Source organism: Glycine soja, chromosome 14, assembly GCF_004193775.1.
Source record: "Glycine soja cultivar W05 chromosome 14, ASM419377v2, whole genome shotgun sequence".
In the NCBI taxonomy this organism is placed as follows: Eukaryota; Viridiplantae; Streptophyta; class Magnoliopsida; order Fabales; family Fabaceae; genus Glycine; species Glycine soja.
In genome coordinates, this window is record NC_041015.1 from 44,947,581 (window position 1) to 45,019,669 (window position 72,089).

The 72,089-nt window shown below is 32.1% G+C and overlaps 1 protein-coding gene and 1 pseudogene across 12 annotated transcripts; one reads left to right on the forward strand and one right to left on the reverse strand.

Moving 5' to 3' along the window:
- Positions 1–13,748: 13,748 nt before the first annotated feature.
- Positions 13,749–31,863, reverse strand: LOC114383305. Of its 12 annotated transcripts, none has more exons than XR_003660470.1 (13): positions 31,660–31,863; positions 29,544–29,576; positions 29,378–29,433; positions 29,262–29,309; positions 28,712–28,770; positions 28,435–28,521; positions 27,925–28,352; positions 27,519–27,680; positions 27,275–27,356; positions 27,019–27,105; positions 26,191–26,312; positions 25,708–25,754; positions 13,749–14,241 (listed from the first exon to the last, which is right to left on the reverse strand). XR_003660470.1 is itself a non-coding variant. In XM_028342953.1 (6 exons), exons 1-5 carry the CDS (start codon positions 30,086–30,088, stop codon positions 28,449–28,451), a joined length of 534 nt encoding a protein of 177 aa, XP_028198754.1. In that variant the 5' UTR covers positions 30,089–31,863; the 3' UTR covers positions 28,055–28,352; positions 28,435–28,448. The 12 variants fall into 12 exon arrangements, 1 of the variants encoding a protein (XP_028198754.1); XR_003660462.1 differs by adding an exon at positions 29,776–31,496 and having other exon boundaries at positions 29,262–29,433; XR_003660463.1 differs by having other exon boundaries at positions 29,776–31,863.
- A 3,041-nt stretch (positions 31,864–34,904) lies between these two features.
- LOC114383092 lies at positions 34,905–50,156 on the forward strand (annotated as a pseudogene).
- Positions 50,157–72,089: the final 21,933 nt, after the last annotated feature.

A 72,089-nucleotide genomic window follows, 5' to 3' on the forward strand; every position in this document is an offset into this window, starting at 1 on the left:
AGAAATCATGTGATTTCAATATCAAAGAACTTGTTCATATGATTGCAAAATTGTTTTATATGAATTTTCTATATAAAAAAAGTATAGTATAATGACATCAAGAAATTGGTCCTTCATAAAACGTATTTTGTATTTGAAACTATCAAGTGACAAATTTTATCTGGAGTTTTCAAAGAGTCATGGTGCATAAAAAAGAAAAATAAAAATGGGTCAAGTTAAAAATTAGCAGTAATTTTTTTTTTTACAATAAAGTAGTTGTCTACAATCTTTTTTAAATATAGCCATATAGTTATAACTTTCTAATTAGTCCTAGGTTTTCTAGTTTTTGACATATGTACTTGCATGAAGGAACCGAAAGAAAATTGTTAACCTGAATGACGTGGAATCCAGGGTAAATTTCTGGTACATGAAAAAAATAGTATTAATTTATGCTTATAAAATGATTTCCCTCAAACCAAGTTACTTAGCTTAATCTAGATGGATATTGACATATATCGACAAAGACTTGTTTTTGTTTTCTTCTCATACCTTACTTTACTTTTGTTGTAAATGCCATAAAAATGTAGCTAAGTACAACATCAAAATAAAAGAAAAAAAAGAAAGAAAATACATTTAACGACTATAGTCTATACATTCAGAGGTCATAGCTAGATTACAAATAGAATCAGAATTTGACCTTTTGGCATAGTTCTCCATTAGGTGAACTATAGTTAGCATTACCGAATTAAAGTCCAGAGACTTTTCTTTTTTTATTATCCTTTTCTTCCAAAAAGATCAAATAATTTAGAATCGTTTAAACATCTGCCACTTGCACATGTGCCAGGGACGGAGCCTGTCAATAACGGAAAAATTCTCAAATGCATTCAAATTCTATTGCGCATTTCTAAATGACTAATTAAATCATACATTTCACTAGTGACTATTGCTGCACACATCTATATGATAAATTATGTATGCTTTTTTGGCCCCTTATTAATGTGTACAAAAACGAAGTTACTATCAGTTAAAACACTTAGGGATACCATAAATAGACAAACAATAAAAAGTACGAAGATTAACACGCATAACAACCAGCTATTATTGGCAGGATTCTTAAAAAAAAAAAAAAACCTCAAGGATCGTGATCCACATGTCCTCGTGTTTTTTTTTCTTCCTTGGAGACCGTAAAAGAGAAACGATTAAAGGTAGCTTGAATTTATAGATCCTTAATATGATTGTGATATTAGTGGGTGTTAAGCTAGCATCTGTTATCTTTCAACTTGTTGAAGCCTTATTAGTGGACGATTTTTGAATTAGAAGAAGGAATGCTTGTAATTATAGTATCACAATTCACAATGCATTTGACGATCCCAGTTTTAGAGGTAAAAAGATAATTAGAAAAAAAACTAAAAAAGTAATGATTAATTTTTTTATAAATATAAAGAAAATTTTAATAAATGCCCTCAAAATATTAACAAAATAATTAAAAAATGAAAAAGTATTATCTAGTTCATATTGATTATAATTTTTTTAAAATAATTTTATTGTGATTTTTAATAAAAAAAATACTTCTATTAAAAAAAATTAAACTCAAGATATTTTCTACTTAAGTCATAGACTAATTTGTATAAGTATTGAGTTTTATTTAAAGAATTAATACCTCTTAATAGATATTCTTTCACTCCCATTGATTTCAAGATTAAACTTTTTGCCTACATATTTAAGGAGTTATTATTATTTAAAATATAAATTATATGTATCATCTACTAAAAATAATTCTATTCGAATATGATTAAATTATTGAAAGTATTAAAATTTTATTTTCAAGTATTTAATACAATTATATATTATTTTGTATTGGTTCTATTGATAGAGCTTTTAAACGCCAATGATTATTTTTTCTTTACAAAACTTGATTGCCTTGCCTAGTTATGAGCTAACAAGGTAAAATCATATAGAGTAAAGGTGATTGAAACAGAAAATTGAATTACGTTAGAAGCCAAAACGAAATGTTTCCATTAGATGAGACGAGGGTCAATTGGTTGGAAATCAGAAAAAGTGGGCGTGTTGAATGGCTGTGTGAAGCTATTATTATTATAGGTCACCAAAACCCACAAAAGAAATATACTATATAAGAAATAAATAAAAAAGGATAGTATTAAAGAATGATGATGATGATAAGAAGGGATTATTATTAGGGCAGGGGAATATCAAAGAATAGGACACACTGAGAGGATTTGGTGACATGTGAGTCTTGCCCTATTGGAATCATGGTGGTCCATGCCAGAGAATAATCTGGTGTCTTGCAATGATGATTCCCCCCTACCCCTCCTCTAACTTAACTTCTCCCCCAATATTCTTCTATGCATGCTAGTACTCTCTATGTTCCTTCTCAGTTTTCAGTGTCATGTTCTGTAAGAAGAGTGATGGAGATAGTGAGTGACATTGCAATCACACACATGCTGAAGTATTGCTACTAGTTGCATTCATCTCATTCTCCAGCCTTTTGCTTCTCTCTATGCCTTCTTCTCATAAGGGGGCATAAGTAGCCACATGTGCTTCTTGCCCTTTTCGTTTTGTCCTCTATCTATTTATTTTTAAAAATGAGCATCTTATTTGTTTTAAATTTTTTGAACCCTTTTCTTTTTCTATTTTTTATCCCCATCGCATGTTGTGATTCGATTATTGTCGTTTTGGACTTTTTTAAGTCAGTTGTACAGAGGAAAGTAGTTTGGGAATTGGTTCACCCTTTTTTTTTCTCATGCAGTAATTATTGCTCCTTACTATATATTTTAATACAAATTCTTTTTTTTTTTTTTGAGACTTCATGAAATAATGGAACTCAGTATTACTTTTAGCAAATTCACAACAAATCAGACACAATTACTCAACCAACTTTTTAACCCATATCATTTTTTTAGTGTATAAGATAGATAAATGATACTCAAATAAAATAAATTATTTTCCAAGCTAGTTAAATACGATATCTTTATTTTTGATAAATACTTCACATATTGAGCTAGGCAAGGACTTTCCTCCTACCACTCCAAATTGTGGAGTAATCAATTTGCATTCTTGATTTCATTACTCTGATAATCAATGCGTACGTTAATGAATATTGCCTTAAAATCATTTAAGTGAAATTAATTTTTGTTTTGCGTGTCTACTTTGAATTGGAATTGGTGTGATTTATATTTGAAACAGAAATGACTTTTCAAAGTCAAAATACTGCCTATTGAATTTGTGAGTAAAATTGTTTTTTTTTTACTAATGTATAAAAAAGTTACTCCTACTTTTCAGTTTTTATTTTCAAATATATTTAATGCAACAAATTAATGATGATAAAATATTCTTGTTGATGCACAATATTAATAAAGGGGCTTGTGCTTGTATGTTGACCAAAAAACCTATTATGCTCAACGTCCATTAAAAGCTGGTGAGGGTTTATCACATACAAAATTGCATAATAATGCTACTTTTTAATAGCATGTACCGATTAAAACTTATCTTTTACACGTTATAAATACCCAAATATACAATTTTTTAATATAAGAACTAAAACTTAAAATAGAGAAACTATAAAATTCAAGTGAATAGTTAACCTTCTATCTAATTTATCTAATATTTTTTTGTTCCATTATAATTTTCATCTTAACTTATTTTACATAGATCAAGAAAAAAATAATAAATAAATAAATGAGAATAATAATTTTATAAAATTAATCTTATATTATCATTAATTCATAGATTTTGTTATTCATAATTAATTTTATAAAGAATATAAATGAAAAAAAATAATCAATGTTACATTAAAAAAACTAAAATAATAATTATTTTTAAGATAATTTTTTCCTTACACAATAATTATAATGAAAGTGAGGAGTTATAAATAACCTTATGGCAAGCTTTCACTAATGAATATCAAGTTTGAGTTGAGTGGGTCACTTACTTCAAACTGAGGAAGCAAACAAGACTTTTTGGCAACTTTCCTACACAACATTAATTTTAATTAAAAAATTAAACTGCTCAAGAGTCAAGACTAATTAAACATTTTGGATAGAGAAACTATCCATCCCCCTTTTCACCGTCTTTCCCGTTTCTTGTCCCGCGTAGCTCCACGATCCTCACCCAATCGTTTTATGTTGCTAATATATACGTAAGCAGTGATGATAGAAGATCTCAAGCTGACGCAACCAGGTTTAAATTGCTCTAACAAAGGTGTTCATGTTAAATTACGACATATCTTAGCAAATTCGAAACAAAAATCTGTAAAGGCCAAGGGTTTGCTTGGAGGAATTACCCATTTTCAAATTTAATTTTTAAAATAAAATGTATATTTTAATCATTTTTTAAATAATTTAACTCAAATTTGAACGAAAAAAGTTTTTTTTCTTCAAATTTTAGTTGAAAATTAACGATTCTTTTTTTTTTTATTTCTTTTAAAAAAACTCACATTCTATTATTTGTTGTTACCACTTCCACTAGCTCAGCTCAATAGCTCTACCACTATCATTAATTACCGGCACTATTAACACCTAGATTGTACGTCTTCAATACTACCTTTAATTACATCCATTACCATTAGGGACGGAACTAAGAAAATATATTACGTGGGCAGAAATTTAACTAAGATAAAGAAAATCAACAATGATTAATTTTAGTTTAAATATTTTTTTAGTTTAATAATAATATATTGTAATTCAATTATAAATTACTATTGACATGACTTTTGAAATTAATAAGAAAAAAATCAATAAGATAATTCAAATAAGCATGAAGGCAGTGCTATTAATTCAAATAGTCATTAAGGGATAAACCTCAATCCTAGAAAAGAAGGATTTTATTTACACATAAACATGGTAGAGCTCAATCCAAAAGAAAATAAAGAAAGAAAAGAAGTCAAACCAGGAAGGAATAGATAGAGAGTAACAATCTTCAATCCTAAGCTGTAACGAAAAATAAGATTTGGAATCCCTTAATACTCCTAACGGAGTCGATCTATTTAAAGTCCGTGCGTAATATGGATCCAAAATCAACTAAAAACAAAGCTTATAAATTAAATTTTTCCAAATTAGAAGTTATATATAGCTGCCTATATATACTACTCCACGAATGCCTATATCTTAATCTTAAGGCTAAAATATGTTTTTATCTTAAATAAATATTTAAATTTTATATTTTTTTATTTATATTAAGTACCAGATAAAATAATAAATTTATTTTTGAATTATGATAATTTTTTTAGTCTTTATAAATTAATAAATTTTGTATTTTTTTCCCGATAAAAGAATTTATTTGTTATTAATTTTTTTAAAAAAATTAATAACAAATGAAAAAAATTATCAAAAACAAATATAAAATTCATTAATTTATAATAAATTAAAAAAAATTTAATGAACAAAAACAAAATTATTATTTTATTAGGAAGTGAAAATAAAAAAAATTATTAAAAAATAAACACAGGTTCAAGTATTTATTAGAAATATATATGGATATATTTTAACTTAATCTTAAATAGTCCCCAGGACAGTGGCGTGTGCGGGGGAAATTGCCCAGGATTATTTTTTTCTTATTTGTAACTGTAATATTTTTTTTTGGCACCATAAAAATTTAGACATTGCACCACAAGAAAAAAAAAGAGAGAGAATAACTTTGAAAAATCCAAATAGAGAATGCATTAACACATGTGCACTTGTGCCTAAAGCCCAAATAGACATTCAATAAAAGAATTGTATCCCAAACAGTGTAGACAACATTCTTAAGGATGATGCATTTATTATAGGTTAAATAGCTACTTTTGTTTTTTAATGTGTAATTTACTTGATAAATGCATCAGTAAAAGATGAAAATAAAATTTAGTTCTTAAAAATATAAAAGTGCGACAAATATATTCGACGGTTAACTTCTGTCCGTCACCGTTTATAAAATAGCTTACGTGGCATAAAGGAAAAATTTGTCATTGAAATGATGATTAACGTGGTCATCTCTAATTGGCAACATAGGGACATGTTTTTCATAATATTTTTTTATTTTTCATGTTCCCACTCCAGTTGACCAATGCATTCCTAGAAGATGAAAATATAAAATTTAGTCCCCGAAAGTATAAAAAGTGAGACAAATATATCTGAACGTTAATAATAGATTGTGAGTAATTATTATAATTTTGAAAAATTTACAATGACTACGACAAAATTTTCGGAGAACTATATCACATCGGTAAGTGTTTGTTTCCGTTATATAATTTTTAAGTTTCATCAACGGTTGAGACATGCATAAAATATATACCAATAGAAGTGAATTTTTATTGCTTTGGCGAATTCTTCTTACTTTTCTTCAATCACAAAAAAAAAAATCAATCATTTGGTTGTTAACTCTTAAATAAATGTTATCAACATAGAAAATAAGGATTTTTTTTTACTGTAAAACAATGAGAAAATCATTATTTCTATTTAATCAAACACTATTTATTTAATTGTTTTTTTTTATAAATTTTTCATAATAAAATATGAATGTCTATTAGTATATGCAGTGACATCAAATTACAAATTATAATAAAATATTGTTGATTTTTTTTAAATCATATACAATTATTTTTTATTGACTGATCATTTAAAAAATTATAACCTTAAAAAAAATTATTTCAAAGGAGGTAAGTGTTTTTTACAAATTAAAAGTGTCATTGCAATTACAATTTTCCCTAAAAATTATTCATGGATCTAATTTAACTATAATGTTTTACAATAAGCATTTTTTTTTACTTGAACCTTTTATCAAGCACCAGAGTATAAAAAAATTATTTATAGTTTATAAAATGAGTATTCTTTTTTCTTCTAGACTCAATTTAATTTACAAGTTTATTAAAAAAAATTGTCACAATCATTATATTTTTTTTTTCAAATTATAATAATTAATCACAATCTACTATTAACGTTTGGATATATTTGTCGCACTTTTTACACTTTTGGAGACTAAATTTTGTATTTACATTTTTTAGAAACACATTTGTCAGCGGAATGGGAAGACGAAAAGTCAAAAAAATATTATATGATAAATATGTCCCTATGCTAACAATTAGAGATGACTACGTTGACAATCATTTCAGTGACAAATTTGTCTCTATATGTCACGTAGATTATTTTATTAACGGTGATGGACGAAAGTTAACGGCCGGATATATTTATGACACTTTTTACCCTTTCAGGGTCTAAATTTTGTATTTTTCATCTTTCAAGGATACAATTGTCAACGAATTACACATTCAGCAACAAAAGTGGTTATTTACCCTTTATTATATAAGAAAGATCAAAGTGTAAAGTGAAAAGTTTTAAATTTTCTTCTCTTTCAAGTTGAGATATTTATCAAGTGATTGAAAAATAACTTTAAGAGTTAAACAATAGATATATTAAAATAAATATTGAATTGTTTGTTTGTGTAGCAAGCTTGAGTATAAGAAATTCATTTTTTTGCATTTAATGATAACGAAAAGTTAATTTGTTTGATTAAGTTTTATCTATTATAATGTTTTTATGTGAAATTTGTGGGTCTTGAAAATTAACTTGAAATTTTTATTAGAGATATTCAGTCTAATGATTATTTTTTAAAAATAAATGAGATTATGAATCTTTCTCAAATGTTGACAAAACAAAAAAATATTACTTATTTGATGATATACTTTGCTTGTGATATTAGCTTTAATTTTGCTAGTAACAATTGCAATAGTAAAAAAATGTTTCTCTAGCGTAAATCTTGAGAAGAATAAAATACACAATCACATGATAGATGAGTGGTTGAGTGATTGTTTGGATATATATAATGAGAGATATTTTTGATAATATTGACAATAAAAACATTTTTAAAGAATAAAAATGCATTAAATGACAATTATAATTTATAGAACTTTCAATATTTTAGATTTTTTTCATGATATTATATTTTTGATAAAAGTTTATGATATTTTAATTTTATAAAAATATTATAAAATATTTCTTGTTCCACTGAAAAGTTCTGAATTTGCGGTTGGTCCTAGACATTACTGATGGACTGCCTTTTTTTTTAAGAACTAATTACCGACTGTCTTAGTATAAAACCGATTTCTAATTCAAGACTTTGCTTATGATTTCATCTGAAGCCGTCTCAGACATCAAGATCAAAGACATTATCTTTGTCAGCCCCCCACCAACCCGGAATGCTTTTTGTAACCCCACTTGTACCCCACTTCATATACTTCAACCATACATGGGTGCATCTTTTCCTAAAAGCTGTTTTTTCCTTAGGGAAAGTATTCCTAATATAAATTAAAGTGGCAGCTCTTAGAATTACTAGTTCCTTTCGAAATTTTCTTTCATTAGATATGGTTAATCTTACAAGAATGAAATTTAGTAAAAGATTGATTAATAAATGAGTAGATAAAATATCATGGTATGTCGGATGGGATGTTTATGTCTAATGTTTCAAAACATATAGCAGGCATCTAGCTAGAGTCTAGCTAGACAACACTTCCTGGATGTTAAAAGCTGAATCAGTACTACTCAAGTGAGGATGGGTTCATCATAATAATTTTCACAGTGTATTCGTTTTTTAATTAAACGATTTAGGTTGTTAAAAACCTCAATTTTATATTAACTATTTTACATTTATTTTCATTTTTAAATATGCTTTTTAAAATTGATTTTATAGCATATTATAAAAACCATTTTTTTATTATCTTGATTGATGTGAAAATAAACTTCAAATATTTCTTATTGAACAAAATATTATAATCATGATCATAATTTTCATATTTAAATTTGTTTATAGTATTCATAATATATGAATTAGTAATATTAGAATGCACTATTGACGTGCTTATATTAAGTAGTTAAGGAAATATAAAATAACATATTTATTATATTTATTACATAGACATCAAAATTAAATTTTTGCAATGAATAATTTTAACACAAAAAGATTTTATAAAATTTATTTTGGTAAAGTTTAGTTAAATATTTATATTCAAATAGTTTTGATTCACATTATTTACGATTAAAATTATAAATAATTATAATTGTTAGTAAAAGATTGTTAACATATATAGGGTGGGATTGTATGGACTTTAACATGTTTATTAACATTTCTCTAAAAAAAAAAATCATTTTGGTTCTATTAATTGTCTGAAATCCTCATTAATTAATTTCTTCATTAGGATATATAGTGGCGGGTGTGTCAATAGCCATATTGCCTTTTAGGGCCTACATGGTGACAAGGGAATGTGTTGTTGTAACCATTGAAGAGAAGAGCGAGAGAATTCACAAAAAAAAAATAAAAAATGGAAGAGCTAGAGTCTAGAGATCCTTCTTCCGTGGTCGACTTAATTAAGAGGTGGCACAAATCAGATTTTTTATTTATTTATTTATTTATATGTGTTCTCTTCCATAAATGAGATCGATGATGTAGTTAATCATGGTGCAGCATAGTAGACCAAAGATGACAGCAAAAAGATCTTTGTCAAGAGTAGTGAAAGGTGGCTCCGTGGCAAAAATTGAAAGATATCACTCAGATACCATGTTACAAAACATTGCTCAAAAGTGAGAATTGAGAAAAAAAAGTGAAATTCAGTAGAATGGATAGACGGCCAACTAGTTATATATATATATATATATATATATATATATATATATATATATATATATATATATATATATATATATATATATATAGTAAATAAATATCAGCAACTAGTAACAAATCTCCAACTAAACTATATATCTAATATTTGATTTGAATCGATGATGGTCATGATCGAGTGGTAACAAATAAAAGGAATTCACTAACACTTAATTACAAGAAAAAAAAGAGTATGAGACTGACACACTAAAATGTAACCTGATTTTATTTTATTTTATTTTTGGAAGTCTTTCTAATTGAAGACAAGATTTTATTGCATGTCCTTTCTACAGCAATGAATTCATTAATTAGTTGAACCGAGAGCTTTTCTTACCCTTGCAAAATGCAAAATGCAAAGTTCCATATATACTTGGGGATTGTGGGTCATATATTGTGCTTTCTTCCCGTCACTCAATAAGTCTAGCGTTATTATAATTATTTTTCTAAACAATTTAAATCATGTTCACACTTTTTGTATCTATGGCTGCATGAGGCACAGTGGCGCCCATGAGAGAAGTGGAAAAGGTTTCAAAAGCATGATTAACAGCAATATATAACGGCTAGAAATTTGATCAAGAAGAAACTTCTCTGATCTTATTATGCAAGTATATTTAAATTAACACTTCATGTATGGGAAGACAATTTTTAGATAAGTTGTTAACAATTTACATGGCTAAAAATGTTGATTTGAATACATATATAATAGGTTACATTTTTTTTATACATACTATACAAATCCACAATGTCCAACGACAAAAAAAAGAAAAAAGAAAAAAGAGGAGATCATAAATAAATTAAAAAAGAATAAAAAGCTTATTTGATGATATCTGATTGAACACCATCTGGTTGGACTGAGGACAATTTCATATTCAAAGGTTAAAGGTAAAGGTAAGTACAGCACAACAGAAGCACCACGTTAACGTTAATTATGATTACTGCATTCATTCAATTTACGGTTATATGAATGATGGTAATAACTAATTAATACAATGTAGCAATTAATTCATTCATTTTTTTCATTATGGTGGCAATTTTTAGTGGAATGCATAATGTTGTTTCCTTATTTGTTCACTACAGAATCTGCGGAAGCACTATGGCACGTTCCTATACTCTCCTTCTATCACTGTCGTCATTGTATTCTAACAAGGGGTACAAATTTTGAAGACCACGTTTAAAGTGATTCTCGGGCCCGTTTGTGATATGTTATATATCTTCAAATTTAGCAGCGTACACACAAGATCAGGGTTAGTCATTCTTAATAACCTGCATTCATTTTCATAGAACCAACATACATTTCTATTAAAGAAAATTTGAAAGAGTTAATTTTTAACAATAAAGAATTAATTAAGTTTTTTTTTATACTTTATGCCATTTTTAAATTATTATCTAATATTAATTTTTTTCAATTAAGTATTTAAAAAAATTTCAATTTCAATTTCATTTTATTATTTGTCGTTAGTCACCTAAATGATGACATGATAAATGGAGTGTCACATCATCACACTTAATCACCAACATGTAATTGATTGAGTGTGATGACGTGATACTCCATCTATCATGTCATTACTTAACGGAATGAAATTAACGACAGTTAATAAGTTGAAACATAAAATTTTTTTAGATAGGTATTTTACAAAAAATTAATTTTTAGGTAGTAATTTGAAAATGACCTATTGTTTAGATATAAAAAACTTATTTAAACCATATATAATTAGTTTTTTGCGGTCTATGATCAATGTACACATGTAGTATGTTATGTATTTCCTCACTTTTTTTTTCACTATTCGGACTCAAAATATATATCTCACCATTTGATCTTGTTAATTCTCTTTTAGCTTTGTCCATATTATTAAATGTACGCATCTTAACTCTTTAATTTCACCTTTAATATTATCTTATTAATCTAGTTCAGTTGATTAAACATGATAAATTGATAGGCAAGCTATTGTAAATTTCAAACAGTATTTTTTTATTCCTACCAATAAAAAATCTTATTAATTTAATGCATTTCTTATTTTGAATGAGAAATTATCTTTTAAAAAAAATAAGATAAAATTTCTTATATTTTTTGACAAGTTTACAAATATTTGATCAAATAAAAGTGTTTGAGAAACATTTTTTTCTTATGGACTTATAAGATTTACTTTTAAACATAACTTAAATTTACGATTATCATTTTTATTTTTATTTTCAATAAAATAATAAAATTGATCATTTATCTGAAATTAAATTATTTATTTTGACAAAACTCCTCCTTATCATTTGTTAGCTAAAAAATTATTTTTCAGATTGATTTAATTAAGTTTTTCATACCTAAAAAATAGATTGTTTTTAGATTATTATCTAAAAATTCATTTTGTCAAATAACTACCATTACTATAAAAAGCGTTTTCTACATTGGTGAAATGACCACGGTTCCCTAGGAACCATCTTAGTATATTAGGCGGTGACAATTTTGTAAATACGAGATTTTTCAACGAAGACGATTTTAAAGAAAATATCATTCAACGACGGTTTCACGAAGACCGTCTTAAAATGATTGTTATTAGAAGTAAGTGCCCTTTGGTACTCATGGTGCCCATTTGGTACTATGAAATATATATTTCTTTCTTCACTCTTTCAAACACAAATCAAATTCCTAACCCAACTCTCCTTTCATTATCTTCGTTCTCTCAATGCCAATGGAAACTCCAAGCTCCCACTCTTTCTTCGCCCACATCACCTCCAAAGAACTCTTCCGAGGTATTGCACTTGTCTTTCTCAAACTGCACAACATTCATTTTCTTTCGTTGTTTCGCAGTTCAAAAATGACATCGTATGGACGAATTCGTCTTCGACTTCATTCTCTTGGCTTCACCGGCTAGCGAGAAAGAGAATAGGTTGAGTCTTATGGCGTCTTCTGGGACTCCCGCTATCTTCACCATATTGCATATTTCAATATAATTGGCTAGGTGAACATAGGGGTCTTCGTTTGGTAGGCCATGGAAGAGGTTGTCTTGGATGAGCTGAATCAGGGAGTGTGGATATGAAATATTGGCTGCTTGAACATCTGGCCAAACAATACTAGTGAAAAACTGAGGTGTGGAAGAACTGGAATAGTCTTCAAGGGTCACCCTCAGTGGTCTGTCTTCTGCCATGGTAGTTGCCTCAAAGGTAGGCAACATTGGCTTCTCTAAGTTGGTTGCGAACGAAGATGATTCATAGGATAGAATCCTTCTGTCACCTTGGTCAACTGACCCTTCTTGTAGCTCCCTTCTTTTTCTAGTTGCGTTGTTTCTTATACAGGTTGCTTCAATCTCCAAATTCAATGGAGCTAAGTCCTTCGCTGGAGTTTTACCTCGCAAACAAGAAGCAAGCTACTATAGAGCAGTTAACTAGGACAAAGGATTAAATTAACAAAGAGAAATATGTATATACAAAAAGAAAAATGAACGAATAAAGAATAGTTGCTTCCAAACTAAAATATGCACAACTAAGTACAAAAAGCAAAAATCCTCAACAACGACACCAAAAACTTATTAACTAATTGACAAGTGCACCAATTCGTCGAAGTAGTATTTTAAAACGGTAAGACCGAGTATCGTTTCCACATGGATTTTGTTTATACTTGACTAGTGCAAATTTAATTTGTGTGCAATTAATGAATGAATTGGGAAAATCCCAAGTAAATCATTTTGGTTGTAAATTAAACGATGGTGTGACTCTAGACTAAAACTGAGTAAAAGGAACAAACACTGAGCTTGATGATGAAAGGCGAATGCATGATTTGATTATGCTAGGGACTCCTTACAGAAATCTCTCTTGATGTAATTAAGGTGATTTTTCTCTATTTAATACTATCCTAGTTATCACCTACACCTGTGAAATTACTCTAACCATGATTTCTCACACTAGAGAGCCTAATTCTCCTAGTTTCTTTCTTAATCCCTCAAGAACTAAACTAAGCGAACTGCATGATTAATAGAGATGTACACCTCAACTAAATTACTTCACACTATCCCTAGTAATGAAACATTTTAGATGCTCTTCCAAATTCTAAGGATTAACCATATTTCCTAATGCTTAAACCCTAACATAACGTATAAATGGATGATCAAACCAAATACATGGAAATAAACACAAGAAGAAACAATGAAACTGACAATAATATTAAATAGATAGTAAGAGTTTTTACATCAAGAGAGTTTGGTGAAAAACTCCCCAACAATGGAGTGTTTAGCCCTCCATGATCATGAAGGGCTCAAATATACAAAAGGTGTAAAAGATGAAGGGATAGGGAATGAAGGTGAAGTGGGGAAAGAAAGTGGGCTCTCAATGATTGTCCTCCTTCTAACTCAAGTTTTAGGGCTTCTTCTTATCTCTGAACGAACTTCCTTCCTTCTTTCCTTTTTTTTCCTGCTTAAAAACCTTCTTGAGTTTGAAATCCTGCGACTATGTGTTGAGCGCTAGTAAGTGGCTGGGCGCTAAGCGAACCTTGTGTGCTAAGCGCCCTCTCGCCTAACTATAGGTTCTCTAAGGTACTTCTTCGTATTGAGCAGACACTCTCTCGCTAAGCGAGCTTGACGCACTGAGCGCGAACTATCAGGCTTCAACTTCTCTCTCTATCCCTTGCCTGTATATCTATAAAATAAAATCATCAAACAACATGAATTAGTAGTTTAAGGCACTTACTGCATAAAAATTCAGAGGATGTCGAAATTCTAATGATTCACACAAAAAGAAGCAATAAAAATGGAAAGATATTGCTAATTCTTATATGTTTTAATAACATAATCTACTTATGCACATCAATTATCAATTTGTTTGTGATTTACTATGATTTTGATCGCACATCGCAACTAAAATCTTGAATCCTTTCTTATTTATTTATTTTTCTCTCTCACAGACTTCAAAATTTGGACCCATTCTTGTGGTGTCCGACAAGGATGGTTACGTCACCTTGTTTGATACTCGCCGTAACTTCCCTGTTATTGCAAACTTTGAAGAAAATTCTGGTTTCTTTGCCTTTTTCTTTGTTTATCATGAAATAAACATAATGGAGATAGCAAAGTTTTACGGTTTCTTATGTGAAAATTTGCTCTCTTCTTTACACCATTCAATCTATTTAGAATTTTCTACAACATGTCTCCGAAAGTGGGAAGTCAATTTAAAGTTTATATGGAAGATTGGTCTTTTGGATTCATATATAAAAGAAAGTCAAATTGGTACGCAAAAATATGTGTGGCTTCTAAAGATCAACATGATTTTCTTGTTTGATGACAAATTAGCCAAATTTGTTCTTATTTTATCTCTCTATTTGCATTACCACCTGTTATGTGATAATCAAGGGATGTAGAAACGGAGTGGATTACTGAATGAATTGAGGAAAAGACTGTTATTTGAAACCTAGGATCGAATCATGTGTTTCCAAGAATACGGTGTTGATGGAATAGAATAATTATGATCAAAATATTGTTACTGCAGTTGATTTTTCTGTTACTAGTAAAAGGATTAAGAGCAAAATGGCTCGAAAACCCAAGAAATATGATGTTTGTGCTCCAAATTTAAATAATCCGTGCTAGAGTTCAAAATTAACAATAAAAATTATATATTTTATGGGTATGGTTTGGACTTCGCTTGCCTAGAGCTCGCTAAGGCAAGAAGTTATATAAATTATTAAGCTCAAGAATTTTGGTTAAAATTTCAAACTATCCAGTTCAATCTTGGCAATTGAACATTATTGCAGTTGGAACTAGGGGCACTGATCTGAAAATTCTGCATAACTTATAGAGGAGCCAAGATGTAGCTTTAGGCAGAGAGGTGAAACTTTGCTCACAAAAAATGAAAGGGAAAAAAAAGACAAAGGCACTTAATAATTCCACTGGCTTGGGTGTGGCTATCCCAACTCTTGTATGAACGGTGTTCATCCTCTCTATATGAAAAAAATGTGCACACAAATATGTTCAGAGTTCAGACAGCTCAGTGCAACATTAGCTTTAAGTCTTTGATCATTTTAGTTATTACCTGTTTTCAAGTCCTCAAAGGAAGCCTAAATTTGTTATATAGTTTCTACCATTTCTTGTACAGTTCATGATTATAAATTTCACTTAAACAGAAACTGTTGATTGAAGTTGGATTTTTCAAAACCAGAAAGGCCAATTATATTGTCATAAAATATATTCATGTCATGTCATTTGTCATTGGCTCAATGTTTAGCTCTCTTGATTGCTGCATATGCTCTAATTTTTCATGTTTCACCTCAATTCTTGTAAAAATCAATATAAATGATAAAAATCTTGATTTGGATGGAGTGTATACATGTTGAATCTGTCTGCTCATGTATTTTTGTAGGTAGCTAGTAGCTTATGCTAATTATGTGATATTTTTTAGTAAAAACAAGGAAATTTGATGCCTGTTGGATTAAGGTATATATTTGATTACTGTGGAAATTTTTCTTTTTCTGTTTGGTACTATTAGAGTTTATATAAATATCTATTGATTCTTTTTTTTTTTTCTTGTCTAAGTTGATAACTGAATATTGATTCTTGTTCACATCACGATATCCATTCTATATTAATGTTATGAGTTTCAGAATGAGTATAAACAGCTTAAGATCTTTTTGGATAAACAGCTCAAGTTTTGGTACTTATGTATATATAAGTTATTTTTATAAGCATTTTACAAAAAATCAGGTTAAATTGTTTCATATAAGTTATTAGTTGTTTTCATAATTTATCTCTAGAGCTTATTGAAATCAGCTAAAAGTACCTTATGACTAATAGCATAAGTTATTTTCATAAGCTTTCCCAAACAATTAGACAAGTGCTTATGTTTTTTATTAACTTTTCATGTTATATCTTAATACAATATTTTTTTTAAAAGATATTTAAAAAAAGCTTAAGTAAGATTATAGTCTTCAAATTTTTAGTCATTTGGATTTTAATTTTATAATTATTTAAGAGTTTAATTTTTATTGGTCTTTTTAGTGTTAAAAAATTATATTATTAACCAATACAAAACAATGCTAATTAAATTTTAAAATAATTATACATGATTATTTATGATTAAATAATAATATAAAATACATAATTTTTATTTTAAAAATTAACAAACTTATCATACATATCATTAAAAATAATAAACTTATCATACATATCAATTTTTATATTTCCCATTTTTTAATATCAGTTTTATATTTTTCATTTTTTTTTTAAATTTGATTCTAATCATAAAGTTTTGCATCCTATTATAAAGGTTTTCATAAAGGTTTGTAATCTTTAAATTAAGATTGTGATAAATTATTTGAACTTTGCTAAATGTTAATTTTGTGGCTCTTGAACTTTCTTTGTTGTAATTATACCTTTAATCTCTTAGGTGCTGGGGACTTTTATCACTGAAGGGGATAAGGGAATGGCTCTCTGTGATGAACTGTTGTCAACAAAGGAGTCTGCCCAAATGTATGCAAAACACTTGGCAGCTTGCTGTTAATTTTAGCTTTGACGGGTGGCTAGTAATCAATTTTTCTTTTTCTGTTTGGTACTATTAGAGTTTATATAAATATCTGTTTCAAGAAGGATTTTGCACCAAAAATTATATATCGTGTTTGAGTTGCCTTTTCTTGTCTTGGAAATTAAAACAAGAGCCCTTATTTGCGATTGTTCATAATTTTGAACCTCAAGAAAAACCTTAAAAAAAATCAAGAAAAAAAGCATGAATATTGGATTTGTCATATACATATACTGCCGGTGGAAAGAGCCAATTACTATTAGCTAAGCTTCTCCTATAATATTAAGTTATGTTAAGGTATAGTTGGCTACTGGGTTCTTGACATGCTTTGTGATAGGAATTTTAGCATTTAGGCATATTGATAGCAATATCAGACCCATCCCTCCAGCGCCAGGCACCATTGAACCAACAACTTGTAGACCCACACGTGCCACTAACAAATCGAAGTATCTAGAAGACTATGCATGAGCACAGGGACCCATTTTGAAGATATTCTGTTAGTTGTGTCGCTGCTTAGGGGACAGACGTAGAATTATATACTCTTTCTGTTGTATCAGAATATTATATTTGAATATTATATAGCTTTTGTAATCCCTATAAAAGGGATATTCATGCAGGAAATAAAGCAGTGCATTACTTCTTCCCTTAGCTTTCTTCTATTTTATCCTTACGTAGTCAGTAGCTAGCATTTTGGTCCGACCTACCTCTTCCGGCCACCATGCCTGAACACACCACACGACAAACCACCCTCGAACGTCTCGAGGAAGCCGTAGCACGGTTAACCCTAGCTCAGGCCACCCTCACCCAGAACCACGCAGCCCTCGCTCAATCCCAATCCTCCATAACCACGAAATGGACACTATGCTGGAACATCTAGCAGCGCTTACCGTCACTCTTCCTCGCAACCACCACCTCCTCCCCACCCTTCACCCACACCTTACAACCCCAAACCTCACATGAAGTTGGACGTACCACGTTTCGATGGCCAGGATCCAATTGGTTAGATCTTCAAAATTTGCTAGTTCTTCGATTACCAAGGCCTCCCCAATCACGAGCACATCACGATGGCTTCGTTTTATATGGACGGACCCGCACATTCGTGGTACCAATGGATGACCCATAATGGGTTCATCTCGTCTTGGTCGGCGCTGTTACAAGCCTTGGAGTCCCGTTTTGCCCCAACGTTTTACGACGACCCGCAGGGTACCCTCTTCAAGCTCCAACAGCGGGGGTCCGTGAACGAGTACCTCACCGAATTCGAACGGCTAGCAAATCGTATCATCGGTCTCGCTCCTCCGGCATTGCTCAACTGCTTCATTTCTGGTCTTCATCCAGAACTACGTCGGGAAGTACAGGCGCTTCAACCCCACTCTCTCCTTCAAGCTGTTGCTCTAGCCAAGCTCCAAGAGGAGAAACTCCATGACCGGCACCGCTACGTCTGACCTCCAGCTCCAGTCGCCATTCCTGCACCTTCCTTCCCACCACCACCAACTAACCCCCGTCCTCCTGTCAAACGACTATCCCCGAAGGAACTGGCCACACACCGCGACAAAGGACTATGTTATCACTGCGATGACAAGTGGGTTGTCGGTCACCGGTGTCGTCCCCGCCTCCATCTTCTCATCGCTAATGATGAGACCGACAACCCGGACACCTCAGCCCCACCTTCCTCGCCACCTGTGGTTGAACACCTTACTCCTGACGATCCACCCGATGTCTCCCACATCAACCTCAATGCACTGTCAGGTATGCCGACGCCGGAAACATTCCGCATATATGGCACAATAGCTCACCACTAGGTGGTGATTCTCGTTGACGACGGTAGTACACACAATTTTATTCAGCCTAGACTTGCCACCTTCCTTCACCTGACCCATATCCCTGCCTCGACAATGCGTGTTATGATTGGTAATGGTAGTACCATAGCCTACGATACGAAATGCCCAGGCATCCCTCTCTTTCTTCAGGGTCACTTCTTCTCCATCAACCTTTACCAACTCCCCATTGGTGGCGCCGACATCGTTCTTAGAGTTCAGTGGTTGAAGCTCCTTGGCCCCATTACCACAGACTACGCCTCTCTGACCATGCGTTTCACTTATTTGGGCCAGCCCATCACACTGAATGTTGATGTTCCTCTTTGCCTGAGCCCCGCTTCGACCCAACAACTAAAGCGGATCGCCCAGACCCACGGTATCGCGGCTTTATACCAACTAACCCACACCCCCAACCCGAACCAACATTACCCACTGGACACCTCCCCAACTATAACTCACCCCCACCCTGACCTAACCCAGCTTCTTCTCTGTTATAAGCCACTCTTCCAGGACCCACAACAACTGCCACTCCCCACTATATCTCCCACCGCATCCACCTTCTCCCAAACACCAACCCTGTGAATGTTAGACCATATCGATACCCATTCTCACAGAAGAATGAGCTCGAACGTTAGGTAGCCATCATGTTGCAATCTGACATGATCTGCCATAGCCACAACCCTTTCTCCTCGTCGGTGCTGCTTGTAAAAAAAAAAGGACGGCAGCTGGCGTTGTTGTGTTGATTATAGAGTCCTGAATGCCGTAACTGTTAAAGACCATTTTCCCATGCCAAGGATAGACGGGTTACTAGACGAAATCGGTGACGCTTCCTGGTTTTCAAAGCTGGATCTCCGGCAAGGCTTCCACCAGATTCGTATGCATGAGGACGATATACCAAAAATTGCTTTCCGCACACATCAGGGTCATTATGAGTTCACGGTGATGCCTTTCGGGTTGTTTAATGCCCCCTCTACTTTCCAGGCCACCATGAATGATCTTCTCTGGCCGTTCTTGCGGCGGATTGCGGCTGTCTTCTTTGACGATATACTCGTCTATAGTCCCACCTGAAGCACTCACCTGGAGCACTTGGAACAGGTATTCTCCACCCTTATGTCTGGTTCTTTCTTCTTACGCCGCTCCAAGCGCATCTTTGCAGAGCAACGTCTGAACTATCTCGGGCACATCATCTCCCCACAAGGGGTGGCACCACCCAAACAAGATCCAGGCCTTGACTGCATGGCCAATACCCGCCACTATGTCTGATCTTCGCAACTTCTTGGGTCTTACAATTTTATCAAAAATTCATCAAGAATTACGCTACCATTGCCGCCCCCTTAATGGCACTGTTATGCAAGGATAAGTTTGTTTGGAGCCCAGCAGCACAAGCCACATTCGAGCAACTGAAAATTATGATGACTCAGGCTCCTGTTCTCGCCACACCTGATTTTTCAGTGCCTTTCACCTTGGAGACGGATGCTTCCGGCACCTCCATAGGAGCCGTTTTGCTTCAGCAGTCCCGTCCAATTGCATTTTTTAGCAAACAACTATGCCTACGGCTACAGAAGGCTTCAACTTACGTCCGCGAACTCCATGCGATAACCACAACCGTGCGCAAGTGACGTCACTACCTGTTAGGGCACCACTTTGTCATCATGACAGATCATCGTAGTCTGAAAGAGATTATGACTCAAGTCATACAAACTCCAGAGCAGCAAATCTACCTTTCTAAGCTACTTGGATTCGACTACACAATCCAATATAAGCCTAGACCATCTACTGTCGTCGCGGACGCTTTGTCCAGAATTCCGGCACCCACTTCTTCCCTCCTGATCATATCCATCCCGCACAACCTTTTCCTGGACCAATTGAAGCAAACACTGACGCACGATGAAGCTTACCAAACTCTCCTGCACTAAGTCACCACTTGCCCTGAGGACCACCCTGGTTTTACTTGCAACTCACACTTACTTTTCTTCCATAACAAAATCTAGTTACCCGCCAGTCGCGATCTCACCAAGGTACTCATGGATGAGTTTCACCAAACACCTATGGGCAGGCATATGGGAGTCACAAAAATGCTCCATCGTATCCAACAATATTTTTCATGGCCACATATGTGTGCCGATATCCGCCGTTATGTTGCCCAATGCACAACATGCCAATAGATTAAATATGAAACTTGCAAACCCGCCGACCTCCTCTAGCCACTACCGATACCTTTGTCCCTCTAGGTAGACCTATCCATGGACTTCATAATTGGCCTTCCACCTTCACACGGGTACACTGCAATCATGGTGGTTGTTGATCGCTTTTCAAAAGGCACTCACTTTGGTCCTTTACCCACACACTATACGGCCCACAAGGTTGCCCTCTTATTTTTCGACTTGGTCTGCAAAATCCATGGCTTCCCACGCAGTATTGTATCAGATCGTGATGCTGTTTTCCTCAGTGCATTCTGGTGAGAATTATCCCGGGTCAGTGGCACCAAGCTCCACTTCAGTACGGCGTACCATCCACAGTCCGATGGTCAAGCGGAGGCCATTAATAAGGTGTTGGAACAATATTTGAGAGCTTTTGTTCATGATCAACCCCGACACTGATTCAAGTACTTATCCCTAGCTGAGTGGTCATATAATTCCTCCGTTCACAGTGGCACAGGTTTCTCCCCGTTCAAAGTATGTTTGGCAAACCTCCCCTGACATTTCCCTTTTATGCGGCAGGAGACTCCCCAGTGGAGGCAGTAGACACGTTGCTCACCTCGCGGCACAACATTCATCTCACACTACAATGTTGTTTACAAAAATACCAGACCCTCATGAAACGTATGGCTGATAACCACCGCAGGGATCTTACATTTGACGTAGGTGATTGGGTATACGTCAAGTTATGCCCTTATCGACAGACTTCACTCCAACACACTTATTCTAAGTTGTCCAAGCGGTTCTATGGTCCTTTTCGCATTCTGGAGCGCATCGGTGCAGTTGCTTATCGCCTCCAGTTGCCCACCACCTCTAAGATACACGATGTTTTCCTCGTTTCCTTGCTTAAACCTCACCATGGGACGGACCCGACAGATAGCCAGGCACTCCCCCCTTCTAGCTGGGATAACCACCCTGTCATTCATCCCTTGCACATCCTGGATTGGAAGCTTGATGATAGTGTTGCTCCTCCCATCCAATTCGTCTTGGTCCAATGGCACGGTTCGCCTCCCGAAGATGCCACATGGGAACACTGGAGTGAGTTACAAGCTGCTTACGACCTTAAGGACAAGGTCGGTTTTCAGGGGGAGGAAATTGATAGCAATATCGGAACCATCCCTCCAGCGCCAGGCACCATTGAACCAGCAACTTGCAGACCCACACGTGCCACTAACAAACTGAAGTATCTAGAAGACTATGCATGAGCACAGGGACCCATTTTCAAGATATTCTGTTAATTGTGTCGCTGCTTAGGGGACATGCGTAGAATTATATATTCTTTATGTTATATCAGAATATTTTATTTGAATATTATATAGCTTTTGTAATCCCTATAAAAGGGATATTCATGCAAGAAATAAAGCAGCGCATTACTTCTTCCCTTAGCTTTCTTCTATTTTATCCTTACGTAGTCAGTAGCTAGCACATATCCTACTTTATCATTCGCAATACAACTTGTACTTGTTACTCATTACTTTCTTGTGTCGGCGACCTGAGTTCTCTCACCAGTCTTGCTTCACTTGAAGCTGCGCTCTTTGATATAGATGGAAGTCTTTGTGATTCTCATCTGTTCCACTATTATGCCTTCCGTGAAATGCTTCTAGAGGTAGTGTGTCTTTTCTTAGTAGAAAAGTTTCAACGCAACATATTGAAAAATAAATATATTTTTTTGTTGCAATATTCCTTTTATAGTATTTATAAATCACTGTAACTAGGAACATAATCAATAGCTATTTAATAGATTACTAGTGACTTGGCTCTTGATTCTTATAATAACATTTTGCTTTAACCAAATGTTAATTAATTTGTTTTGTGCATATTGGTGAATTTAATTTATATTTAAGATATGCCTTTTTGTTGCCCCCTTTCTACAAAGTTTCATGCCTTCTTTACTTCATTATGTGTGTGTTGTAGTACATTTGGAAGCCTGTTAGTGTTGTTATGAATTAAAAATTGTCCAAGATACTTTGTTCATGTTGAATTTGATAGTATTTTGTTTTTAATTTGGTTTAAGTAAAAATTATTCCAAGAATGTGAATTCTGAGAGACAAATGATGACTGGATTAAGAAATATGGAATTTTTTGGTTTAAAAAAATATAAGAAAATAATATTTATATAATTTTTTAACAATAATATTTTTGTTATTTTTTGTATTTTTAAAAAAGACATTCTAAGATGATTTTTCAGATAACTGTCTTAGAAGGGTAGTCTTTTAAGATGATTTTTAGCTAAGAACCGTATTAGAAAGATATCATTTTCTAAGGCAGTTTTTTTAAGGAATCTTGTCAAAAGTCTTGACTTTCGGCGACGTTGGCTTCAGAGACGGTTCAAAATCGTCTTTAAATGTCTTTAACAACCATCGTTGTTTGTGGCTTTTGTAGTAGTAGTGTCCCTATAAAAATTTTATGTTTCAATTTATTACATGTCGTTAAGTAGTCCCCTTCTGTGAAGTGATGATGTGATAGACGGATTGTCATGTCATCATGTCCAACCAATGACACATTGTTATCACGTCATTGATGGTGATGACGTGACAATGAAGTGTCTTTGATAAGATATGATGACATGATACTTTGTCTGTCACATCATCATTTAACGAAAGAAGACTAATAGATGAAATTGAAAAATTTTAGGAACTTAATTGAAAAAAAATGAATATTAGTCTATAATTTGAAAACAACCTATATTTGAGATACGAAAACTTAATTAAGCCAACAATAAAAGATGAAATGTATGATTATTTATTTTGGATAATGTTGATGAATATTCTCTTATGCTCTAGTTGAAAGTAAGTAAATTTAGAATAAATTCTTATGTTGTGACTTTAGCTCTTAAAAATATATTAATATTCTCATGTGTATAAGCAAGGTAAAAGACACATTCTCTCCTGTGATTCTCTTAAAAATGAATTTCAATAGGACAATAACTAATATCATATCAGCCAGGAAAGAAAAACGAGGCCAATGGAACACATAATCTGGTGGTCATAAGTGCCTGATGAGTGATGGGGCCACATCAGGTTTGACATGAAGAATATCTCACAGCTTATGTATCAGGTAACATGACGTCCAAATGATATGCTACTTTCTTCAAGCCAGGCAAAGCAGCATGCAATTGAGGCCAAATTCATTTTCAACTACTCTGAACATAAATAAAAATAGGATAATTATAGTTTCCCCTACCGACTTTGTATACACAGTAAGGCTTGTGATTAAAGCTATTCTCCATGTATCTTTATTTTGCAATTTATGGGGGAAAAGGTGGTTGGAGAGTTAAAAGGGTTGGTTCTTCCCAAATTTGTCATTTGACACACTGGCATTAAAATATAGTCGTGTAAATTTAACTTTCTGAAAACTAGAACTCTACGAACATGTTTTTGGTAGTCATAAGGAGTGGTTGCCACCCATAACTTGAACTTATCAACTCTAGCCAAAGTCTAAAAAACAAGTCTAATGATTTTCAATGAATTAGTTCATCTCGAAACAATTGTAGCTCAACATTATATGTTCAGATTACAATATAATGTTGAGCTACAATTGTTTCGAGATGAACTAATTCATTGAAAATCATTAGACTTGTTTTTTAGACTTTGGCTAGAGTTGATAAGTTTAAGTTATGGGTGGCAACCACTCCTTATGACTACCCAAAATATGTTCGTAGAGTTCTAGTTTTCAAAAAGTTAAATTTACACAACTATATTTTAATGCCTGAGTGTGTCAAATGCCAAATTTGGGAAGAACCAACCCTTTAAACTCTCCAACCACCTTTTTCCCCATAAATTGCAAAAAAAAAGATACATGGAAAATATCTTTAGTCTCAGGCCTTACTGTGTATACAAAGTCGGTGGAGGAAACTATAATTATCCTATTTTTATTTAAGTTCAGAATAGTTGAAAATGAATTTGGATTTGATCGTGTGATTAAATAACATAACATGGTTATGTCAGGAGAAAGAAGTAAACAATTTATATTTGATTTTTATCAATTAAGAACTCACCACGATTGTTTGTAATTGTATTGCACCCTAATTATATTTCTCAAAAATTGTATTTCTCACTCTACAACTAACCATCACTACTACAAAAAACATAAACAAAGACGATGGAAAATAACATACAATGATGGTGGAGCACCGTCTTTGAATCTAACGTCGTCGAAAGTTTACGACAGACCTATAAAACCCATCTTAGAAAAACGTTACCTTCTAAGACGATCGTTAGCTAAACAACGTCTTAAAAATTTAACTTTCTAAGACGGTCGGTCGTTAGTTAACCACCGTCTTAGAATGTTATTTTGACAAAAAAAATATTAAATTTAAAAAATAATAAAAACATTATTTGCTATCAGTAGTTTCCATGTTTTGGGACTTGGTAACATGAGAATTTATTTTTTACAACTATCTCAAACAAACTCTAAATTTATTTCTATTAAACCTTTAAGACAAATAACAATACGAATGATCCAAAAACATAGTACTGGGAGCTATGATTAAATAAAGAGAGAGAACTCTCATGATCAAGGAAAATTACTAAAGTAGAATTACCTTATTAAATTTACTATCCTATAGAGTAAAAAAGAGAAAAACTTACAATTTTGCCATCCCTCCTTGCTTCTTCCAAATATTGGTCCAACACTTCTTTGGTGGTAATAAGTTTCACATTCCCAACAACAAAATCCACATTATCATTAGAATCATTATTCTTAGCTTTGTTCAACAAGCATTAGAAACATGAAACTTCTCAGTCAACTTGTTTATCAATGTCTACAAAGTTAAGCATTGAGGATTTCCAACTAGCACATGACCTAATTAACACTCTGATTTTTTTTTCAAGACCTAATTAAGAATTAAGAAATTAATAATAATTTAATTGGTAACAGTAAATTTATTTTAAATTTATATTTTTTTCTAAAATTATTCTTAATAGTAATAAAACATATTTTTATTAATTTTAATTAGTTCTTTTATCCTCTTTTATGATTTTATCATTAATAAGATTAAACGAAAGTATAGAAAATAAAAACATAATTTACGTCTAATTAAATAAAGTAATGTATAGTTAATTAATAGGTACCTTTTGATAGCTCCTTAGCTGTGGCTTCCCAAAACCAATGCAGATGCACGGTGCCTATCTACAGCATCACACAACACGTTCCTAGCATCACCTTGGACCACTTCCACTAGCACCTCAAGAACCTGCAATTTTAAACCAAAATTTTAAAACAACAAATTGAAAAGAGTCTCTGCCTTCATTATAGTAGTTACTAATGGACCCGTCCTTTGTCAAGTCTCGCTTCCATCACATATGCTTGAGCAGCCCATGAATTCGTGCTTTAAGATCCATCATATGTATAAATTATGAGTAATAATCATTTGTTTGGTTATTATAATATCCTACAAATTTAATGCTACCGTGGTACTACTATAGTATACTAGTATATAAAAATAGTAAGAAAAAGAAAAATTTTAAATTTTTAGTTTCTGAATTATATCAAAAATATTCTGGAAATTATCAACGTTTTTTTTAATTTCTTCTTTTCTTTACTCTTTCTCACAATTACAACAATTAATAGTTGATACACAGTAAATATACTAATGTGAAGAAAATACAGGTCACGCGACAAAGCAAGTAAAGAAAATATTGTAAAAATTAAATCAAGTTCATATGATTTGGTTAACATTTAGTAGAGTAAGAAAAAGAAAAAAAAAAACATACTAACATTTAGTATACATATCAATTAAAAATGATCCCTAATATTTTAAGGTAATTATTATAAATATTAATAAATTTATAATACATTAAAATGTGTGATTATTTTTCACCAAAAAAGAATTTGTGCTTAGATGGTATATTATATATTAAAAAAAGGGGAACATTTCATACTCTTGCTCAATACCATACCTGTGGTTCAGGAAACCCACCAAGTGGCCACCCAAGTGGTCAATTTACATCTTTCTGCAATAATTATACTCTTGCTCAATACCATACCTGTTAGCAGATCCATGAAAGAGTAAATTTAATTATGTTGCAATAACAATTACATGTATAGAGCACCACATAAAAAAGTGATTTCTAGAAAGGGTTTCTAGAAATTGTAAGCATATGGAGGGAAAATGTTAAAAGAATCCAAAGTATGATGATATTAGGAAATACATACCATGTTTCCTCAGCAACAATATCAGGGTGACTGAAAATTTTGGCAGCATCATACCTCTTGTTGGTTGGAAGTGGCTCACCATCTGGGGTGTATACAATATGGCAAAATAGATTGGTTCTTAAAAATAGAAAAAAAAAACTCAATACACATTCAAACGCTACTTCTTGCAACAATAGCTACAAACACTAAATTAATTAAACAAACTAGTAAAGCAGAAGCTAAGTACGTATATAATTTATCATACCAAACAAGTAATTTTGTTGGATTGCTTTTTCTGCCTTTTCCTTTAGCCATAAAGCACAACCCCCTGTGAGGAGTAGTAACACAAGCAGGGAAGAACCACCGCCAATTGCTGCTCTAATTATGAAGCCAACATTTGATGATTTACTTGACTCGGTAGGTTCTTCTAAATGATAAGAGACAAAAGCTATGTGATAAAAATGGAGCATTGAAATAATCAACAGCATATATATATATATATATATATATATATATATATATACCAGGTGGAAAATAAAATAGATACCAGCATACCATAGTGTTCATATTCATCAGGATAAAAATAATCAAATTGTAATTAGTGACTCATTTTTGGATATTGTTAAACTTAAATATGGGAATGGTTCCTTCAAGCAAAATGTTATACATACAAGTGTTCGGTACTGAGAAGCATATCAAGACCAGGTTTACTGCCACTTGATATGGGAATGGTTCCTTCAAGCTGATTATCAGCCTAGACATCAAGGGAAAGGGACATGAATATTCTAGAAAACTAAAAGATAAAGAAAACATCTTTTATATTAAAAGAGCTATTTAGTTCCTGGTTTAGATTTTGTTGCATCATAGACCAATCATTTGTACATTGGAATGAACAGGCAAAAAAAGAAAACTAAACAGAGGTTCTACTAGAAATATAGTAATGCAGAAAAACAATGTATCAAAGATTATTGTAAGTTTTAACAATTATATGGGCATGGCTCTCTCTTCCACCCTCATAAGACTTAACAAGACTCAATAGAGGTTCAACTAGTCTTTCTTGAGCTCCTTTTTCTTTGTCGGGACAGGAGGAAAGATGAGTCTGCAGTGTAAAACATGCCCCATAAATTATTAACATTAGAAGGGAAAAGACCAGAATGAGAAATTCAGGGAAAGCAACTCACTTCAACAATTCCCTTCAATAATTTGGCAGGGAAATCAACAATTTGGGAGCTTGGAATCCTCTCAAACTCCTTATATTTTGATTCCAACTGAAAAATCACATAGTTCAACAACAGCTCAGATTACTTTTAAGTTATTAAACCAGAGAAAAAAAGGTGGCAGGGTATCCCTTTACCTCATTTTTACCTTAACAACGAAGAATGCATAATAAATTCATATCAAACACTACAACATTAAAATTAAGCAAATAAGTTCGATCAAGAAGAATAGCTAAATTACCTTTCCGAGTAATTCAATTCCCAAAAGCTTGGACTTTTCTCAATCACGGTATGAAATTCCTACAAGTTGAAAAACATTCTTGTCTTTCAAGAAATATGTTACTAAATTGAATATAATACTTGTTAGTTTTGTGGGCAGAGTCATTTGCTACCAATGATAAAATCATAATTAATTACCGAAAGACATATTTAAGACACAAGTACAGTCATACAACTACCCAAGAAAAAAATCTAAATCACTAACATATTGAACCCTTTCCATCATTTTAAATACAGATAGATAATCCACTCCAAAAAGAACAAATTAATTCTATCACTGCTTTCTACTGCGTGTTGTTTCATGTTTAGTTTAGAACATATAAAACCAAAATCAAACACTAAATAAAATTCCCATTAAATCTCACCAAGTCAGATTGTGCAAATACATGTTATACTGCTAGATTGTGTAAACTAGTCAATGTGCTGTTTTCCCTACATAAAAAGCTTTAAACCTATAGTGATCTGAAAATCTGAGCAGCAATTATATATATAATATAGGATCATGAAACTACCTTTACTTCCTCTTAATTCAAAGATCATAGTAGAATACGCCCAGTTACCTACAAGTCAAAAGACATCTTTACTTGGAAGAATGAACATAGTTAAGGTAAAAATGAACTCATTTCACCTGAAGCAAGCAAGTCCTTCCATCTATTAGAAGGCGAGTTCCCGCTGCTTCTTCCTCTGCATATATTACATGAATGTTCCCATTTTCATTAGTTTCTTCCAGCTTTCATCATGCATCCCTCATTCAAGAACATATAAAAACTCAGGCAGAATTTAGCATCTTATACCTTCCGCCGTGTTCCGCCATTGATTACTTACCACTGCAACACATATGCCTCGTCAAAATTGTGAAGCATAATATTCACAAGAATAAAGTGAAGTACAGTAACAACAACCATTGATTTTAATATGCAAGCACACGAATAACAAAATCTGAAGCTATGACTACATTTTATCGGAGCTAAACTAAAACCTAAAACTGAAAATTCCAAAGTAAGATCTAAAAAATACAACACATACTCGTATCCAACGGACACAGTGAGCTCGAGTCCCTTGTGCAAGACCTGTTTCTGCGGCGGAATAGCTCCGACGAGATGGTAACACTGGTTGAGCAAGTTGTACACCTCGGGGAAAAATGACGCGTCACTTTGGCATATGGCTTCGAGGCACTTACTGCTTTCTGTATTTCCCATAGCCCCTCTCGTGGTACTCTGTGAGTCCCTATAGCCCCTCCGCCACCACTTCCATCCAAACGCGATTCTGCTTCCATCCAAACGTGTAGCTCTTTCTCCATGGAATGGAACGCGGGGGAAAGGAACAGACAGGGTGACATGGTGAAGAGGAAAAGACGCGAGGATAAAAAGGAAAGAGGAAAAGACGCGATGAGAAAGAGGAAAGAGGAACAGAAGAGGAACAAACGCGAGGAGAAATGAATGCGAGGGAATTACAAATTGAAAATAAAAAATACTAAGAAGACTAACAGACGCGAAGAGAAAGAGGGAAAGAGTAACGCACAAACATATATTTTTTCTCGAGGAGGACAGGTTTTTTACAAAACGACGTTAAATTTTAATTTCAAAGACACTGCTAACAACACCCGTCTTTGAAAAGTTTCAGTTAATTACAAAAAAACCACCGCTACTTAACAAGGATGGTGTATCGAGACCCCCGTTTTTAAATTCATGTCGTAAAAAAACATTTTTTAGTAGTGCATATCACAGTGTCCTCCAAAGCCGTTAAAAATAACTCTGCATTTAATCTCTATTCCTCTCTGTAGGAAAAAAAAAAGGTTTCTGATAAAAAATATTACAAGACTACAATCACTTGTTGCCAATGATTTCAAGGAAAATGACAATTACAGTTACAGACATTAAATATAGTAGGTGCCTGCTTCAATTATTAAAACAATTGCAGACAGGACTCATCCAACTGCTTAATTAAATAAACTAATTTCTAGAAAGAAGCTAGCCAAAGAAAGAAATCTAATGAGTGCAATTTACTTTTCTTTTCCCTAGTTTGAGACACTGTTGAATAGTAAATGTGGGTACCACTCAACGGAAATTCAAACTTCTCCGCTATATAGCAAAAGACCAGTCTCAACTCCTCTTAGTACTCAATCCAAATAAGCTACGATACTAGACTACTACTTGAGAGCTAAATATTTGCGAAGAGAAGAGGTTCTTCCAATAGAAACAAGCAAGTCAATTGCATAATATCTCTCAAAGCAAAAGACAAATTGGAAAAACAAAGAAACCAATATCTCAGGGATATCGTGCATCATGCAGATCATGTTATCATGTACAAGAGGGAAAATAAAAAAGCTTCTGATATCCATCATCAATCACTAAATCACTTTTTCGCAGGAACTAGAAATTAAGAGCATGTTCTATTCCTTTCTCACTTTTTGATTTTAAAAACTATTTTTCTAAAATAATTTAACACTACATAAATTTTAGTTGAAACTAAAATCAGTTTTTATAAAATATAAATCAAGCACAGGCTAAACAATTTTCTTTCTAGATCTGTCCAGAGAGAAAACAAGATTCAACCACCAATGAACTATGGCATATGGTGGCGTTTGTAAGTGTTGAACATAATAAAGTGAGATGCAAAAGGTGTTTATTTCCATCTATTAGACACATAGAAATCAGGATTTCAATTATCAACACAAGTGTTGACGAAGTTACCTTATCAGTTTCCATGCGGAAAGTTAAAACGCGTCCATTAAAGACCAAGCAATTCTTCACAAAAAAGAAACATTTTTGATTGAAAATTTCAACACCCAGATGAACATAAGAGGCTAAGCACAAATAAAGAAGGTGAGTTAAGGAAAACAAAAACGAAACAGCATGCCCCATGTCTTGACATCACACCCTGTGAAGAGAGAGAGGTTTGAATACTTACAGATGAAAAGACAAGGGAGCAGTTTGTGTTTGGAGGGTGCAACTACGATTGCAAGCCGTGAGAATATTTGGAAGCTCAATAGAAAAGAAGGAAAGATGCGTATAAGGGTGGAGACAGAATGAAGAGAAGGAAGAAGAAGAAGAAATGATGGAGTACGAGGGAAAGAAGAGTTGGGAGCAGGGACGGATCCACGTTGAGGCAGGGTGTGGCTATAGCCACACCAGATTTTTTAAATTATAATTTTAACTAAAAACTTTTTACGTTAGTTTATTAAATTATAGATATTTAGTAAAATTAACTATTATGCTAATTGGTAAATAAAAAAATAACCTAAAGAACATGTAATTATAACAAAAATCATTAGTTTTAATTTTTAAGATAATTTTTTATACTTATTATTTTTGTTTAAATATTAAATATTTACTAATGTTAAATAATATAATGTTAAAAATAACGTTTTTTTTATAATTACACGTTCTTAGTTTGTTTTTTTACAAAGGCTACATGTTCGTAGTTATAAATCAGCACTAAGTTATGATATTAAAATAATAAACATATAGTATTAAAATAAAATTTTAATGAAATAAATATATAACCCAAAGATAACTAATGTAATAGGTTGTGCTCCGGGCAATAACTTTATGAAATCTCCTACGATTCAAAAGGATAGAGACAAAAATTGTTTCGGGACAAACAAGTATCGCAATTTGTTAAATTGATTGAAGAGGGTCAGATAGAGATTAGTAGTGAATTAAATCAATAATCATCTATTACTAAAGCGGGTGACACTCGTTGGGGTTCCCACTTTAGGACTTTCACTAGTTTGATGACTATATATGGTGCCATTATTGAGGTACTCGAAGAAGTCGGAAAAGATACGTCATTTGAAAAATATGGTGAAACTATGCTTTTGCTAGATGTGCTTCAATCCTTTAATTTTATTTTCATGTTATACCTGATGGTTGGGATTTTAGGATTTACAAATGATTTAAGTGTAGCGCTACAAAAGCGTGATCAAGATCTTTTGAATGCTTTATCACTTGTCAAAGCCACCAAAGAAGAATTACAAGAAATGAGGAATGATGGATGGAAAGAACTTATATCTAAGGTTATGGAAATTTGCAATAAGCATGATATTGATGTGCCTGATTTGGATGCACTGTATGTGCAAGGGAAGAAACCTAGACGACATGCTATCACTTCTAGTGTTTCTAATTTGCATCATTTTAAGCATGATTATTTATTTAGTGTTTTAGATTTGTAGTTGCATGAGCTCAATGCTAGGTTTGATGAAGATAATATTGAACTTTTACAATGTGTTTCATGTTTGAGTCCCTCATAATCATTTGAAGCTTTTGATGTGAAAAAATTGTTGAGGATGGTTGAACTTTATCCAAATGATTTTGTAGATGTGTCAGAAGTGGTGGTGCGACATCAGCTTTAGAATTATGTCAGAAATGTTCGATGTGATCCAAAATTTGCAAAGTTAAAAGGACTTTCAGACCTTTGTGCAAAACTTGTGGAAACAAAAAAGTGCAACACATTTTATATAGTTTATAGGCTTTTAAAGTTGGCTTTAGTCTTGCCGGTAGCAACTGCAAGTGTGAAACATGTTTTTTCAGCTATAAGTTTGTGAAGAGTCAACTATGTAACAAAATGAGTGATCAATGATTAAATGATCGTCTTATAACTTTTATAGAAATAGATGCTCTTGAAACAATCAACAATAATGTTATTTTAACTCATTTTCAAAAAATGGATAATAGACGATTCTCATTGTAAATACATTTCCTTAAACAACATTATTTCTTATTTTTAATATATTTTAGTCTATAATTTTTTTTATATTTTAGTCACACTGATATTTATTGTCTGGATCCGTCCCTGGTTGGGAGACAATGAGATTTTATAATAGAATAACAATTATCACCTTAAATTAATTGTGATTATTGTATGAATTCGGCGGGAAAAAGGCTAGAGATGAATGTGATAAATCTTATGATAAAAAAAGTAAATATAAAAAGTTTTCTATATGGATTATTTTATCATATATGGTATACTTTTTTCTCCTTTCATATTTCTATATGTCATTTCCCGTTTATTATTGGCACACTTAATACCTTAGCTCATTGAAACTTTTTTTTAATAGCAATTAAGCTATATATTTAACAAACTAATCCACTATAAAAAATTATCTATCTATCTATATATATATATATATATATATATATATATATATATATATATATATATATTATCTTTAAAATTCAAATATTCTTCTATCTTGCATTTGAGAGATCATCTTATATTTTTAAAATTAACTAAATGATTTAATTTAAATTTTAATCTATTTCCATCTATAATTTTCAAAATCTTTAAATTCAAATTAAATTTTAATATTTTTAAAAATATCAGTAATTAATAATAATAATAATAATAATATACTTTATCACAATAAAAATTATTTATCATAAATTTAAAATATGTATTCATTACAAAATTTAATTATTATACAGTTTATATATTTAGAATATTTTTATCATAAAATAAATATATATCATGTCAATTCACGAGCTAAAATATTAGTTACAAGTAAAGTATCTAGTTGACCTTTAAAAAAAGTGTCATAATTAGGAATTGATCTGCCTCTAAAAAAGAAATTAATATGCATATAATTTAAAATGTTAGTAAAATTTTGTTCCACAAAACCTTATTTAAGGATGCAATTAGAAATTAATTTTTAATCAATACGTTTAAAATTTTCAACAATTAGTTAATGATACTTAATTATGTTGGGTGTACACTCATATATGAAAAAACCATTAATGATACTATTTTTTTTCATATAGACTATTAATGATACTTAATACAGCACATCGAATACCCTTTAATTAAAACCAATGTTCCACTAGGTTTTCCAGTAATAAAAAGATCTATGAATAATTTGTACGAGTTCCTCAATTTAAATTATAGAGTAAAATCGGTTTTTATTTCTCTAAAATTTGTAAAATCTAAAATAAAATCTTGTTTTGATTTTTTTTACGTGTACTATTTTTTATTCTATTGGTATCTCAACCATTTTATGTCTCTTAATAAAGTATTATCTAAAGTTTAAATCACTTGAAAAATTAAAGTGATATATTATAAAATTGCAAAAATAAAAAATAAATATTAAAAAAAAACTAAAATCAAACTTGACAAATTCTAGAGGACCAAAATGTATTTAATCCTGAATTTTGTTCCTTAAAAATATTTCTTTGCCGCGTTTCTTCCAAAAAAAAACCGCTAACGCTAATCCTTTCAAAACTATTTCTTTTTCCTCTGTCTCTCGATTCCTCCCCCAATCTTCCCGCCACCTCTCTCCAATCGATTCCGCCTCTCGCTAGCTCGCGATTTTCTGCGGCGATCGATCCCAATTTTCCCCGTCGGAGCGTGGATTCGTTTTTAGGGTTTCCTTCGGGGATCTGTTTTTCCCAACACGGGATCCGGTAAGGGAATTTTCGATTTGATTTGGGTTCTTGGTGATTACAGTACAATTATCAAATGTCTTTGAATTAAGTGTTGGAGGGTTTCAAACCAATATCGGATATTGCTTAAGCAAGGAAGATACATAATTTGTTTTTTCTCATTGAATTTGCAACTCCCACCAGAATGTGTTACACCTTCCAGTGACATTTGTTAACATAAGATGCAAAGATTATATATTACTTGTGTTTGCAACTATGGATCAAGTTCTATCTGGGCTTACAATAATTTAAAATTTTTAACATCATCTTCAGAGCCACTCTTGTCATGTTTCCTAACCACGTACTCCGAAATTAGGCTGATGAATTGTATTTTATATACTTTATGCAGTGACAATGGGGAGTGACAGTCTAAAGACATGGGTATCAGATAAGTTGATGCCTCTACTGGGATATTCTCAGCCCACAGTTGTCCAGTTCGTGATTGGACTATGTAATTCATTTAATATTGTTTTCTCGCCTTAAAAATTCTTCTATAGTCAATTTGGAAATCATGTCTGGGATTCATGTGCAGTATTTTGGTAATCTCTTTTTTGGTTTTGCAGCCAAGCAAGCTACTTCTCCAGCTCATTTGGTGGGCAAACTAGTGGAGTTTGGGATCTCGTCAATGGACGCTCATGCATTTGCGGAAGAAATTTACTCAAGAGTTCCTCGTAGATCATCTGGTATAAATGTGAGTTTTTCTATTTTATCTAACGTGCAGTGATAATATACTGCCATCTTTGTGGTGTTCATCTAGCAAATCCTTTCCTGTAGAAATATCTAATATCTGCTGTCTATTGATACTCTTGCATTCTATATCAGCAATATCAGAAACAAGAGAGAGAAGCTGCAATGTTGGCGAGGAAGCAGAAGACTTACTCAATTTTGAAGGCTGATGACGATAGTGACGATGACTATGTAGATAAATCTTCAGTAACTACTGCATCATCTAGAAGGTCTGATAACCATAAAAAACGTTTCAGGAAGAAAACTGAAGTTCAAGATGATCAAGATGATGAGGCAATGTGCTCATAACCTATTAGATTCATTTACATATTTCTTGCTCATAGTAAGCTTCTAGTCAATGGTTCTTCTAACAGCATGTGACTTGTTTTCACCAAATGCAATCCTGCAGGTAATTTTGAGAAAGGAAAAGGAGAGACAAGTTAAGAGAAGAACTTCCCCTGATGAAGTTAGTGATTCTGAGGTATTTTCCCCCTTTAAATGTATAAATAAATGTGCTTATACATGACATAGTCTGTAACTGATTATGAAATTTCTGTCATATCCACTTGTTTGATTTATGTATGTTATTGCACTGCCAGCTAGATTGTTGTTTTTCCTAAGTTGTATTTCAGTAATCTTTAATAAACATATTCAACTCTATTAATCATTGAGTTTCTGGTTTTGTTTATCGGGTAATTAGGTCTCTTACTGATATTTTGATTCATATGTGCCATGGTGGTAATGAGCTATTATTTGCCCGACTTAAATATGATTTATGTTTTCAAAAGAAAACTAGATTTTGTGCAGTCTATTTTTTGTTGATAATGTGAAAGCGGAATTTGTTAAGAAAACTTCCCTTTGTGTATATGATGTTTTATTACATCAGTTTTGTAAAAGCATTTATTATTATTATTATTATTATTATTATTATTATCCGTTTCTTGTCTTGATATGATTGCTTGCTTATTTGCAAACAGTCCGAAGAAGAAAGATTGAAAGATCAAAGAGAGAAGGAGGAATTAGAGCAGCATATGCGAGAAAGAGATGCAGCAGGGACATGGAAGGTACTTGTCAATGTTCAAATTGATTTGGTTAGGTGTACTTGGTCATTTTTCTTTAATGATTATTAGTACTATTATTGTTGTTGTTGGTTAATACCACTGCTTAAGTTAGGGTGTTAAGTAGTAGCTGCATGAATGCTTTCTTATGGATAAAAGAAGAAAGTTTATTGGAAAGAATGAGGGAAATTGTGAGCTAGATGGTTAACAATGCGAAATATTTTTATATAAAAATTAAGATTTTCATATTATTATTAACCTCTGGTGTATATTATTATTATTATTATTATTGTTTCATAATAGTATTACTTGTTTTTTATAAATGAAGAAGTTTTATTGGAGAGAAACTAGGAATAATGCAATTAGGGACTCCTTGATGACCAAAGGGCCCTCAAGAAACAAGGATATTCAAACTTTCAGTTTTAAACTAGCAACAAATTTGTCCATTCTATTCACATATAAGATTGTTTTGTCCCCCTTAACTGACCATAGCTGTAGCACCAAAGAAACAGCATACACTAAACCTGCCCCATAGCATATGTAAGGGCATAGAAACACCTTTGAAGATGTCTGCATTCTACTCCAACCTTATGCATGGTAGAACAAAAAAATTGCACTCTGCCACCAAGTTTCTGCTCTAGGCTAGAAGTATATAGACACACCCAACATTCATCAAGAACTCCCAATCAATTATTCTTTAAGAAAGTAGTCACTCCAATTCAAAATAAATAGACACTTAGTGGCTAGATAGGGTAAATCAAACTACTAACCTTGCTTGCCTATCTCATGTGGTTGTATTACTGTAATTAGTGTTATGTTGCCCAACCCTGTGAAAAATTGTTAGTGGAATTTATGCCAGTTATCTTGGCTTGGGGGATGACTTAGATACCAACTGTATCTTGGCACAGAAGATTTTCAAGACTTTGCTATTATCAGCCTTTAATGCATGTGGATCATACTTATTGCTCATAACATTATGAACTTGTTGTCCAGTTGTCCTTTTAAAGCTTGCTAGATTCTTTAATATCGTTGAAGAATATAATGATGTTTATATTAGAAGCACATTTACCAAGTTCCATGCATGCATTTGTAATATATATCTTTTTAATGTTTTATATTTTCTGTTGCCTCCTAATTGTTTTAATTCTTTCTTGATTGTCAGTTGACTGAACAAAAATTAACACGAAAGGAGGAAGGTATGTCAGTGGTTTGTTAAACTTATATATATATATATATATATATATATATATCCATGTAATTTCATGCATGTTTATATGCCTTATATTCCTATGTTGGTTAACCTGTCTTTCAACAGAAGAGGCAATTCGAAGATCTAAAGCTGCGGAGCAGGATGATATTCAATCTTTGAGGTTTGTTATTACATTTTTGTGTGTGCGTGGGGTGGGGGAATGTTCTTTTACATGAGAAATACTTTCAAGATTTTCCATTTGTGGGGTAGTATAAGGTTCAGAATAAAAAGAGTTTTTTTTGGGAATATTTAGGTGGTGGACAACTTATATTAGTTAGCTCTATCAATGAATGTTTAGGATTTGGAAGAATGGTTTGCTTGAAAACATCCCAGAAAAATCAAGAGACCAAATATTAAATTCAAACGTGTTGACTGGAGTAAATGAAGTGTTATAGCAAGTTGCCCTTATCTCTAAACTTTCTTTGTTTGGGATTGGTTTGATTTCTTGGTTGCACTTTGGCGCTCAACACATGGTTTCTTTAAGGGCATTTTGTGTGGTAAATATGCATAGAGGATTGAAGAGCTATCTTGTATTATTGAATGGAAGATATTTTGAGTAAAATGGATAGGGGAAGACTAAATAAAGTTTCAGGAGAAACAATGGAAAATGACTTTGGTCTAAATTGGCTATTGAAATTTTGGTTTTTGATTGCCAATGGTGTTGTTTGCCAAGTAGCCAATCACACTTAATGAGATAAGGCTTAGTTATCGTTGTTTGTCTTTTCCCTTGTCTTGTTTAAGGACAAATTGCTATTAATTGAGAAACAATGGAAAATGACTTTGGTCTAAATTGGCTATTGAAATTTTGGTTTTTGATTGCCAATGGTGTTGTTTGGCAAGTAGCCAATCACACTTAATGAGATAAGGCTTAGTTATCGTTGTTTGTCTTTTCCCTTGTCTTGTTTAAGAACAAATTGCTATTAATTGCTTTGGTAATGGCTTAAAGTTGAGCACAATATGCAAGTGTCACTTACTGTCCTACCATGTCATTGCAGAAAGGTTTCAAGGCAAGAATACTTGAAGAAAAGGGAGGAAAAGAAATTAGAAGAACTGAGGTACGATTAGTTTGTTTTCTTAGGTTCTTTGTTAGATCTGATTTTCTGTCAGTGAAACAAATTATAGTTTGATCCTATTACTATGCTATTATACATGCTAGTTCTTTATTTTAGGTTAAATTATTTAGTAGGTTCCTGTACTATTTGGAAATTTTTAAGTAGGTCCCTAAATTAAAAAGGTGGCTTTAATCTGCCAGATTACAATTTGTGTTGGTTTTAAAAATCCTAGGGACCCAATTACCAAAGTTTTACAAGATTGAGGACTCAATTACAATTTTTTTTTTAAGAATGGAGACTTCATTAAAATTATCTAAATAGTTCTGGAACCTACTTATTATAAGACCTTTATTTTATTGTTGAATTTTAATAATTTTGCATTGTTACTGCAGAGATGATATAGAAGATGAGCAATATCTATTTGAAGGTGTGAAGCTTTCAGAAGCAGAATATCGCGAACTGAGGTAATCTATCTGTTTACTGCTTTCTTAAGTTCCCCTTCTTCAATTTGTCTTTTTTTACTATATGAGACCTTTAATATTTTTAACTTTAATTTATCTAATAAAGATAGTAGTGACTGAATCATGTGAAGGAAATGCTATTTTCAAACTTTTAATTTAGTTTTTTGTTTTTTTATCATGTTCAATCTGTATGTTTTGGAAGTATATTTGTGTATTCTGTATTTGCACATGGGAACCACAGCCTTTTTACCATTTTGCATTGTGTAGATTCCATTCACAAATATCAAAGATATAGCTTCTGTGTACCTAGGAAAAGTTTTATCTGTTTCGTTTATTGTCCCCAGGTACAAGAAAGAGATATATGAACTTGTGAAAAAGCAGTCAGAGGAGGCTGACAATGCGAATGAGGTATGGTAATCGATAAGTTTGTATTCCATGAGTGTGAGATCCCAGCTGGTTTATTTATTAACTGTTGATTATTGTTGAAATATAGTTTTTTATTCATTTAAATTAAGCTGCTTACATTTATTTCTGCTTTACTTTCTATTGATGATTACTAATGTATGTATGCTTCTATATTCTATAATAGAACACATTCCTACTCATTTGTACTGGAAATTGGTGTAAAGATATTTTATCCGACAGTATTTAATCCTTTTGGGATCTGGGCATATGATAAGTAAAATTGACAAATCTATATGTTTCTTTGCCAAACGCTCATATGTTCTCCTGAAATTGCAGTATAGAATGCCAGAAGCTTATGATCCGGAAGGTGGTGTTAATCAGGAGAAGAGATTTTCTGTGGCTATGCAGCGTTACAGGTATTTCACTAACAACATGATCTCCATTCCAGTTGAAAAAATATAATAAAAAGAAAAAAGAAAGTGGAATCACTTACACTATTAGTCTATTCTCATAATACTAGTTATCATGTGTTTCGTCAAGCTTTTATCTTGTGATTGTGCATGAATTTTCAAAAGAACTTTTTAGTTGCTTAATTAAACATCTTGTGGCTTTTTATTTTATTTTATTGATAGGGATCTAAATGCTGAGGATAAGATGAATCCATTTGCTGAACAAGAGGCTTGGGAAGAACATCAAATTGGTAAATATATCCGTATTATTATACTTGTATAAAATCTGTCATTTTTAAGAAAGAAGTGCTTATTCTTTAACTGTATTATTATACTTCTGGGTTCTGAATTATATATATCTTTCAGGAAAGGCAACACTGAAGTTTGGTTCAAAAAATAAAAAACAAGTCTCTGATGATTATCAGTGAGTTTGTTCATCTCGAAACAATTGTTGCTCAACATTATACTGTAATCTGATTTTGTATTACTTGCTGCTATGCGATGAAAGTCTAGCAATTGGATGGCATTGAAGTCTTAAGTTCGGATATTTTTATTAGGCTAAATTGCTCAGAAGATCCCTCAACTATTCAGGAGTTTTTTTATTAGATCCCTCAACATTTTTTGTTTTCCAATGGGATTGTTGATCTTGTATTTGTTTTTTAATTGGTTTCCTGTGGTGTAGTTCCGTCTCACTACCATTTGTTTTGCTGTGGAATAATTAAGGTTAAATTAGTTTGTGTCCTCTAATTTATTTTTTAGATTTAGTTTGGACCTTTAGTTTTTTTTGGGTTCAATTTGTCCTCTAATTTTCTAAATCGATTCAGTTTGGTCCTTCGATCTAAATTGTAAGAAATCGCACTTGTGGTGGTTCAAAACCGTCACTAAGTAGTTTTAAACCGCCACAAAATGCAAAATTTCCCAAAAAAATGAATCGGTTTTAAAAATTGGAGGATCAAATTGAACAAAAAAATAGAGGACCTAATTGGATAAAAAAAAATTAGAGAAATAAATTGAACCTAAATAAATTAGAGTACCAAAAAACTAATTTAACCCATAATTAAACACATGGGCCCATTTAAAAATCAAATACAAGATCAATGACCCAATTAAAAAAAATTGTTTAGTGACCTAATTAACAATTCCCAAATGGTTCAAGGTCCTATTGAACAATTTTAAATTTTTGAAGGTCCCTAAACAATTTTTTTCCTTCTAATTGGGTTTCTCTGGTTAATTAACTGCGAACAAAACAAACATTAGTTAGATAGAACTATATCACGAGGACCCAATTAGAAAACAAATACAAAAGATCAATAACCCAATTGTAAAAAAATGTTTAGGGCCTAAATTAAAAATTCCTAAATAATTTAGGGTTCTATTGAGTAATTTAACCTTTTTATTGTTTAGATTTAGTATGGGGTGTTATTTATCACCTATATTTCTTTGAACATACAAATAATTTATTTTAAACTTGCTAACTATTTTAGGTATGTGTTTGAGGACCAGATTGATTTTATCAAGACATCCGTAATGGAGGGAGATAAGGTATCTGGATTACACAGCTTGACTCATGGTATTCAATGGTGATATTCTTTTGTTTGAGTCAGTCTCTCTTTGCAGTTTGATTATGAAGAGATGGAAGATTCACATGAAAAATCCAAAGCGAAGTCAGCTTTCGAGGCACTTCAGGTAGCATTTCATTATTTCGTTGATGGATTTATTAGGTGCTAGCAGATTGACAGGCACTAACTTCCCAATAAAAAAAAATTACATCTATATTTTACTTGTTTAAATATTTAATATTAAGTTATAATAAATGAAATTAAAATATTTAAAACATTTGCTTAATTTTAAAAGAAATGCTAACAGTACAATGTCTAACATACTCTTTTACATAACACTCTGCATTATAAGGTGAAATTCTTGTGGGATCCATTAATGATGTGGGTCATGCCCCCTATTTAATGAGTTTCTTTTGTCATTTAGTGGAACCTATAGGAATTTAATCAAACAGTGGAGTGTTGGATATGTTTTTTTTTTGCTCAGCAAAAATAGATATGATTTATTAATAATGAGTACCAGTGGTACTAAAATTACAGTATTTTAGGGGCCAGCGGGTTCCTATGGTTACTAGTAGGACCCGACCCAGCACCACAGCACCCTGCTACATAATACCCTGCTACAAAAATCCATCCACCATATTAAGAAGGACAATAAATCGGTGTAGTAGTTTTCAATCAAATAAGAAGCAATTTTTAGTTACTCAAGTGGGAGTGTGGAACCATCTATAACTAGGATTATATTAGGAAGTAGTGCGGAGGATTTTATTGCACTGGGAGGGAATGATTAATGTGTAGATTGCTAGAGGCACTGAAGGGGGATTGGGATCTAAAGGAAGTGGTTAATTTAATAGATTGCCAGTGGGATAATTAAAGGCATTTGGGAGGAAAAGTTTGACATGTATGGATATAGAATGGAAAAGGGAGACAAAAGGGGGATAAGGAAAATATAGAGAAGAGTGAGGGAGGGTGCAAGGTATTTGTTACCCCGTTTAGTGTAATTTCTATTTCAATTCACTGTAATCCATTCATTCCTGATTTCCAGTGTAAAATCCACCGCAGGTACCGATATCACACTAATATCAGCATATCATGGTGGAGTCATCATTTTTTTATGAGCAAAAATACTAATATATTAGATATAAACAGCAGTACAAGAGGTACTATACAAAATACACATCAGCACCAAGATATGCAGAAATATGGTATCCTAATACAAGTTAATTAACAAGAATTAGGCTACCATACATCTTTTTTTTTTTTATCAGCAAGGGTAAATTTATATATATATATATATATATATATATATATATATATAATTTGGAGTATCAGAGGTACTAAGATTACATAGTTAGGAAATACCATACAAATGGTTCCTCAATCAGACGAACACAGTCTGAATAGGAACCAGACTATGGCTACATTTGAAATCTACATCTGTTACTATCCTATTTGTTCTATCCTCTGCTAAGACAGGAAACCTTGTCTAAGGTTACTTGACCATTGATTAAAATTGATTGTGAAATCTTTCTCCAAGCTTCTAAGCCAAGTCCAAAGTAGGAATGTTGCATCTTCAAACAGTTTGTTAGCATTGAAAGTTGCATTGAAAAACAGTATTCTATTTCATGGTGTTTTAATTAACACCCGAGCCCTATCTAGCCACTAAAGTTCGTCAACCTCGTCATCCACCTCCACTCTTCCCCTACCACCGACACAATCTTCTTGATGTTCTCCTTGTCCCATGCGCGTAATGGGATTCCCCAACACTAAATCCACACCAGCCTATATTCGGTCCGCATGCTCGAGTTCCATTTCTCCAGACAGTAGAATAAGGTCATTCCATTCACAGCTCCCTCTCTGCACATTTCTTCAGCTCTTGTATCAGTGAGTTCCATCAGTAATACCATATCATAATCTAGGTATTTTGGCATGATGTCTTCTCCTCCAACCCACATGATTTCATCTTCCATTTTATCGAATAGCACCAGGTTCCTTAATCTTCCAACCCATGCATTACTGTACCATTTAGTTTCCTCTATGGGTATATTCAATGTTTGCCCATTTCTTAAATTCAAACCAAAGATCCTTCTCACCCATCTCCTCTAGAAATCCTTTGAAATAGAAGGAGCAAGCATCCGGTGCATCCCTCCAATTTGTCCTTCCGCTTTCCTGTCGTTGTGCTGCCAGTGTCACTGCTGATTGTTGGCCATACCTATTCTCGGCGCAGTTACGTCGGGATCCCTCTGTCACCCTCACTTTGTTTCTCTCTCTCACCCACTCTCTGTTTCTCTCTCATCTCTCGACAAATGTTTTAGCTAATTACAAACTTATGGTGGAGTTATCATAACTGGGTGTTTTGATTCAGTTTCTATCATATTGTTATTTTATTGGTAAATTAAAGTGGGCAGACCCCTTTACTTAGTAGTCTAGATGAAAACAAAGGTTTGACCATTCTTAAATTTAGTGCCACTCAACCATATTCTTCTAGTCTTAACTAATGATTGAGGCTACAAAAAATACGAGTGAAAAGGGTAGGAAGTTATTATTCAGAGTATTAGATAGCAACTGGAAAAGATAACTTGAGGCTGTTATTATATTGGTTAATGGGATAATTACATTAATCATATTATTGATATTTTAATTCTTTGAGAAAGAAACTAAGCTTTGAGGTTGACTATTAGTCATCCATTTAAAACTTGAGGGTTAAGAAATAAAAATCTCAATCTTCTGGCAAGATTAATTTATAAAAGGCGACCAGTGTTATTGACTTTCTCTGTTGTCTTTTTTTTATAGGAGGATAGAAAAATGTTACCAATGTTCCCTTATCGGGATGAATTGCTCGAAGCTGTTCATAAACATCAGGCATGGTCCCCCCCTCTTACCCCTCTATTCCTTTCTTTCCTTTTCCCATATTTTTTTATTCTATTATTTTTTATATTTTGGTGTTGACAATGAATGAATTTCTTCTCTGTTGTCAGTGAACTGTTCTATATTTGTATTCATTTGATTTCATTACCTTTTTATTAGTATTTTCTTGCATACAGTTGTATATTCATTCAAATTAACTTTGAATAATCTCTGTATATAGGTACTTGTAATTGTTGGAGAAACTGGTTCCGGAAAGACGACACAGATCCCCCAATATCTTCATGAAGCTGGCTACACAAAGCGTGGAATGGTACAATTTTATTTATTTTTATGTGATTACAATAAACCTTACTTAATGCCCCCATTATATTGACTTTTATTTTACAACGTGCAAATATTGACGAGGCAGTGCTACTTTGTCGATGTTTCATTTTTCTCTATTCCTGTGCTGTATGCCTTGTCGACTATTATTTAGAAAATGTGGAACAAGTAGCTATTTGTTTGTTTTTCCATGTATGTTACTGTATTTCCTAAAAAACATTTCAAGAACAGTGGCCGTGATTTAAGAATTAATTTTGATTGGGTCGTTCAACTGTGAATGCTTGAAACTTTTCACATCTTGTAAGTTTATTATGCTCTCTGAAGGAAACAAGCAAGCATAAGGTGGTTATATTTTTGTGCAGATTGCATGTACTCAGCCACGACGTGTTGGGCTATGAGTGTTGCCGCTCGAGTTTCTCAAGAAATGGGTGTTAAATTAGGACATGAGGTAGGCTGCCTCCATTATTAAATATATTAACACAGATTCTATGTTGGTTATTATTATAAATTTTATTTGCTGTTAAGATTTCCTATTTCTTAGAAAATGGATATGTTTATGTACATAAGTGGTAAATTTTAACTTCTCTTTAATATGTAATTTGATTACATACGTATCTCTCTTTCACGTGTCCTAGTCTTTCAAATGTGTAATTCAAATTTTTTAATTGTAGGTTGGTTACTCCATCCGTTTTGAAGATTGTACATCAGAGAAGACTATTCTGAAATACATGACAGATGGAATGTTACTGAGGGAATTTCTTGGTGAGCCGGATTTGGCAAGTTATAGGTGGGCTTATATTGGATTCATATTTGGGGTTTAGTTGGATGCATTATGATTGTTCTCTTATTTTATGTTTGCAAATGTTGCAGTGTTGTGATGGTGGATGAGGCTCATGAAAGAACACTCTCAACTGATATTCTGTTCGGATTAGTGAAGGTGGGCAGAAAATTCTTGTGACGAGCTAAATTTGCATGCCTTATTTATAATTCTAGCAGATTGAGAGTTGAGATAATTAAATTCTATTCCTTGAACAATTAGCAGTTTGATTGTGATATTCAAGACAAGACACTTTGGGCATATATTAGATTGACTCTGGTGCAAGTGTTTTTCTATACATGTAAGAAATCTGACATGGTGTTGATTGCATTGATTTCTTTTCTATATTGTTGTGCGATTATTTTATTTGGTTACTGGTCAATCTGTAACTCATCAATGCATGGTCTTTGCTCATCATATTTGAATTTATTTGATGAGCATGTTCAGGTTAAATGAATAAATAATCTTATTTGTAGTTGTTCATTATAATATCCTCCTGTGTACTTACTCACACACTCTGTTTTTGGAGTAAATAATCATTTTGGTCCTTGGAAGTATATAGTGTTGTCACATTAGTTCCTGAACTACAAAAATTTCAAATAAGTCCCATAAATTTCTAGTTGATTAAGTCCTTAAACTTAACCACATACTATCATTTTTGTCCCTAAACATATGTTAATATCATCACTTGAGTTGCACATTTTTTTTTGAATTTTGGATTAATGTGTTTGATGAATTAAACTTTCAGTGACTTATTTTAGTTTCCTTAGTTTTAAGGTAAAATGTGACAGTGGAATATATATTCCGGGATTAAAATGGTTGCTTACTCTATTTTTGTTACAGGATATTGCTCGTTTCCGGCCTGATCTCAAGCTGCTGATATCAAGTGCTACACTTGATGCAGAGAAATTCAGTGATTACTTTGATTCTGCGCCAATATTCAGAATTCCAGGGAGACGATATCCTGTTGAAATAAGCTATACCAAAGCTCCAGAAGCTGACTACTTAGATGCAGCTATTGTCACATCACTTCAAATCCATGTCACTCAACCTCCCGGAGATATATTGGTATTCCTTACTGGTCAAGAAGAAATTGAAACGGCAGAAGAAATCTTGAAGCATCGAACTAGAGGCTTGGGGACTAAAATTTCTGAGTTAATAGTATGCCCTATATATGCCAACCTTCCAACTGAACTACAAGCTAAAATATTTGAACCCACTCCCGAAGGGGCACGAAAGGTTGTCCTTGCTACTAATATTGCAGAAACGTCATTGACAATTGATGGGATCAAGTATGTTATTGATCCAGGATTCTGTAAGATGAAAAGTTATAATCCAAGAACAGGAATGGAGTCTTTGCTAGTAACTCCCATCTCAAAAGCTTCAGCAAATCAAAGAGCTGGTCGTTCTGGAAGAACGGGTCCTGGAAATTGCTTCCGACTGTATACTGCATACAATTATCACAATGATTTGGATGATAACACTGTACCAGAAATACAGAGGACTAACCTTGCAAATGTAGTTTTGACTTTAAAAAGTCTTGGTATTCATGACTTATTGAACTTTGATTTTATGGATCCTCCACCTGCTGAGGCCTTATTGAAAGCTTTGGAGCTTCTATTTGCATTAAGTGCGTTAAATAAGCTTGGTGAATTAACTAAGGTGGGCAGACGGATGGCAGAGTTCCCACTTGATCCAATGTTGTCAAAAATGATAGTGGCTTCAGAAAATTACAAGTGTTCAGATGATATCATTTCTATTGCTGCTATGCTTTCGGTTGGAAACTCAATATTTTACCGTCCAAAAGATAAACAAGTACATGCAGACAATGCAAGGCTGAATTTTCACACTGGAAATGTGGGAGACCATATGGCGCTGCTAAAGGTTCTGTTTCTTCTGACTTTTTTTTTCTTCTGTATTTTGTTGGTTATCATCTTATCTATATCCATATTTCCTTTCTGTGAAATGTTAGACTCTATTGTTGATCTAATTATAGATTGAATATTTATTTTGTGCTTGTTGTGTATTTACTTTTTCACCTGGGTAGGACATGGCCAGATTATCATTGGATTGCATATTTGTTTATAATTGATAATTGGTGTTTCTTCAGTCTAGATTTTTACTGAACCTTATTATTATTATTCAGGTCTACAATTCATGGAAGGAGACCAATTATTCAACGCAATGGTGTTATGAGAATTATATACAGGTATGGGTCTTTGTCTAACAAACTACAAACCCAGTATTTGGTGCGTCCATATTTAGTGAAAATGCTGGAAGAAATTAGTACACACGTCTGTACATGGTTAAGTACAATAAGTAGTGATAATTTAGAAATGTTACTCTAGTTAACTATTTCTAAATTTAATTTTGTTTAATTGTTAGTTCATTTAGAAATCATTTGAGTTTAAATATAATAATCTTGGAAAATTTTGGACAATCTGAAGACTGTAAAATTTATTAAAAACTTCGTACCCCATTGCCCGGAGGCTCTTCGCTATGCAAAGGTATGGGGGAGGGATGTTGTACGCAGCCTTACCCTTGCATATGCAAAGAGGCTGTTTCCGGATTCGAACCCATGACCAACAAGTCACCAAGGCACAACTTTACCGCTGCACCAGGGCTCGTCCTCAAGACTGTAAAATTTATTATTACCATAAAAAAAAAACTATCTCCATCTTCTCCTTATTGACCGCGGAGATGTGTGATGCTTTTGTGGTAAATTTTTGTGGTGTTAGGTTGATAGCTACTTTAGTGGTTGGTGGAGATAGCCCCCCACTATTACCAGCTTAAGGATGTTGAAGACTGTATGATCTTTCTTTCTATCTCTTCATCTTTATATTGCCATTATATTTTTGCAAGGAGTCAACAACATTTCCCTTTGAGCTTTACAGATAATTGACCTTTTAATCAAGTTTTTTAATTAATATAGATCATAAAGAATCAGGTTGTAGATTGCAGCAAACAAAGGTTCTTGTCATTAGTTTGTGAAGTATAATCCCTCATTTTTTAATATGGCCCATTCTAGTTTATAGGATGACATGCTGTTAATTTATTTTTCGGCCGTTTATTGTAACTATTGTTGTATCTCCCTTTTTATTTAACACTTAATAATATAAAAGAGATTAATAGGAGAATATTACAAGAGAATATAATGTTGCTCTTTTCATTTAACTTGTGTAACTTAATGGATAGTTAATTAGATAATTTGTTACATATCCCTTGTTTTATATAATTAGACTGCTTGCAAAGATATACTACTGACTGTTGGCAAGAATTATTGTTATGCCATGAGTTAATTCATTGAACATTTAAATAAATTCAAATTTAACCTATAAGTGCCAAAAAAAGGTAATTGTAATAGTGAGCTAGGGGAGATATTTTGGACAATCAGCGTATAGCATAGTAATCAATTTTGAATTTGTTGATTGTTATAACAAAAATAATTTGTTGCTTTATGCCATATGCCATAAACTTTTATTCTCGTTAGATATTGAGTTGTTGAATCAAATCTTGTGGCAGCATATTCGAAGAAAATGCCTCGTGGAGCAGGACTTGCATCGTAGGACAGATTGTTGACATCTTTACATATGCTTTGGGAGGAGAAAGTACTTTTATCAAGTCATTTTGGGGGATAAAAAAGTGTCACTCTTAAACATGGGAGACGTATTGTAAATATTTTTTGGCCCTAATTTATAATATAGCATGCATATTATATCTTGTTGAAATTAGCTTAGACTGTAGTTACCTTCACTTGCTATAGTAGCTCTCCCTTGGTGAGTGGTGATTTCGTTTACACAAATTTTGTCATCTGAGTCCCAATTTCATTGGGAGACGTATTGTAAATATTTTTTCGCCGTAATTTATACTATAGCATGCATATTATATCTTGTTGAAATTAGCTTAGACTGTAGTTACCCTCACTTGCTATAGTAGCTCTCCCTCGGTGAGTGGTGATTTCGTTTACACAAATTTTGTCATCTAAGTTTCAGTTTCATTTTTTTGTAACAAGTGCCATCTATAATTCAATTTGTTAGTATTCAGAGGCATGTATTTATTTCTGATGATTGTACAGATTTCATTTGATCTGGTAAATGTCTTTTCAATATTGTTTCCTATCATTTTAATTTTATTTATAAAGCGTGACTTGTTCTGCCAATGTTGTACTTCAGATTTTATTTTTCCTTATTGTTAATGCTCCACTTTATAATGTAGTTTTAAAATCTGATTTAGCTGCATAGATTCATCCTTGACAAGAGGCAGAATGTCTTACGCACTGAAACATCCGTCATTTAGCTTAGTTCGTTTGGTCAATCAACAACTGAAACATTTTTATTTTTGCTTGATTACTTATTTAGTCCAAGAATTTAGATTTTTTATTTTAGTCCTTAAAATTTAAAAATATTTTTTTTATTTTCTGAATTTTGACATTATTTTTTTTACTTCTAACAATAAATTAATAAATTGATACTTTATGATGAGTTTTAATATTTTGTAGCGGACTTTATAGTACTTGCATTTTTAAAGTGTAAATTTAAGTGATTAAAAAAATTAATTTGAGTTAAAAATTGTCAAATTATTAATTTATTATGTTAGAGACTAAAAAAATAATTTGCAAAAATCATAAAAAATGATGTTAAATTTTAGGAATTAAAAGTAATACGCCTTTCAAATCTAGAGACTAAAACAATAATTAAGCATTGTTGAAAACTAATTTTGATATTAAACACTAATTTTTATACTTATTTTAAAAGTTCTTGAAATTAATTTGACAAAAAAATGGATTGATTTTCTATATTAAATCATAATGGTAATTTATTTTGAAGGCAAAATTGTATTTATGGTCTCCTTAGTTGTTTTCAATTTCGATTTTGGTTTTCTTAGTTGTTTTCAATTTTGATTTTGGTCTCTCTAATTGTTTTTAATTTTGATTTTGGTTCTCCTTTAAAATTATTGACAAATTTTATCTTTGTATTTTATCCCATTATGCAATCTTGGCTCTCTAGTCCAAAATTGGACTTATAAATGAATGTTGATTGTCACGTGTCACATTCTTATTGGATGATGATTGTCACATGTCATGATCTGATTGGATGTCAACTTTATGGAAGATGAGATTTATTGTTATTGTCATTGGTCAATTAGAGAACACATGGTTGTCATAATTCAATAAGAACAAGACACATGACAATCAACATTTCTTTGTCACAGTCAACGTCCATTTATGAACTAGAGGACTAGGGATGGAAATGAGCCGAGCAGTTTGTCAAAGGTCTTTGGCTCGACCTATTTAAAGCTCAGCTCAACTTGTTTATTATACAGAGGCAAAGCTCAAGCTTTCTAAAAAACCTTTTTAGATAAAAAAAGACCAAATTCAAACTATAAAAAAACTTTGTTAAACTCGACAAACCGGCATATTTAAGTAGTAATAATAATAATAATAATAATAATTATTATTATTAAATAATTTTTTTTTAAATAATCAAATATGCGAGGTAACCTAACATTAGTTGATGAGTAGAGAGATTACTACAGTTATATAGCCCAAATGTAATCTATTACAAAGTTTTTAATTTTCAAGAAAATTTTCCAACATAATTTTGATACCAAAGTCAAACATAATAATGTTAGGAAGTCTTACATTACCGACCTCAGTTCTCGAGGTGCAATTTATATATCTATTGGGTAATTTCATTTGATGTCAATTGATTTTATGATGAAATTTAACATGGTATCGGAGTCTATAGCTCATCTTGGTTCTCGCCTATTCTATTAGGCTCTCTTGTTCTTGTAGGCATTTTGGCAAACATTTCTAGTGGGGTGTGTTTGATTTCTTGACAACATATTGTAGTCCTAAGTCCTAACACAACCACTTATTTTGGTAGTGGTTTGTGCTTGATTCCTTGACACGCAAACAAAGGAACAATTGTAGCTAATGTTGATGGGAGTATTCTTGCAGCTTTGAAAGGTCTAACTTTGGGAACTTTATTATGGATTGATAAGGATTATTTTTTGTTTGGGTTCTATAAGAACATGAGTGATTCATCTATCTTGTATGTGGAGATCAAGGGCGGATCGACATATATATGAGGAAGACCATGAGCCCCCCGTGACTTTTTTTTTTTTTAATTTCAAAACTAATGTATAAGTGTGGTGCAGATAGCTCTGTAACATTTATTAGCTTTGTTGTGTGCGTAAAATGTTTATGAGAAAGTAAATGCTCCAATCATACTCAAGGCCTTCACTTTTGGGATTAGTCTTTTATCTTCATGTGTGAGGCTATCTGTCACTATACACCTAGTGTAGTATAGTTGTTTGGATTTTGTTTTGTTATTTCCTTACTTTATTAAAAAAAAATCACTCCAAATTCTATTGGTGCGTGAAGTGAAATAGTGATCAATCTATAATTTTGAATTCCTTACTTGCATGTGATTGCAATGTATATATTTTGCAATTTAAATTATGATGACTTTGTTGACTTATTATACAAGTTGAAAAATATTTTCAAAGTGTATCAGCATAACTTTCAATCCCGTGGAAGTGAAGACAAATGATCTCAATATTTAGATCCATATTTTATGTAAGATCCTTTGAAATGATTACAAACATCGAGAAGGTCAACTACTACTCGTATCATTAAGATACTTTTTTATTTAATTTTAAAAAAATTAAAATTCAATAACATTATTAAAATATTATCTTAATTTTAAATATATTAAATAAAATAATATTAATAAAATATAATATATTTTAAATAAAAAACATTAAAAAATATATAACACATTAAATAAAATCATAAAAATATAATAAATATCAAATAAAAATAATAATAAGTAAATTTAAAAAAATATTAATTTAATAGTTAAATAAATAAAATTATTTACAATTTTTAGAAAATTTAAAACAAAAGAAAATAAAATACAATAAAATGCAGAAAAAATTACGACTTCAAAAGTCAAAATCTAAAAAAAGTTACTTTATGAATTCAAAATCATAAAATAAAATAAAAACTAATAATAACTCGTAAATAAAAAAATTAAACTATCATAAAATATCACTCCAGTTTTCTTTTGAAAAATAGTTTAAAAACTATCCATATCAAAAAATTTGAAAACAAAACCGTGAAAGTCCCCCATATCAACTGTTACATGCCTCATATCAACCGTTAGATACAATTGACAACCCTGATGACTACAGAGAGCTGTAGAGAATTATTTGCTGCTGACAATCCAAACACTTTCTCTCTTATTGTCTTTGTTTGTCTTTCGTCGTCTCTTTCCTACCTCCGACCTCAAACGTGTCTTTCTCTCTCTTTGGCGTCTCCTTCTCTCTCTGTTGGCATTCTCGAGTAAATTTTCATCCCCTTTGATGGCTTCTTTGAGTTTTTTTTTATGCAGCCTCTACTTATCTCACCTTTTTTCCTGTCTATTCTATTGCTTCTAAGAGGCCAAACTCTTCTAATGGGGAATATTAGGTGATTTGGGTATTCACTTTTTTTTTCCTCTTTACTTCAACATTCTCTTTATGAAGAATTTCTATGTTTCTGGGCCACCGATGTATTTACTCATTTCATTTTGTTGTAACCTCTCTTATTCAGTACTCTTTGCACTTGAAACAATGGTAAAACCAAAAAACTCATAAAGTGGCATAAACATGTGAAATGAATTTTCAAGGACTAGAAACAGAAGCTTGGACTGTTGCATTAACATTTGATCCATTTTGTTCTACTATGGTTAACCTAATTTCAAAAGGGAGTGAGGTGTCAGTGAAAAAAACACCACACCATATACATTTTAATTTCCAGAGCATTGTTCATTGACACACGAGAATCTTTATTTTTAGGATGATAAATAAACCACTCAGCTCATCAAAGTATCAATTCTCCAATATGTAGTATCTAAGCAAGGAAGATAGATAATTTTTTTTTTTCTCATTGAATTTGCAACTCCCACCAAAATAAGTGTTACACCTTCCAGTGGCATTTCTTAACATTAGATGCAAATATTATATATTACTTGTGTTTGCAACTATGGATCAAGTTCTATCTGGGCTTACAAGAATTTTAAATTTTTAACATCATCTTCAGAGCCACTCTTCTCATGTTTCCTAACCACGTACTCCGAAATTAGGCTGATATATTGTATTTTATATTACTTTATCCAGTGACAATGGGGAGTGATGACAGTCTAAAGACATATGTTGGTTCTTTGTATAATTTCTGCTACTCTTAAAGCTGCACAAGATCAAAAAACCAGAAAAAATAGAAAACAAGCACAGCAGAGCAAGACCCAAAGATTTACGTAGTTTGGCAATGTGCCTACATCCACAGGAAAATGCAGCTCCTCATCATCAAATTGATCATGAAATTACAAGTTCAATACAAGCAGCAGCTAGCTTTGATCTCTCTTGGTTTCTCTTTTCAAACCTCTCTCAATCACCTAGCTCACTACCTCCTTTAAGAACTCTCTGAATTTCCTGCAACTCCTATGTTTTGCAGCCTCTAAAAAAACTTTCTTTCTGCATTACATGATCAAGAGTATATATACACTCTAAAAGCTAGTCCTAGGAACAAAGGCTATACTTTGGTGCCAAAACCAATTCAGTTATAATAACTTAATATAGTTATGATGACACCACTTTAAAGCCTTCTCACTTGTGCCAATTGTGATTTTGAGTCACACACCACAAATCTCCACCTTGACTCCAAATCAGCAAGTTTCTACCTTGTGATTCAAGGCTGCACTCCTACCAATCTGCTTTAGGCATCTTCGAAATTGATCAAGTCCAGGCAGTGCTTGAACTTGACACTAGAGAGGGACTTTGTGAATATATCAGCCGGGTTTTCTTCTGTTGAAACCTTCTCCACCTTCACCTTCTCAGATTCAATCACATCTCTGATGAAGTGTAGTTTCACATCTATGTACTTTGTCCTCTCATGGTACATTTGGTGATCGGCTAAGTGAATGGCACTTTGACTGTCACAGTGAATCATGACACAAGCTTGTGCTATTCCAAGTTCATTAATCATACCTTTAAGCCAGATTGCTTCCTTCACTCCTTCAGCTAGGGCCATGTATTATGCTTCAGTTGTTGAAAGAGCAACAACTGATTGTTGATTTGCTTTCCAACTTATTGTTGTACCAAACAAAGTAAACACATATCCTGTTAAAGATTTCCTTGTGTCTACATTTCCTGCAAAATCTGCATCTACATAGCCTGTGATTGTTGCCTCGTGTGTTGTCTTCTTGTACCTTAATCCAGCTTTCAATGATCTATTTAGATACCTTAGTGTCCACTTCACAGCTTCCCAGTGTGCGCTGCCAGGATCTCCCATGAATCTGCTTATAATACTTACAGCATGAGCCAAGTCAGGTCTGCTGCAAACCGTTCCATACATTATGCTTCCAACACCACTGGTGTAACACCCTAATATATATATATATATATATATATATATATATATATATATATATATATATATATATATATATATATATATTATTAGTAATTATGTTTGATGTTTGATTATATTTATTGTGTTATTTTTATCCGTAATTATTTTCAAGGAGGTGAATTTAGTTATTAGAAGGGTGTTAGTAGTTAAAGTGTTAGCTTCTCAAAGAAGCCTCTTGAGAAAGCTTCTCAAAGAAGCCACGAGGAAGCTTCTTGAGGAAGCTACATGAGCTACCTCGGTAAAAATACTGCCCAGCCTTCATTAACCGTTGGATCTTCTTGAAATTTTGTTTGCAGCTTTACAAGATACTTTTCCAAGATCTGACCGTTGGGATCTTTGAAAAGATGTCTGGAGTGTGCGCGACGTTTCCGTGTCCGAGACCATTTCTCACTTGAGCGTTTTCAGCTTTGCTTTCGTGTAGCTTAGGAAAAACACCATTTTTTCTTCTTTCTTTATTCCAAAGTCATTTCTAACGTTCCAAGCACTTTCTCCATCACCCACAACCACCATTAGCCACCACAAACCACCGTTGTTCTTCGTTGAAACCCCACATCGAGAGGAACCCTTCAACCAAAGCAGAATCTTCCAACTTGGCTCGCGATTTTGGTAGAGAACGAAACCCTAATCTGACTTTTCGTTTTCCTTCGAGAGGCTTGCGTGGAATCAACAAGCAAGAATGAAAAGGAATCTTCAAGTGATGCGACGAGGAATCTGCGGGGTAGCTCACAATAGGTGAGGGGAGTTTATTATAAAATTTACCGTTTTAACACCATAGTTAGGGTCAAGGAACCTAGCTATAAGGATATTTGCCTGTCCCTGTTGCATGCTGATTTTTCTTTCAAGAAAATTATGTTTTTAACTAATGGGATGCGATAAAATTGTTACTGATATGCATGCTGGTTTTTCAGGAGAAATTACGGTTTGACGAATGGGAAGCGATATATACATGTATTGTGATAAATGATATTGTTGTGTTTGTCCATGAGTGTGAATCTCAGGCATGAAAGATATATGTGTGTGTGTGTGTGTGTGTGTGTGTGTGTGTGTGTTGCTATTGAGGATTTTAATTGATATGTGATGATTGTGATGATATTGATTTGAGATGATGTTGTTAATAAAGACCATGTCAACATGAATTGTTATTATTGATGAATATGTGAATATAAAATGAGGTTGTTGTTGTTGTTGATAACATCATAGAGACGAGATGATATTTATGTTGAGAATGACATGGAAATGGAATGTTGATTGATGTTGGAAATGCATTCGCATGTGCATGTTGTGTATGTTCGTGGGGGGCACTGTGCACTGACCTTCCAGGGTCTTTGACACTAGCTTTTGGTCACGTTCATATGTGGGATGTTATGTATGGTCGTGGGGGGCACTGTGCATTGACCTTCCAGGGTCTTTGACACTAGCTTTTGGTCACGTTCATATGTGGGATGTTATGTATGGTCGTGGGGGGCACTGTGCATTGACCTTCCAGGGTCTTTGGCACTAGCTTTTGGCCACGATCATACATCGTATGGAGTGTATGTCATGGTGGGTAGAGTGCACTGACCTTGTCGAATGACCCAGACGTGGGTAACTAACATGGTTAGAGAATCTAAGCATTTTTTAGGGGATGCTTAGGCATTTTAATTGGTCCATGGTCTTTGGCACTTACTTTTGGCCAAGTGTACTTTGTACTAGGGGGCTTGTCATCTGGTAGGGAACACCTTTGGGCTCCCAGGCTGATCACCTATGGGAGGGGGGCTGTTACTTGCACACCCGGGTGGTCTCGACAAACTCAACACAGTTCCCTAAGTGAGAGTGTCATATGGACACGCTTAGGCTATTTCCTGAGATTTGGTTGTTGTTGGTAGTACTACATTGCATCTGAGTGTTGAGTCAGGTGCATGCATCATTCTGTGCAGTCTTGATTGGGTCCATGGATGGATGATGAGTAATTGTTGGATGTGGATGATGAATATTTTTTGGATATGAGTGTTGAATAATGAATGTTGTGTATGCTCATCATGTTTGCCTATGTTTCTTGCTAATTGTGGTTATTTGGTTTTGGTATTGGTTCTTTTTATAATGAACTCACCCTTGCAATTTTGTATCGTGTGGTTAATACCTGTGATGATCACAAACCCTGTTCGTGAGAGCATAATGACATTGGCAGGGTGCAGGGAGTAAGATTCTGGTGAGGAGCCGTCGAGCCGACGTGATGACGTTGGCGTTATTTCGGGAGATAGTTGTGTGTTGTAATCAACTCCTCCGTAGTTGGATTTTAAGTTTTATTTTGTTGAGTTAAAGATGTAAAACTGGGATTTTAATTATATCTATGAACAGATTTAATTTTCGTTTATGTGTATGACGTGTACCGAGTTACTGTTTCTATATAATTATGTATATTCATTTAAGTAATGGCGTGTTGTTGGATGAATGCATGTTGTGACAAAATTACTTCGGTTTTCATAAGCAAAATTAAGGGAGTTCTTTTTATAAAAATTGAAATTAGCGTATATTAGAGTGTGGATATCGTAGCGACGAGGCAGGTCGTTACAACTGGCATATGGTGTTTGATCCATTTTAGACCTTTCTTCAGCTGTTTCTGGTGGTTGAATAACATATAGCTTTGTATGATGACCAAGTGGTGTGCTAACAGGTTTGCTTAGATGCATCCTAAACCTTTCCACCACTTTCTTGAGGTAATTGCTTTGGGACAAGAATAGTTCAACCTTTACCCTATCCCTATGAATATCAATCCCGAGTATCCTTCTAGCTGACCCTAGATCTTTCATCTCAAATTCTGTATTCAAGCTTTCTTTGAGTTTCCTAATCTCTTCCTTATTAGCACTTGCTATGAGGATATCATCCACATACAAGAGAAGGTAAAGAACACATACTTTCCCATTTTTTAGGATATATACACAACTGTCATATCTGTTTCTAATGAAGCCATATCTAATCAAGAACTCATCAAATTTCAGGTACCACATTCAAGGACTTTGCTTCAGTCCATACAAAGATTTTTTCAGCAAGCACACCTTGTTCTCCCCTTCTTCAAAACCTTCAGGCTGGTTCATGTAAATGGTTTCCTTCATATTTCCATGGAGAAAAGTTGTTTTAACATCCAGCTGTTCAAGTTCCAAATCATACTGATTTACCAGACCAAGTATGATTCTAATTGAGCAATGCTTCACAACTGGTGAAAAGATCTCATTGTAATCAATTCCTTCAACCTATGTAAAGCCTTTTGCTACCAATCTTGCCTTGAATCTAGGCATTTATACTCCTGGAATGCCTTCTTTCTTCTTGAAAATCCACTTACATCCAACATCCTTCTGCTTCTTGGGTTGATCCACAAGTATCCAGGTCTTGTTCTTTCTCAAAGATTCCATTTCTTCACTCATTGCCTGAAGCCACAACTGGCTGTCTTCACTTTCAATTGCTTCCCTCCAGGTCTTTGGTTCTGAATTTTGAATCTCCTCCGCAACACTCAAGGCATAGCAGATAATATCAGCATGACCATACCTCTTTGGAGGCTTTATCACCCTTTTTTCTCTATCTCTAGTCAATTGATAATTGGACAAGTCATGCTGAGTAAGCAGCTCTTCATTATCTCCAGCTTCTGCTTGATCAGAGTGATCAATAACATTTCCACTGTCATGATATGAAATTTCAGAATGCTCCACCTCAAAATTGGTATTCTCACTACTTGAGTTGTTATCCTTCTGCTTCTTACTTAGCATTGTCATTCTGCTCTAATCAAAGGTTACATCCCTGCTGATGATGCATCTTGTCTCACTCGGTTCCAATTTTCACAGCTTGTACCCTTTAACTCCTTCAGGATAGCCAATGAACACACACTTTATCGCCCTTGCATCCAACTTTCCTTGTTTAACATGAGCAAAGGCCAGTGATCCAAACACCTTTAATTTTGAGTAATCAGGTGGTTCACCACTCCAAGCTTCCATTGGTGTCTTGAAATCTAAGGCTGATGAAGGACATCTATTAATCAAATATGTTGTTGTGTTTGTAGCTTCTCCCCAAAAGGTCTTTGGCAGTCCTACACTTAGAAGCATGCACCTCACTCTTTCCAAAATGGTCTTATTCATTCTTTCTGCCAAACCATTCTGTTGTGGAGTGTGAGGGACTGTTTTATGCCTTTTGATGCCTATTTTCCTGTAAAACTCATTGAACTGCTTTGAAAAAAACTTCAGGCCATTGTCAGTTCTTAAAACTTTTAATTTTGTACCAAGTTGATTTCCAACAAGAGTATGCCATTCTCTGAATTTTTGAAAAACTTCTGACTTATTTTTCAAAACATACAACCATACTCTTCTTGAGAAATCATCTATGATGGTGAAAAAGTATGAGCTTGCACCATGAGTTTTCACTCTAGATGATCCCCATAAATATGAATGCACATACTCAAAAGGCCTAGATGAAACATGAATACTCGTGCCAAAGCTTATTCTATGTGATTTACCAAGCACACAATGATCACAAAATTCAAGTTTATCTAGTTTATCACCACCTAGCAGATTTTGTTTCTCAAGTTCATGTAACCCTCTTTCACTAACATGACCTAATCTCAAATGCCAAAGTTTTGTTTTATCAATCAATTTATTACTAGCTACCGATGCATGCCCAACAATAGTGGAACCTTCAAGAATAAACAAGCCATTACTTTTATTATTGTTACCCTTAGCTATGATTAAAGATTCATTTGAAATCTTAAGAACACCATTTAAAATTCTAGTTGAATATCCTAGATCGTCAAACATGTTAATGGAAATAAGATTTCTTTTGAGTTCTGGAATGTACCTTACATTTTTCAGTAGATACTCTCTGTTATCAAACATCTTCAATCTCACAGTTCCAATGCCTTGTACCTTGCAAGGGTAGTTGTCTCCTAGCAGTACAACTCTTGCTGGTTTCAGTTCCAAGGTTTCAAAATAGTCCTTTCTCGGGCTGCTCTGATATGAGCATCCAAAATCCATAATCCATTCTGTTTGTGTTTTGGTATTAGAAGCTACTAAAACACATGCACTCTCATAACCTTCAGAGGCTTCAACTATGTCAGCAGAGTCCAAAGATCCTTTCTTGATCTTGTTTGGGCAGTCTTTCTTGAAATGACCAGTTTTGTGACAATTAAAGCATTTGAACTTTGTTTTCTGGCCATTCTTTGAATCCCTTGACCTTGATCTAGACTTCTTTCCTCTTGTTCCCTTCTTTTCACTCATTTCCCTTAAAATATTCAGGCTTTCACCATTTTCCTCAGATTTGGAGTCTTGCTGTTTTTGCATCTCCTTGGTCATTATTGAGGTCTGGACTTCTTCTAGGGTAATGTCTTGATCTTTGCCATAAAGAATTGCATCCTTGAAATGTTCAAAGGATTTTGGTAAGGAATTCAGAAGCAAGAGAGCTTTATCCTCCTCTTCAAGCTTTACTTCAATATTTTCCAAATCATCATGAATCTTTGTTGAAATCAGCCAATTGTTCAGTGGTTGTTCTTGACTCTGTCATCTTGAAGGTGTACAGTTGTTGCTTCAAGCATAGCCGATTTGCAAGGGACTTTGTCATATACAATGACTCCAGTTTCAACCACATTGAGGCTGTTGTCTTTTCTCTTGCAACTTCTCTTAAAGCTTTATCTCCAAGGCATAGAATGATTGCCCTTTTGGCTCTATCAATCATCTCTGATTTCTCCTTTGAGCTTAGAGATTCAGACATCCTTTCTTCTCCTTTAAGAGCTTCTGCACAGCCATGTTGAATCAAGATTGCTTCCATCTTGATTCTCCATAACCCGAAGTCATTTTCCCCTAAAAACTTCTCAATATTGTACTTTGTTGTTCCCATCTTTCTTGTTCTTGATTCTTGTCCCCACAGACGGCGCCACTTGTTGGTTCTTTGTATAATTTCTGCTACTCTTAAAGTTGCACAAGATCAAAAAACCAGAAAAAACAGAGAACAAGCACAGTAGAGCAAGACCCAAAGATTTACGTAGTTTGGTAATGTGCCTACATCCACGGGAAGGTGCAGCTCCTCATCATCACATTGATCATGAAATTACAAGTTCAATACAAGCAGCAGCTAGCTTTGATCTCTCTTGGTTTCTCTTTTCAAACCTCTCTCAATCACCTAGCTCACTACCTCCTTTAAGAACTCTCTGAATTTCCTGCAACTCCTCTATTTTGCAGCCTCTAAAAAAAATCTCTTTCTGCATTACATGATCAAGAATATATATATACACTCTAAAAGCTAGTCCTAGGAACAAAGGCTATACTTTAGTGCCAAAACCAATTCAGTTATAATAACTGAAAATAGTTATGACAGCACCACTTTAAAGCCTTCTCACTTGTGCCAATTGTGATTTTGAGTCACACACCACAACATGCGTATCAGATAAGTTGATGTCTCTATTGGGATATTCTCATCCCACAGTTGTCCAGTTTTCTTGTGACAATTATTACTATAAATTTACAAACTTGATCACTTTTTGCACAAAAAACTTAAATGATGTTAAAATTTCAATTATTCACATAAAAAAGAAAAAATATGAGAGAAAAATTAATAATTCCTATACAATTTAATCCCAAAATATACCTATATATAACAGTTATCAGATAACAAACTAACATGCATTTGAGTTGATGTTGAGCTTAGTACACCCATCAAAACTTTCAACCAGGTAAGATTTGGATTTTTTTCAACACATAGCCTTGGTGTCTCCGACTTATTCTTCACCAGCTGTAAAACATGCATCAAAACTTTCAACAAGCTATTTTTCTGTCATGCTTTACGACTATGATACTCCTTTCATGTAAGCTACCCTTTGCAATATTCAGTAGCCTAATGTTTACTAGCATGATGCATTGAATGATTGTACATCCATTAATGAGACAACTTTACTATTATACTATTCATGAATGTGCAATGCTTCACGAGACAATTAAGTTGTTGCATTTTTTCTACACTTTGATTCAACAATTCACTACATGCAAAATGCCAAAATGGTGTATTTTTTTTGAATTTTTTTTTTCACTTTGACTCACCTATTCACTGCATGCAAATGACCAAAATAATTCTAGCAGATTGAGAGTTGAGACAATTAAATTCTATTCCTTGAACAATTAGCAGTTTGATTGTGATATTCAAGACACTTTGGGCATATATTTGATTGAGTCTGGTGCAAGTGTTTTTCTATACATGTAAGAAATCTGACATGGTGTTGATTGCATGGATTTCTTTTCTATATTGTTGTGTCATTATTTTATTTGGTTACTGGTCAATCTGTAACTCATCAATGCATGGTCTTTGCTCATTATATTTGAATTTATTTTATGAGCATGCTCAGGTTAAATGAATAAATAATCTTATTTGTTGTTGTTCATTATAATATCCTCCTATGTACTTACTCACACACTGTTTTTGGAGTAAATAATCATTTTGGTACTTGGAATTATATAGTGTTGTCACATTAGATCTTGAACTACAAAAATTTCAAATAAGTCCCATAAATTTCTAGTTGTTTAAGTCCTTAAACTTAACCACATACTATCATTTTTGTCCCTAAACATATGTTAATATCAATAATTGAGTTGAACATTTTTTTTGAATTTTAGATTAATGTGTTTGATGAATTAAACTTTCAGGGACTTATTTGAATTTCCGTAGTTTTAAGGTAAAATGTGACAGTGGAATATATATTTAGGGATTAAAATGGTTGCTTACTCTATTTTTGTTACAGGATATTGCTCGTTTCCGGCCTGATCTCAAGCTGCTGATATCAAGTGCTACACTTGATGCAGAGAAATTCAGTGATTACTTTGATTCTGCGCCAATATTCAGAATTCCAGGGAGATGATATCCTGTTGAAATAAGCTATACCAAATTCAGAATTCTCACCCACTCTCTGTTTCTCTCTCATCTCTCGACAAATGTTTTAGCTAATTACAAACTTATGGTGGAGTCATCATAACAGGGTGTTTTATTCAGTTTCTATCATATTGTTATTTTATTTCAGTTTCTATCATATTGTTATTTTATTAGTAAATTAAAGTGAGCAAACCTCTTTACTAAGTAGTCTAGATGAAAACAAAAGTTTGGTCATTCTTAAATTTAGTGTCACTCAACCATATTCTTCTAGTCTTAACTAATGATTGAGGCTAAAAAAATACAAGTGAAAAGTGTAGGAAGTTATTTTTTAGAGTATTTGATAGCAACTGGAAAAGATAGCTTGAGGTTGTTATTATATTGGTTAATGGGATAATTACATTAATCATATTATTGATATTTTAATTTTTTTGAGAAAGAAACAAAGCTTTGAGGTTGACTATTAGTCATCCATTTAAAACTTGAGGGTTAAGAAATAAAAATCTCAATCTTATTAATTGATAAAAGACCATCACTGTTATTCATTCTTTCTATTTTTTTTATAGAATGAGAGGAAAAGGAAAGAAAGAAATAGAGGTGGATCATGGCCGAGGGAACATAGATAATTTTTTCCTCTCCTCCTATAATATGATTAATGTAATTATTCCATTAACCAATATAATAACAGCCTCAAATTATTTTTTCCAGTTGCTATCTAATACTCTGAATAATAACTTCCTACCCTTTTGAATTTAAAATTATCTATGTTCCCTCGGGATGAATTGTTCAAAGCGGTTCATAATTACCAGACACCTCTATTTCTTTCTTTCCTTCTCCTATATAAAATATATGTGAAAAGGAAAGCAAGGAATAGAGGGGGACCATGCCCGGCGATTATGAACAGCTTCGATCAATTCATTCCGATAAGGGAACATAGGTAATTTTTTCCTCTCATTCTATAAAAAAAAAATAGAAAGAATGAATAACAATGATAGCCTTTTATAAATTAATAAGATTGAGATTTTTATTTCTTAACCCTCAAGTTTTAAATGGATGACTAATAGTCAACCTCAAAACTTAATTTCTTTCTTGAAATTAAAATATCAATAATATGATTAATGTAATTATTCCATTAACCAATATAATAACAGCCTCAAATTATTTTTTCCAGTTGCTATCTAATACTCTGAATAATAACTTCCTACCCTTTTCACTTGAATTTTTTGTAGCCTCGGTCATTAATTAAGACTAAAAGAATATGGTTGAGTGACACTAAATTTATGAATGACCAAACCTTTGTTTTCATCTAGACTACTTAGTAAGGGAGTCTGTCCACTTTAATTTACCAATAAAATAACAATATGATAGAAACTGAATCAAAACACCCTATTATGATGACTCCACCAGAAGTTTGTAATTAGCTAAAACATTTGTCGAGAGAAACAAAGAGTGGGTGAAAGAGAGAAACAAAGTGTGGGTGGCAGAGGGATCCCAACGTAGCTAGGCCGAGAATAGGTATGGCCAACAATCAACAATGACACTGGCAACACAACGACGGGAAAGCAGAAGGATAAATTGGAAGGATGCACTGGACGTTTGCTCCTTCTATTTCAAAGGATTTCTAGAGATGGGTGAGAAGGATCTGTGGTTTGAATCTAAGAAATGGGCAGACGTTGAATATACCCATAGAGGAAACTAAATGGTACAATAATGCATGGGTTGAAAGATTAAGAAACCTGGTGCTATTCGATAAAATGGAAGATGAAATCATGTGGATTGGAGGAGAAGATATCATGCCAAAATACCTAGATTATGATATGGTATTATCTCCCTCACTTTTCTCTATATTTTTCTTATCCCCTTTTGTCTCCCTTTTCCATTCTATATCCATACATGTCAAACTTTTCCTCCCAAATGCCTCTAATTATCCCACTGGCAATCTATTAAATTAACCACTTCCTTGAGATCCCAATCCCCCATCAGTTCCTCTTTGGCATTCTGTCACATTAATCATTCCCTCCCTGGGCAATAAAATCCTCTGCACTACTTCCTAATATAATCCTAGTTATAGATGGTTCCACACTCCCACTTGAGTAACTAAAAATTGCTTCTGATTTGATTGAAAACTACTGCACCTATCTACTCTCCATCTTTATTGTCCTTTTTAAGTTTAAATATGAGGAATGTTAACAACACATAGTATCCAACACACCACTGTTTGATTAAATTCATATAGGTTCCACTAAATGACAAAAGAAACTCATTAAATAGGGGGCATGACCCACATCATTAATGGATCCCACAGGAATTTCACCTTATAATGCAGAGTGTTATGTAAAAGAGTATGTTAGACATTGTACTCTTAAAATTAAGTAAATGTTTTAAATATTTTAATTTCATTTATTATAACTTAATATTAAATATTTAAACAAGTAAAATATAGATGTAATTTTTTTTTATTGGAAAGTTAGTGCCTGTCAATCTGCTAGCACCTAATAAATCCATCAATGAAATAATGAAATCCATCATTATAGTTAAGCCAGTCGTTTTTTTTAAGATGCCAACGAACTAATTTATTAAAGATAAACCAGTCATAATTATTATTATTATTATTTTGTAAGAATCCCTACTTCAGAAGACAAATTTGTTTGAAACATAATACTATATACAAATCCAGTTTATAAATCTTTTATCACTCACTAGCAAATTGATTGAGATCTCTTTACATATATGTATGTATATATGAACATTTTAAAAAGAAATGTTGAAGATAAAATTTATTTACTGATTTGAGTTTTGACATTTCATAATATTGATATATTAGCATGATGAAATTTTACATTGAAAGGTACTTACACCAGTAAAAAAAATGTAGTGAAAAACCTACATAGGTAATTTACGTAATTCATAAAATCTAATTATATTTTTTTGAATTATATTATTTTTTAATTCAGGTATCTTTTGATCAAATGCCAAGAACTTATCTCTCAAGGATCACATGTTTAAAGAATAATATTTTTTTTACTAAGCTTAAAAGATAATATTATCTACTAATTATACCACACAATAATTACATTACCAATATTTAGTTGATTTATATCATTAAATCATTTAAGAAAAAATACACATAAAAAATCATTTAAAAAATATTAGCTATAGTAACTAATACATGAGAATTTTTAAATATTTGTAATAATATATAAAAATTATTAAATGATGGAGTATAGTAACACATCAGCACACCAATTAAAAAACTACGACAATAAATTACATTTAAAGTAACACTTTTTTTTAATGTGTACCAAAAGAAATAATATAATTAATTGGTCAACAGTCTTCCCACGTTACCCACCCATGCAAAGACAACAAGCAAATGCACAATTTAATAATAGCAACAAAAAAGTTGGTAGTTATATGATCATACTCTTTCCCTTCATCGTAGGCCTTAAATCATGGTTTTTTCATCTCATAATATAATACTGCTCGCTTGTAAAAATACTGCCCGCACTGTGAAGAACTTTTTCTCAAATCATGGTCATCTCATATCCTATGACAAAAGATAAAATAATGAATAATAAATATAATGAAAATGTAAAAAAGCAAATAGTTGTGTAAAAAATTAAAGTGATCTTAGTTATATGCATCTTCATATACAGTAACTAATAAAAAATAATATTGTTGATGGTAAAAAAAAAAAAACTAGTTATCCATTTTTAACAAAAAAAAGTTGTTACTCACATTCAACCATCCAACAAAAATAGTCATTATCCATCTTTTACCTTCCCGCTTCAAAAATAATAAAATAATAATAACAAACATTTTTTTAAAAAATTTAATAAGGTTAAACAATTATGCTACACAAACACTCATCCATTTGCAACAACATTGGTAGTTGTCTCACAAGCATGTTGCTTCCATTGATACCTGCTTTTCAAACCATGCTTTTCAAACCATGCAATGTTGATGCTCTTACTACACCTTGAGTTCAATTAAAAATTTTGATTTATCACATTTTAATTAGGAGAGTTAACAAATCAATCAAATCTAAAAAAATCCTACGAAATTGAAAACTAAATAATTGAGTGAACAAATAAAAAATTGTATTAAATTGAATTGGATTTTAAAAATGAATTCAACTCAATTCAAATAAAAAAAAACTGTTACAAGAGTGGAAAAATGTAAAAGCAAGTAGAAAAGAAAATCGAAAAATATAAGAAAAAAATGTAGTTTATTCCTAATGATCATTATCATTTAATTCAAACATATATCTAAATGGCACAACCCAACACTTGTGTTACCACCCAAATTTGCCACACAAAAAAAAAAATTCAACACTGTGATTATCCTTCTTTAGTGTATGGTGAATACTACAATTTTAATCCTTAGATTAGAGGCTATTGATTTTGAAAATCCAATAACGTGTGATAAGCCTTAATCTCATTCATTATAAATTATAAATTTAACAACTAAATCACAATCTGATAATATAAAAGTTTTTCTTATGACTAGCTTCCAAGCTAAGCTTGAATCTATAATAAATAATCGCAATCTCTACCAAGGGTGGACCTAAACTAAAATGACAGGGAAGTCAACAATAAAAAAATAAAATTTATTTCACAAATATATATATATATATATATATATATATATATCATAAAAAATATTCTTAAATTCATTATCAAAAACGTTAATCGCTTATTAATCCATCAAAATATGAAACATGTTTCATGCATGTCATGAAAATTATCTATATTGAATCTATACTAAATTTTCAACATTTTTTTTCAATATATACTAACAAATTTATATTTTAATGTCTTTCAACCTTTATCTCTTATTGATGTTTTGACTCGTTATAAAATCTTGTGTTGATGTGCGCTTTCAAAATTTAAAAATTATAACAATTTTATGACAATCTAACAATACTTTGATAAACAAAAACTCATTCTATTGTAAGAAAAATAAAGTTTAACAATTTTATATTAACAAAGGTTGAGAAAAAGATGATTATATAATAACTAGAATTATTCAAATATAATATTCAAATAAGAATTCTTTAAAAAAAAGAGATAAAATAACTAGGGATTTTATATTTAAAATGTTAGGAGTTAAGAATTAATTGCATAATAACTAAAATTTGACAAAATATAATACACACACACACATATATATATATATATATATATATATATATATATATATATATATATATATATATATATATATATATATATATATATATGTTTGCTATTGATTATAGTTACAGAAAAAAAGTCAAGAGATAAAAATAATTATACAATAACTAAAAATAATAAAATATAATCTTAAGATAAGATTTCTCTTAAAAAATATATAAAATTACTATGGTTTTATAATTTATAAAACCAAAGATAAAAATTTATTATATAATAAGTAATAACTAAAATTTAATAAGATAAAATATTTAAATAAGATTTTCTAAAAAAAATATAAAGTTGCTATTGATTTGATACTTTGAATAAAAATAAAGTCAAGAAATAAAAATATATTATAATATCAATAACTAAAATTTAGTCAAATATAACTTCTTTTAGATGAATTTTTCTTTAAAAAAATTATAAATTGGTCACTATTTCACTTCACGCACCAATAGAATTTGGAGTGATTTTTTCTAATAAAATAAGGAAATAACAAAACAATATACAACACTAGGTATATAGTGATAGATAGCCTCACACATGAAGATAAAAGATTAATTCCAAAAGTGAAGGCCTTGAATATGATTGGAGCATTTACTTTCTCATAAACATTTTACGCACACAACAAAGCTAATAAATTTTAGAGAGCTAGATGCACCACACTTATACATTAGTTTTGAAATTAAAAAAAAAAGTCACGGGGGGCTCATGGTCTCCCTCATATATATGTCAATCCACCCTTGATCTCCACATACAAGATGGAGGAATCACTCATGTTCTTATAGAACCCAAACAAAAAATAATCCTTATCAATCCATAAGAAAGTTCCCAAAGTTAGACCTTTCAAAGCTGCGAGAATACTCCCATCAACATTAGCTACAATTGTTCCTTTGTTTGCGTGCCAAGAAATCAAGCACAGACCACTACCAAAATAAGTGGTTGTGTTAGGACTTAGGACTACAATATGTTGTCAAGAAATCAAACACACCCCACCAGAGATGTTTGCCAAAATGCGTACAAGAACAAGAGAGCCTAATAGAATAGGCGAGAACCAAGATGAGTTATAGGCTCCGATACCATGTTAAATTTTATCATAAAATCAATTAACATCAAGTGAAGTTACCCAATAGATATATAAACTGCACTCCGAGAGCTGATACCGATGATGTAGGACTTCCTAACATTATTATGTTTGACTTTGGTATCAAAATTATGTTGAAAATTTTTCTTGAAAATTAAAAACTTTGTAATAGATTACGTTTGGGCTATATAACTGTAGTAATTTCTATGTAATAGATTACTCATCAACTAATGTTAGGTTACCTCAAATATTTGATTATGTAGAAGTTTTTTTATTTAATAATAATAATAATAATAATTATTATTATTATTATTACTTAAACATAAAGCTTAACAAACTATTTTTATAATTATCATTACTTAAACATGTTGGTATCAAAATTATGTTGGAAAATTTTCTTGAAAATTTAAAACTTTGTAATAGATTACGTTTGGGCTATAGTGTAATAATCTCTATGTAATAGAGTACTCATCAACTAATGTTAGGTTACCTCGAATATTTGATTATTTAAAAGTTTTTTATTTAATAATAATAATTATTATTTACTTAAACATGTTGTTTGTCAATTCATTTTTTGTCAAATTAATTTCAAGAACTTTTAAATTAAGTATAAAAAATAGTCTTTAATATCAAAATTAGTTTTCCATGCTTAACTACTGTTTTAGTCTCTAGATTTGAAAGGTGTATTACTTTTAATTCCTAAAATTTAAAATCATTTTTTATGATTTTTGAAAATTATTTTTTTTAGTCTCTAACATAATAAATTAATCATTTATGACAATTTTTAACTCAAACTAATTTTTTTAATCACTTAAATTTACATTTTAAAAATGCAAGTACTATAAAGCGTGCTATAAAATATTAAAACTCATCATAAAGTATCAATTTATTGTTAGAAATAAAAATAATAATTTGTCAAAATTCAGAAAATAAAAAAAAAATTTAAATTTTAGGGACTAAAAAAACAAATCTAAATTCTTGAACTAAATAAGTAATCAAGCAAAAATAAAAATGTTTCAGTTGTTGATAGACCAAACGAACTAAGTTAAATGACGGAGTGCGTAAGACATTCTGCCTCTTGTCAAGGATGAATCTATGTAGCTAAATCAGATTTTAAAACTACATTATAAAGTGGAGCATTAACAATAAGGAAAAATAAAATCTGAAGTACAACACTGGCAGAACAAGTCACGCGTTATAAATAAAATTAAAATGATAGGGAACAATATTGAAAAGACATTTGTCATATCAAATGAAATCTGTACAATCATCAGAAGTAAATAGATGCCTCTGAATATTTCTGGGTTAAAACAGTGCCCTTTAAGAAATGTATACAATATTAAACTAGCAATACTAGCAAATTGAATTATAGGTGGCACTTGTTATAAAAAAATGAAACTGAAACTTAGATGACAAAATTTGTGTAAACGAAATCACCACTCACCAAGGGAGAGCTACTATAACAAGTGAGGGTGCCTCCTTAATTTGTATAATTTATTTTATATTAATATATTATGTTTTTAATTTAATAACTAATTTTATTATAAAATTATTAGATGTTTTTAATAGTGAATTCTTTTACACAAAATAAATAATATTATTTCATAAATTACAAGTTAATATCAGTAACAAAATAATATAATATGTGACTTAAAATTTAAATATTTAAAATAAAAAAATAAAATTCAATAAAATTATTAAAATATTATCTTAATTTTAAAAATATAAAATATATTAAATAAAATAAAATTAAAAAAATGTAAAATATTTTAAATAAAAAACATTAAAAAATATATAACACATTAAATAAAATCATAAAAATAAGAAAAATATCAAATAAAAATAATAATAAGTAAAATTAAAAATATTTATTTAATAATTAAATAAATAAAATTATTTACAATTTTTAGAAAATTTAAAACAAAAGAAAATAAAATACAATAAAATGCAGAAAAAATTACGACTTCAAAAGTCATAAAATCTAAAAAAGAGTTACTTTATGAATTCAAAATCATAAAATAAAATAAAAACTAATAAATTTTAAATCGTAAATAAAAAGTTTAAACTATCATTAAATATCACTTCAGTTTCCTTTTCAAAAATAGTTTAAAAACTATCCATATCAAAAAATCTGAAAATAAAACAATGAAAATCCCCCTCCCCATTTGTCCCTGCAAGCATGTTAAATATTTACATGCCTCATATCAAGCGATAGATTATGGAAGCAGAGCGCTGCAGAGAATTATTTGGACAAATTTTCTCATTTGGGGTTGTTTTAAAAACTTTTTTCTCAGATGGGTGGTTTTGAAACAATTTACTCAAGGGGGCTGTTTTCGACGTAAACGCATGCATGGTGCAAACAAACCGTCAGTGGGACTGGC

What these genes read in the sequence shown, in the direction of transcription:
- LOC114383305 (XM_028342953.1), bottom strand. Translation starts at nt 30,088, where the DNA reads ATGTCACCCTGTCTGTTCCTTTCCCCCGCGTTCCATTCCATGGAGAAA. An exon ending in ATGGCGGAACACGGCGGAAG is followed by an intron (nt 29,434 to 29,543) that starts GTATAAGATGCT and finishes TAATATATGCAG; the next exon opens with AGGAAGAAGCAGCGGGAACT. An exon ending in GAATTGAATTACTCGGAAAG is followed by an intron (nt 28,522 to 28,711) that starts GTAATTTAGCTA and finishes GTGATTTTTCAG; the next exon opens with TTGGAATCAAAATATAAGGA.